Genomic DNA, 72,089 nt, shown 5'->3' on the forward strand with positions numbered 1-72,089 from the left:
GGGCAGATTGTCTACTTGTTAGCGATTTTGCCGAAGATGTTGTAGTTGATCCGTGCATGCTATGTTGTTGTTCTTGCCATGTCTAGCTCATGCAATGTGTATTCTTGATGGGTGTATTCTTAGATTGTCATGCCTTGCTCTGTAGTGAGTGCATCGAGCTCGTAAACATGCCTACTTGATATCTGATTTGCATGCTCCAGTTTTTCACCAAGTCTGAGATCTGATTATGTTTTTGCCATGTTCACATGCTTGCAATTGTATTTTCTGATCCCTTTTGGCTCAAGGTCATTAAGGGACTTTTGTTAAGCTCTTTGAGTAGCTCCATGCCATGCTTTACTTTGCCATGTTAAGTTCCTGTAGCATATAGTTTTCTTGCTCCAAAGTGTGCTACCTGATCTGAAATTCCAGGCTTGTGTTAAATTCACGAAGTCCGAAATCTGTTTACCAATTGCACTTTTGCCATGCTTGTTTGAACCTGTTAATGGATGATTTGGCCGTAGCTCAGTGTTCATCTTTTGTTAAGCTTCATGAATGGATCCCTGCCATGTATTTTGTTGCCATGTTTGGGTGTTGTAGCATGTTAAGCTTGTTGCATTTGGATGGCTACTTGTTGTATATCGCAGACCGGTGCCATATTTGTATTGCTTGCCATTTCCAAACCGTGTCTCCGATTCCGGCGTTCTTCATATCGATTTCAACCAAAATCACCTCACCTTTCCAGTGGCACACTTGGATTTCCAAGTTGAGGCCAGGTTCAATCATTCCTTGTCAAATTATGCATATGCATCGCATACCGCATATCATATCATGTTCATGTGTTGGTTGTTTACTATGTTGTGTGCTTCTTTTCCGGTGTTTGCTTCTTCGGGTTGGTTCCGGTAACGTCGTGATTGTGAGGACCCGTTCGTCTACGTCCGTTTGTCTTCTTCATGGACTCTTTCTTCTTCCTTGCGGGATTTCAGGCAAGATGATCATACCCTCGAAATCACTTCTATCTTTGCTTGCTAGTTGCTCGCTCTTTTGCTACGCCTTTGCTGCGATACCTACCACTTGCTTCATGCCTCCTATATTGTCGAACCAAGCCTCTAACCCACCTTGTCCTAGCAAACCGTTGTTTGGCTATGTTACCGCTTTGCTCAGCCCCTCTTATAGCGTTGTTAGTTGCAGGTGAAGATCGAAGTTTGTTCCTTGTTGGAACATGGAGATGTTGTTCCTTGTTGGGATATGTTTACTTGTTGGGATATCACAATACCTCGTATTTAATTAATGCATCTATATACTTGGTAAAGGGTGGAAGGCTCGGCCTTATGCCTGGTGTTTTGTTCCACTCTTGCCGCCCTAGTTTCCGTCATATCGGTGTTATGTTCCCGGATTTTGCGTTCCTTACGCGGTTGGGTAATAATGGGAACCCCTTGACAGTTCGCCTTGAATAAAACTCCTCCAGCAATGCCCAACATTGGTTTTACCATTCGCCACCTAGCCTTTTTTCCCTTGGGAGTCGCACTCCTGAGGGTCATCATTATTTTAACCCCCCCCCCCCCCGGGGCCAGTGCTCCTCTGAGTGTTGGTCCACCTCGTCAGCCGCCCGTGACCACCAGGGGCAACTCTGGGCTGGCCTACCGGAAGTTTAGACAATCTGAGTGTGCCCTGAGAATGAGATATGTGAAGCTCCTATCGGGATTTGTCGGCACATTCGGGCGGTGTTGCTGGATTTGTTTTATCATTGTCGAAATGTCTTGTAACCAGGATTCCAATTTTGATCGGGTCTTCCCGCTAGAAGGAATATCCTTCGTTGACCCTGAGAGCTTGTGATAGGCTAAGTTGGGACACCCCTGCAGGGATTTGAACTTTCGAAAGCCGTGCCCGCGGTTATGGGCAGATGGGAATTTGTTAATGTCCGGTTGTAGAAAACCTGAAGTTGACCTTAATTAAAATGCATCAACTGCGTGTGTAACCATGATGGTCTCTTTCCGGCGGAGTCCGGGAAGTGAACACGGTGTTGGAGTTATGCTTGACGTAGGTTATTCTAGGATCACTTCTTGATCATAGTTTATCGATCGTGCTTTGCCTTCTCTTCTCGCTCTCATTTGCGTATGTTTAGCCACCATATATGCTAGTCGCTTGCTGCAGCCCACCTCATACCTTTTAACCTTCCTATAAGCTTAAATAGTCTTGATCGCGAGAGTGCGAGATTGTTGAGTCCTCGTGGCTCACGGATTACTTCAAAAACCAGCTTGCAGGTGCCGATGAGTCCGCGCAGATGACGAAACCAAGCTCAGGAGGAGCTCGATGAAGATCTTGTCCTTTGTGTTGTTTCGTTCTAGCTGATCAGTAGTGGAGCCCAGTTGGGGTCGATCGGGGACCTTGTCGCATTTGGGGTCCTTCTTTTATTTTGGTTCCGTAGTCGGACCTTGATTGTATTTGGTTGATGTAATGCTTTATTCATGTATTTGTGTGAAGTGGCGATTGTAAGCCAACTATGTATCTTTTCCCCTATTGTATTACATGGGTTGTTTGCGAAGATTACCTCACTTGCGACATTGCTTTCAATGCGGTTATGCCTCTAAGTCGTGCTTCGACACGTGGAAGATATAGCCGCATCGAGGGCGTTATAGGCATCCCCAAGCTTAGGGTCTTTCCACTCCTTATTCTCCTCATATCGATATCTCACCCAAAGCTTGAAAACTTCAATTACACAAAACTTAACGGAACTTCCTGAGATAGGTTAGTATGATAAAGAGTAAACCATTCACCTTGGTACTGTCAAATACAAAGATAGTAATTTTTCTCACACAATGCCTACTGTACCATATCATTTCTATAATTTATACTGAGGAATATAAGTCATAGAAACTAGAAAACAAGCAAACTATGCAATGAAAACAGAATCTGTCAGAAACAGAACAGTCTGTAATGATCTGAACACTAACCATACTTATTCTACTCAAAAAATTATGAAATAAATTTGTGGACGTGAGGAATTTGTCTATTAATCTTCTGCAAAAAGAATCAGCACCAAATCACTCTTCTGTAAAAAATGGCAGCTAATCTCGTGAGCGCAAAGTTTCTGTTTTTTACAGCAAGATCACATTAACTTTCACCCAAGTCTTCCCAAAGGTCTTACTTGGCACTTTATTGAAACAAAAGCTATAAAACATGATTAATACAATAGCTTAATCATGTAAACACACAAAAACAGTAAGGTTAAATATTGGGTTGTCTCCCAACAAGCGCTTTTCTTTAATGCCTTTTAGCTAGGCATGATGATTTCAATGATGCTCACATGAAAGATAAGACTTGAACATAAAGAGAGCATCATGAAGAAGATTACTAGAACATTTAAACCTAACCCACTTCCTATGCCTAGGGATTTTGTGAGTACACAATTTATGGGAACAAGAATCAACTAGCATAGGAAGGAAAAACAAGTATAACTTCAAAACTTTAAGCACATAGAGAGAAAAACTTGATATTATTGCACTCCTACAAGCATGTATTCCTCCCTAATAATAATTTTCAGTAGCATCATGAATGATTTCAACAATATAACCATCACATAAAGCATTCTTTTCATGATCTACAAGCATAGAATTTTTTCTACTCTCCACATAAGCAAAATTCTTCTCATTCGGAATAACGGGATCACTAGTTCCTAGAGTTGACACTCTTCCAACCCCGCTTTAGATGATAGTATTATTCATACTCCAAAATATATAAGTGAAGTTCATGGAGATTTCTACAATTAATATAAACTAACCAATGTCCAAGCTCAAAATGTATAAGTGAAGCACACGAAGCATTCTATAAAACCATACTCAAAAGATTTAAGTGAAGCACAAAGAGCAATTCTATAAGATCATACTTAAAAGATATAAGTGAAGCACATGAAGCAAGAATTCTATAAATCAATTAAGGGCTATCTCATACTAGCATGGTTCATAAAGGAAGAACAAAAAAAACAAAGGACACAAATAATGTGAATGAAACAAAACCGAGGTATACCGATAATTGTTGAAGAAGAAAGATGGGATGCCAACCGGGGCATCCCCAAGCTTAGATGCTTGAGTATCCTTAGAATATTTACTTGGGGTGCCTTGGGCATCCCCAATCTTGAGATCTTGCCTCTCTTTATTCTTCTCACATCGGTAACTCCTCGTTCTTCGAACACTTCATCCACAAAAAATCTCAACAAAAACTTTGTGAGATCCGTTAGTATAATAAAGCAAATCACTACCTTTAGGTACTGTTGCAAACTCATTCCAATTTCATATTAGAACTATATCTACTGTATTCCAACTTCACCATGGTTCATACCCCCAATACTACCCATGGATTCATCAAAATAAGCAAACAACACAAGAAAAACAGAATCTGTCTAAAACAGGACAGTCTGTAGTAATATGAAGGTTTAGTAAACTTATGTAACTCCAAAAATTATGAAATAAATTTGAAAATTTGAATAATTTATACAGAAGTAATGTGCAAAAAGTTTCAGACCCATTTGACTTTCCAGTAAAAAATGTAAATTCACGTGCTAAAGCCAAAGTTTCTGTTTTTGTTCTGCACATAGTAAACAAGCAATCTAATCATCCTAAAACCAAAGCTTGGCACATTATTTTTATAATACAATGGATATATATAAGGGGATAATTATTTAAAGAGAAATTTCCATGAAAAATTCTACATTGTTTCCGTGAGCATGAACACAAGTGCTCAAGGTCGACCCTCACTTCTTCAATGCATAACTTTCCAATCACTTCTCTTTTTGAAAAACTTTTTAGGCATGAGAGGCAAGTAATAATATTTTTTTAGCATTTTCATTCTTTTAAAAAAATTGTATGTTTCACCCACAACTAAACAGAAACAAAAAGGAAAAACAAAATCTACTTAGTGAAGAAAACAAGCATACACGAGAATATCAACCCGACGCTATTGCTCCCCGGCAACGGCGCCAGAAAAGAGCTTGATAATCCCCAAGTGCAAGGAATCATCGTAGCAATTTCCAAAGGCAAGGACAAGCTTCAAGAGGAGATTGATGCATTTTAGGAAGCTCCCAAATCCTTGGTCAAGTGGGTTCCCAAGACTACATCAAGTTCTACTTCATCAAGTACGACTACAACTCCAAGGATTCCCATCAAGATGGTGTGGATCCCTAAGATGAAGGACTAGAGAGTTCTTGAGGGTGACTCCGCCAACATACCTCACTCATATCATTTTGGCGAGGACAAGTGCAAACAACTTCCATATCTTGCACTAGTTCAAGGAGTCACAAACCCTCTTGTTGGTAAGACAAGGGACAAGGTAACCTAATGCATTCATGGACATCATCCTATGTGAACATCACTCTATGTCTATGGATATCCTTGTTTGTTCCGTGTGGGACTAACCCGTGTAGGTATTGAAAGTTCAACTCACTCCAAAGGATTGCTCCAAAATATCTACATCAACATTGAGCATCTACATCTTCAACACCTACATGAAGTCATCAATGACAAAACCCAAGGTTAGTTCATCCCTCTTAGGGGGGATATCACATCTAGGGGGAGCTTTACTCTAATCAATTGAGCTAAAGCAACTCTAATGGTGTGAACACAACAATGCTTTATGTAAAAGTGGAAACCCCACTTGTGCTTAAACGATGAGTATGACCTACGATCAAATGTTCTCATTTGACTCCTAAGTCAATATACTCATATATAGATGACCTAGTCATCGCCAAATTGCTTGATATATGCTAGAGTGATTGTGCATGCTCTGTCACATAATTCATTTGCCATCTTATTGTGTGAGCATGTTGGTTGCATATTTTACTCCTTCGAGGACATCCATTTGTTGCCTTAATTGTTTGGCTTTTTCTCTTCTGCCAAATGGATGGGCAAGAATGCCTAGGAACTCCCTCTAGCTATCTATGCTTTTCTCGTCTCAAACTCTATTCATGCTACATCACAAAGTTTGATCAAGTCACAATCGAACCACTCTGTGTGAGGAGCACTTGGAGTCCCCGATTCGTCATAGACTTAAACTTCCAAAACCTCTTTGTGCATTTCGGTATGACCGAGTCATCCATTTCGGTCACACCGAGATCACTAAGTTGATCTAGGTTTTTAATCTCGGTGCAACCGATTAGAACTTTTCGGTCACACCGAGTTGTAGCAACCGCTTGCGATTCTGCATCCCAGTGCCACCAAGTTGTTCCACTTGGTCACACCGACAGGGTCAGGATATATATACCCATGGGTGAGATTTTGGAAATTCCTTCAAAACCTCTCAGCTCGCGCATGTCCTGCTCTGCCACCTCGGGTCTTCGGATCGTCCTCTCGCCGCCAGCGACCTCCTGCTGCTGGTTTCTGTTGCCGTCAACGGATTTCTGCCCCTCCATTGCCACCGTAGCAAACTCCGCCGAATTAGGGTATGAGTTCGATCTTTTTTGCTATTCCTTTAACTCCGATTCGTAGCACATTACTTTGCCATGATCATGATCATGTATGCAATCAATCTATCCACTGAAAACATCCCTTAGGTCAGGTTTGATTTGAAAATTTAAGGTTAGGTCTCCGCCGGACTCATCTCGGACCGACCGAATTGTAGAAATCGGTCTCACCAATTTGGCTTAGGCCATTGCAATTGCACTTTCGGTCTGACCAAAAACTGCAAATGGTGTGACCGAGTTCGATTCTTTGTGAAACCCTAGCAGTCTCGGTGCCACCGAACTGTGACTCGGTCTGACCGAGTTCACTAGTTTAGATTCCAAAAGCTGCTTCGGTGTCACCGAGTTTACAAATCGGTAGCTCCGAAATGCTTTCTATGAAGAACTGAAACTAAGTTTTTAAGTCATTCTTTTTGCAAAAACTCTGCACTTTGTGATGCTCATCCACTCTACCTCATCCATATCTATTCACATGGTCTGTTGTCCGAAAGTTTGCATAAATGTCTGACCAGAGCGACAGCCAGAACAAGTCAGAGGAACAGGTACAATTGAGTGAGGGCACTAGTCCCTCTAGCACTTCTGATGATGGTAGCAGGAGCACACCAAGCAACTTGCCCAAGGCAGCCACCAGAACAAGGAAGAAGAAAACCTCAGATTCTAAAGATGAGGATTATGTGGCTGTTGAGGAGGAAGTCAGCTCCAAGAAGAAGGTGCTAAAGAAAGAGTATGGCACAGTTGCATCAACTAAGCCTAGCTTGCACAAGAAGGCCCCTGCCAAGAGGGTGCCAACCTTAAAAGTTAGAGCCTCAACTGCTGAAACCTCCAAGCCAACTGAAGAGGCTGCTGGAGAAGGAAAGAAGAGAAAAGAAAGGGTCAAGAAGACCACTGCCAGAGTACTTGGTAGATCCTCCATTATGAGAGATTCAGAAGAAGAGGGGGAGGAAGAGGATGCTGCACCAGCACCCAAGTCTCAAAAGCTTATGGGAGATGCTATCAAATCAGGGGCTGCTCCATCTAAGCCCAAATCTTCTCCCAAGACTGCTGCTCAAAAATCCCCAAAGCCCAAGAGGAACACCAGGAGTATACCTGCTGAGGAGAAGAACAAGGTCCCAGTGCCTGAAGCTAAAGAAGAAGAAGATGATTCTCTTGTTTTGAGGAAGTTGAAGCCCAAAATTCCTGACCACAATTATGCTCATCCAGTCGTTGAGGATATGCACATCAGGAAAGATGCATGATTGAGGTTGTGGAGACAGTTTGATCCCTATGCTGTTAGGAGGAGGACTGCAGTTGACTACATGTTCCATACAAAGGAACAACAAGATTTCTATGAGACAATTTTTCTTGACAAGAAGCCCATAGTGTGTGACATGAAATGGGTGGACTGGAGTTGATACGTCTCCAATGTATCTATAATTTTTGATTGCTCCATGCTGTATTATCTACTATTTTGGACTATATTGGGCTTTATTTCCCAATTTTATATTATTTTTGGGACTAACCTATTAACCGGAGGCCTAGCCCAGAATTGCTGTTTTTTGCCTATTTTAGTGTTTCGAAGAAACGGAATATCAAACGGAGTCCAAACGGAATGAAACCTTCGGGAACGTGATTTTCTCACCGAATATGACCTAGGAGACTTGGACCCTACGCCAAGGAAGCTTCGAGGTGGGCACGCGGTAGGAGGGCGCGCCCTATACCCCCAGGCGCGCCCCCACCCTCATGGGCCCACCGAAGCTCCACCGACGTACTTCTTCCTCCTATATATACCTACGTACCCCCAAACGAACAGAGACGGAGCCAAAAACCTAATTCCACCACCGCAACTTTCTGTATCCATGAGATACCATCTTGGGGCCTGTTCCGGAGCTCCGCCGGAGAGGGCCGTCATCATGGAGGGCTTCTACATCATCATAGCCTCTCTGATGAAGTGTGAGTAGTTTGCCTCAGACCTTCGGGTCCATAGTTAGTAGCTAGATGGCTTCTTCTCTCTTTTTGGATCTCAATACAAAGTTCTCCCCCTCTCTCGTGGAGATCTATTCGATGTAATCTTCTTCTTTTTTGCGGTGTGTTTGTTGAGACCGATGAATTATGGGTTTATGATCAAGTCTATCTATGAATAATATTTGAATCTTCTCTGAATTCTTTTATGTATGATTGGTTATCTTTGCAAGTCTCTTCGAATTATCAGTTTGGTTTGGCCTACTAGATTGGTTTTTCTTGCCATGGGAGAAGTGCTTAGCTTTGGGTTCGATCTTGCGGTGTCCTTTCCCAGTGACAGAAGGGGCAGCAAGGCACATATTGTATCGTTGCCATCAAGGATAACAAGATGGGGTTTATTTCATATTGCATGAATATCTCTCTACATCATGTCATCTTGCTTAAAGCGTTACTCTGTTTTTAACTTAATACTCTAGATGCATGCTGGATAGCGGTCGATGAGTGGAGTAATAGTAGCAGATGCAGAATCGTTTCGGTCTACTTGTCACGGACGTGATGCCTATATACATGATCATGCCTAGATATTCTCATAACTATGCCCAATTCTGTCAATTGCTCAACAGTAATTTGTTCACCCATCGTAGAATACTTATGCTCTTGAGAGAAGCCACTAGTGAAACCTATGGCCCCCGGGTCTATTCTCATCATATCAATCTCCATCACTTTAATCTTGCTTTGCTTTTTTACTTTGCCTTTTACTTTTCACTTTGCATCTCTATACCAAAAATACCAAAAATACTATCTATCAGATCTCACTCTCGTAAGTGACCGTGAAGGGATTGACAACCCCTAATCGCGTTGGTTGCGAGTAGCTATCATTTTGTGCAGGTACGAGGGACTTGAGCGTGGCCTCCTACTGGATTGATACCTTGGTTCTCAAAAACTGAGGGAAATACTTATGCTACTCTGCTGCATCATCCTCTCCTCTTCGAGGAAAACCAACGCAAGATCAAGAGGTAGCAAGAAGAATTTCTGGCGCCGTTGCCGGGGAGTCTACGCAAAAAGTCAACATACCAAGTACCCATCACAATCCCTATCTCTCGCATTACATTAGTTGCCATTTGCCTCTTGTTTTCCTCTCCCCCACTTCACCCTTGTCGTTTTATTCGCCCTCTCTTTCTCCTTCTCCTTCCCCTCCTCCTTTCTCCGTTTGCCTTTTCCTCGCTTGCCTTTTGTTTGCTCGTGTGTTGGATTGCTTGTTTGTCGCGATGGCTCAAGATACTACCAAATTGTGTGACTTCACCAATACCAATAATAATGATTTCCTTAGCACTCCTCTTGCTCCTCTTGCCAATACTGAATCTTGTGAAATCAATACTGCCTTGTTGAATCTTGTTATGAAAGATCAATTTGCCGGCCTTCCTAGTGAAGATGCCGCTACTCATCTGAATAGCTTCGTTGATTTATGTGATATGCAAAAGAAAAAAGATGTCGATAATGATGTTGTTAAATTGAAGCTATTTCCTTTTTCGCTTAGAGATCGTGCTAAAGCTTGGTTTTCGTCTTTGCCTAAAAATAGTATTGATTCTTGGAACAAGTGCAAAGATGCTTTTATCTCTAAGTATTTTCCTCCCGCTAAGATCATCTCTCTTAGAAACAATATTATGAATTTTAAGCAACTTGATCATGAACATGTTGCACAAGCTTGGGAGAGAATGAAATTAATGATACGTAATTGCCCTACTCATGGTTTAAATTTGTGGGTGATTATACAAAAAAATTATGTCGGATTGAATTTTGCTTCTAGAAATCTTTTAGATTCAGCCGCGGGAGGCACTTTTATGGAAATTACTTTAGGAGATGCTACTAAACTCCTAGATAATATTATGGTTAATTATTCTCAATGGCATACTGAAAGATCTTCTAATAAAAAAAGTGCATGCGATAGAAGAAATCAATGTTTTGAGTGGAAAGATGGATGAACTTATGAAATTATTTGCTACTAAGAGTGTTTCTTCTGATCCTAATGATATGCCTTTGTCTACTTTGATTGAGAATAACAATGAATCTATAGGTGTGAATTTTGTTGGTAGGAATAATTTTGGTAATAACGCGTATAGAGGGAATTTTAATCCTAGGCCTTATCCTAGTAACCCTTCTAATAATTATGGAAATTCCTACAACAACTCTTATGGAAATCATAATAAGATGCCCTCTGAATTTGAGAATAGTGTTAAAGAGTTTATGAATTCACAAAAGAATTTTAATGCTTTGCTTGAAGAGAAATTACTTAAAGTTGATGATTTGGCTAGGAATGTTGATAGAATTTCTCTTGAGATTGATTTTTTAAAGCTTAGATCTATTCCTCCCAAGCATGATATCGATGAGTCTCTCAAAGCCATGAGAATTTCCATTGACGAGTGCAAGGAAAGAACCGCTAGGATGCGTGCTTCCAAAGATGCCTTTATTAAAGCGTGTTCTTCCAATTCCTATGAAAATCAAGATGAAGATCTAAAAGTTATTGATGTGTCCCCTATCAAATCTTTGTTATGCAATATGAATCTTGATGAAACTGAATATGATCTTCCTTTACCTAGAAGGCGTTCTAAAAATTCGGAGTATTTAGATCTTTATGATGAAATTGATTAAAGTGGGATTGAAAGAAATAAAAATCTAGATGTTGCTAAACCCACTATATTGGATTTCAAGGAATTTAATTATGAAAGTTTCTCTTTAATTGATTGTATTTCCTTGTTGCAATCCGTGCTAAATTCTCCACATGCTTATAGTCAAAAAAAGCCTTTACCGAACATATTGTTGATGCCTTGATGCAATCTTATGAAGAAAAGCTTGAGTTAAAAGTTTCTATCCCTAGAAAACTCTATGATGAGTGGGAGCCAACTATTAAAATTAAAATTAAAAATCATGAGTTTTATGCTTTGAGTGATTTGGGTGCTAGTGTTTCCACTATCCCCAAAACTTTGTGTGATTTGCTAGATTTCCGCGATTTTGATGATTGCTCTCTAAACTTGCATCTTGCGGATTCCACTATTAAGAAATCTATGGGAAGAATTAATTATGTTCTTATTGTTGCATATAGAAATTATGTGCCCGTAGATTTCATTGTTCTTGATATAGATTGCAATCCTTCTTGCCCTATTATTCTTGGTAGACCTTTCCTTAGAACGGTTGGTGCGATTATTGATATGAAGGAAGGGAATATTAGATTTCAATTTCCATTAAAAAAGGGCATGGAACACTTTCCTAGAAAGAAAATAAAATTTCCATATGAAACTATCATGAGAGACACTTATGGATTGCCTACCAAAGATGGCAATACCTAGATCTATCCTCGCTTTTATGCCTAGCTAGGGGTGTTAAACGATAACGCCTGTTGGGAGGCAACCCAATTTTATTTTTAGTTTTTTTTGTTTTTCTTATGTTAGGGAATAAATAACCCATCTACCTTCTATTTGGATGTGGTTTTATGTTTTAATTAGTGTTGTGCCAAGTTAGACCTATTGGATCTTCTTGGATGATAGTTATTTGATCTTGCTGTAATTTCTAGAAACTTTGCGTTCAGTTCCCGAATTATTAAAAATCATCAGAATGTGATAAAATACTGATTCCAATTGCTGCTGATCAATAAACAAATTGTCTAGGTCGTCCAATTTTGGTAGATTTTTTGGAGTTCCAGAAGTTTGCGTTAGTTACAGATTACTACAGACCGTTCTGTTTTTGACAGATTCTGTTTTTCGTGTGTTGTTTGCTTATTTTGATGAATCTATGGCTAGTAAAATAGTTTATAATCCATAGAGAAGTTGGAATACAGTATGTTTAACACCAATATAAATAAAGAATGAGTTCATTACAGTACCTTGAAGTGGTCTTTTGTTTTCTTTCTCTAACGGAGCTCACGAGATTTCTATTGAGTTTTGTGTTGTGAAGTTTTCAAGTTTTGGGTGAATTCTTTTGATGGATTATGGAACAAGGAGTGGCAAGAGCCTAAGCTTGGGGATGCCCATGGCACCCCCAAGATAATCCAAGGACACCAAAAAGTCAAATCTTGGGGATGCCCCGGAAGGCATCCCCTCTTTCGTCTACTTCCATCGGTAATTTACTTGGAGCTATATTTTTATTCACCAACATGATATGTGTTTTGCTTGGAGCGTCTTGTATTATTTGTGTATTTGTTTGCTAGTGTGCCACAATCATCCTTGCTGTACACACCTTTTGAGAGAGCCATACATGAATTAGAATTTGATAGAATACTCTATGTGCTTCACTTATATCTTTTGAGCTATGTAGTTTTGCTCTATGTGCTTCACTTATATCTTTTGAGCGTTATAATTTTGCTCTATGTGCTTCACTTATATCTTTTGAGCGTTATAATTTTGCTCTACGTGCTTCACTTAGATCTTTTAGAGCATGGTGGTGGATTTGTTTTAAAGAAACTATTGATCTCTCATGCTTCACTTAAATTATTTTGAGAGTCTTAATAGCATGGTAATTTTCTTAATAATAACATGCTTGGTATTCAAGAATACTATCTATCAGATCTCACTCTCGTAAGTGACCGTGAAGGGATTGACAACCCCTAATCGCGTTGGTTGTGAGTAGCTATCATTTTGTGCAGGTACGAGGGACTTGAGCGTGGCCTCCTACTGGATTGATACCTTGGTTCTCAAAAACCAAGGGAAATACTTACGCTACTCTGCTGCATCATCCTCTCCTCTTCGGGGAAAACCAACGCAAGCTCAAGAGGTAGCAGGAGTTCATCCGAGAAAATGAAGATCACTTCCCTGGAGTGTATGACAGCTTTAAGGCTTGTGGAGTTGATGAATTCGTTGGACAAAAGCTCACCAAGTGAAATGATGAGTTGATCATGCAGTTTTACTCCACTGCCCACTTCTATCCAGATGGAAGGATAGTTTGGATGTGTGAGGGTACTAGGTACCAGTCCACACTTGAAGAATGGGCCAAGCTAATCAATGCCCCCAAAGAACATGAAGATGACTTGGATGTGTATGCCACCAAGAAGAAAGACCACAACTCATTGGCAAACATGTACAAGGAGATCCCCGATAAGGCTTTGGAAACTCACAAGCTTGGATATGTGCATTTCTTGTTGTCTGGTCTGCCTACGATTAACTGGATCTTAAGGCACACATTGCTACCCAAGTCAGGAGATCACAAGATGATCCGAGAACACTCCATCAACATGCTGCAAAATTTTTATGTTCCCCAGAAGTTCAAAGTTATGAGTTTTGTTGTCGAAATGATCAAGAGGACTGCTGCTGATCAAACAAGGAGTTGTGGATATGCTCCACATATTCAGGAGCTCATCAACTCTAAGATGGGCATAGGGACTTACTTGCTGGGCAAGGATCATCTACCTCTATATCCTGAGTTTGAAGACAACACTATTGTGATGAATGAGGAGGAACCATCATTAGCTCAAGTCTAGGAGAAGAGAGCCAAGGAAAATGCTGAGAAAGCTACCCAGATGCCAAGTGTTGAAGAGGCATCTCGAGTCTTCCTGAAGAGCAAGCAAGATCAGTTAGGCTATCTGATTCAAGCTACACTAAGGATTGAGAAGGGCTTGGCCACCCTGACTCAGAATTAGGAGAGCCTGGAGAGGATTGTGGAGACAAAATTCTATGATCTTGATCTGAAGGTGACTGAGATTCAGACTGCAGTTGAGCAGCTTCAGGAGGAAGCAGAGGAGAGGAAAGGAAAAGCAACCACTGATGCTTTTCAGCGTGTGCCACGAGGTCCAAGGTCTGCTGTAGTGCCAGTCTCAGATGCCAGAGCTTCAGTGTCAGCACCAGCAGCTACAGCTCCAGTGCCACCTACAGCACCCACTCCATCAGCTCCAACTACATCGTCGGAAGCCTTCATCCTTGGAGTTCTATCTACACCACCTCCCAAAGACCAAGCCCGAGAGATGTATAGCACTATGCATTTTCAAACATTTTGGTAACTTGTTGCCAAAGGGGAGAAATATGTATAGATCATAGGCTTCGAGAGAGAGTGTCTTGCTTTTATCTCTCTTTCTTTTGGTTGAACTTTTTGTGTGCTTGTGTGAGATACTTTATGTCCTTATGTCCTTGTGAGATACTTATGTGATCATGTGGTTGATCATATGCTACATTAATGTTTGGTTGAATGATGCTATCCTTTATATTCCATATATGATCATTCACTTGCTTGGTGATGAGTGCATGCTTCTAATTTCTATCATTTTGAGTGCTTCACCAAGATGTATGTGACATGGAAGAGTAACCCATGATCCTAATTGATTGTGCATTTGCATTCAAAAGCAAATTTTAAATAATGCACAAATTTAGGGGGAGCTTTTGCTTATCACATACTTCTCAAAGCGACGATGTTTTTCAATCTTATAATCATTTGTCGAAGCTTTGATCTATATGTTGTCATCAATTACCAAAAAAGGGGAGATTAAAAGTGCAACTATCCCTGGGTGGGTTTGGTAATTCCTAACAACATATAGCTCATTGAGCTAATGCTACTTGAAGATAAATATTTCAGGAAAAACTCAATGATTGGCGTGGCATGGATTAGAAAGTGGACCCCTCAAAATACTAAGGACAAAAGATTGGCTCAAGCTCAAAGCACAAGACTCTACATTTTACTTTTAGTGATCCAAGATCACATTGAGTCCATAAGAAAAGCCAATATTATTAAAAGGGGGTGAGGTGTTGCTTAATGAGTTGCTTGCTCAAAATGCTTAGTGATATGCTCCAAAATCCCTCAACTACTTTCCCATATCCACATATGTCCCAAACCAAAAGTCAAACTCGGCCCCACCGAAATCTTCTATCTGGCGCCACCGAGTTCACTTGACATAGCTACTGCCAGAAACCCTAGTCACTTCGGTCTCACCGATAGGGATCTCGGTCTCACCGAGATGGAATTGCAAACTCTCTGTTTCCCTTCGTAACGTTTCAGTCCAACCGAGATGAGCGATCGGTCCCACTGATATTGCAATGCAAACTCTCTGTTTCCCCTTCGTAACGTTTTGGTCTAACCGAGATGAGCGAATCGGTCCCACCAAGTTTGCCTGACCAACTCTCTGTTTGCCTATTACCAAAATTGGTCCCACTGAGTTTGTGTAATCGGTCTCACCGAGATTACGTTATGCCCTAACCATAATGGAATCGGTCCCACCGAGTTGACATATCGGTCCCACTAAAAATCCTAACGTTCACATTTAGAACTAAATCGGTCTGACCAAGTTATATGATTCGGTCCCACCGAGTTTGGTGATTTGTGTGTAACGGTTAGATTTTGTGTGAAGGCTATATATACCCCTCCACCCACTCTTCATTCGTGGAGAGAGTCATCAGAATATGCCTACACTTCCAACATACATTTTCTGAGAGAGAACCACCTACACTTGTGTTGAGGTCAAGATATTCCATTCATACCACATAAATCTTGATCTCTAGCCTTCCTCAAGTTGCTTTCCACTCAAATCGTATTTCTACCAAATCAAATCCTATGAGAGAGAGAGTTGAGTGTTGAGGAGACTATCATTTGAAGCACAAGAGCAAGGAGTTCATCATCAACACACCATCTATTACCTTTTGGAGAGTGGTGTCTCCTAGATTGGTTAAGTGCCACTTGGGAGCCTCCGTGAAGATTGTGGAGTTGAACCAAGGAGTTTGTACGGGGAAGGAGATCACCTACTTCGTGAAGATCTACCCTAGTGAGGCAAGTCCTTCATGGGCGATAGCCATGGTGGGATAGACAAGGTTGCTTCTTCGTGGACCCTTCGTGGGTGGAGCCCTCCGTGGACTCGCGCAACCATTACCCATCGTGGGCTGAAGTCCCCATCAACGTGGATGTACGATAGCACCACCTATCGGAACCACGCCAAAAATCTCTGTGTCTGCATTGCGTTTGCTCCCTCCAAACTCCTTCCTTTACCTTCATATGCAATTGTTTTACATTCCGCTGCTATACTCTTAGAATTGCATGTGTAGGTTGATTACTTGTTTGTGCTAAGTTGCTAAAATCTGCCAAGACTTAAAATTGGGAAAATGCTAGATTTTTATTTGGTCAAGTAGTCTAATCACCCCCCTCTAGAAATACTTTCGATCCTACATATTTGCTATCTTGAAAGAAGCCTCTAGTGAAACCTATGGCCCCGAGTCTATTTTCCATCATATTAGTTTTCAATCTACTATTTTGTAATCTTTTACTTTCAGATCTATAAACCAAAAAACCCAAAAATATTTACTTTATCTTTTGTTTAGTTTTATCTATCTCTATCGGATCTCACTTTTTCAAGTGATCGTGAAGGGATTGACAACCCCTTTTATCGTTGGGTGCAAGTTGTTTGATTGTTTGTGCAGGTATTGGTGATTTGTGCGTTATTCTCCTACTGGATTGATACCTTGGTTCTTTAACTGAGGGAAATACTTATCTCTACTTTGCTGCATCACCATTTCCTCTTCAAGGGAAAAACCAACGCAAGCTCAAGAAGTAGCATTTGCTTGCAAGCTTATGATGTGTATTACCAAGAGGGCCCAGAGATACCTCTCCGATACTCGGAGTGACAAATCCTGATCTCGATCTATGCCAACTCAACAAACACCTTCGGAGATACCTGTAGTACATCTTTATGATCACCCAGTTACGTTGTGATGTTTGGTAGCACACAAGGTATTCCTCCAGTATTCGCGAGTTGCATAATCTCATAGTCGAAGGAATATGTATTTGACATGAAAAAGCTATAGCAATAAAACTGAACGATCAATATTCTAAGCTAACGGCTGGGTCTAGTCCATCACATCATTCTCCTAATGACGTGATCCCGTTATCAAATGACAACACATGTCTATGGTTAGGAAACCATAACCATCTTTGATCAACGAGCTAGTCTAGTAGAGACTTACCAGAGACACAGTATTTGTTTATGTATTTAAGTTTCCAATCAATACAATTCTAGCATGAATAATAAACCTTTATCATGAATAAGGAAATATAAAATAACAACTTTATTATTGCCTCTAGGGCATATCTCCTTCAAAGGTTGCACCAAGAAACTTTGTAAAACTTGGCTCCATGTGCCACCGGAGTGTATTGGCTCTATGGTAGCTTCAGAGTTTGCCGAGATTTGAATAAACTACAACAAATTCCAACTAAAAAATGACCAACATGGCAAAAATCTTGACTCCTAACATTCCTCATTTAGAGTTGAACTAGGGCATTACGAACGACCGGACTGATGTAACGCTTCGAGTGGGGCTTAGGGTTAGCCAGGCAATCTCAAGGCAAGCGGGTCCCTTTGTGCGCCGTCGACGCTGGTTCTCTCTCCCTCTGCTAGCCGCTCTGATGGCGGGAGAGAGGGGGAACCTTGGATCTGTGTGTCCAGTGTGTTCTTAGCCGTTGACTGACGTGGCAGACATCTTGACTCCTAACATTCCTCATTTAGAGCTGAACTAGGGTATTATGAACGACCAGACTGATGTAACACTTCGAAGGGAGCTTAGGGTTAGCTAGGCAATCTCAAGGCGAGCGGGTCCCTTTGTGCGCCACCGGCGCTGGTTTTCTCTCCCTCAGCCAGCCGCTCCAGCGACGAGAGGGAGGGGGAACCTCGGATCTCTGTGTCCAGTGTGTTCTTAGTTGTTGTCGAGGTCGTCGTGGTGGCGTCACGTCTAAATAAGTTCTCTCGGGCTTCGTTCACGGCCAGACGGAACTCTTGTCTTTGTCTAGGAGCCAACATGGTGGGGGATCCCCGGATGTTGTCAAGGTTGCGGGCTATGGTGTCTGGAGATCGATCGACACTGGCTGGTTCGGTACTCGGATGTGTGGTGGTTGTGTGGAGACGGAGATTCTTCTTCCTCGTCAGTATGATTTTCTGTTATTGTTCTTCCTCCGTCTTTGTGCTGCTGCTGGAGGGATGTCCTGCTTTGCCCAGGCGGTTGGCCTAGCCGCGAAGCTGGGACCGGATCCTAGTTCTCTTCCATCTGGAAGGAGCACATATAACGGTATTCAAAGCCACAAATGACGAAGACTGGTGCAAGCGTGTTGGATGCATATGTGCCCTTATTTTTTTGACGCCTCACGGAAGACATGGGGGAGCAGCTTGGCGGTGATTATGCCATGGTTGAAGATGATGACCTACTTGGGTATGGATGCAGCTTATTGTGTTGCAGGGTTCTCCTCACACCGTTCTGGTATGATGACACAAAGCTCTGAAGGTCATAGTATTTTACTAGTTGTTTTAGGGTGCTCTTTGTTATTCTGTTTTTTTATATGTTTGCTAGGATGTGTCTGTACAGGTTAAGGACTTTATACTATAACCATGAAGAAAAAGAAGAAAACTTTATACTATGTCATAATTTAAATGCAAGAATACCTTTTTCAGAAAACGAGAAAAAGAACGGCCACTGATCCATGTTGAAGATGCTGTTACTCAAACCAGATTTTAAGCCTCAACTGCGTAAACGGAATCAACCTGTGGTTGGATGGCTAGAGGGATTGTGATATCCCCAGCCCACAATGGTTTAAGTCCTGGTGCTCGCATTTATTTTTGGATTTATTTCAGAATTTTCGGCTATGCGCATTCAGTAAAAGGAGACGTTCAAAGGTGCTTACAGAGATAGAATGTGCATGCGTGCGTTCATAATGTGGGTATATGCGTATGTATATGAGCACGTGTGTATTGTGTTAAGAAAAAACTGCGTAAATGGAACCAAGTATCGCAGCATTCCTGACCGTCTCGTGGCAAACAACACGGTCCAAATTCACTTTGTGCATTTGAAAACCGAACCGAAAAACCATACTGAAAATAAACTGAACCGAACTAAATTTATGGTTTTTATGGTTTCTGGTTTCGGTATGGTATAAACTTTTCATACCGATTTGAACTTTGGTTTTTATGGTATATACCAAAAAACCGAACGGTTAACCGAATAAACCGAAATAAAAAATAATTTTATATTTCTTGTGATGAAAAACCATACAAGTTGTCATTTTTCTTATACATGAGTCAAATTCACTACTAAGCACGTAATTTTTTCTTGTAATATAGTCATTTTTCTCTTTTTAAAATGCTAAGCACGTCCATAACTATCAACAGATGAATCAATGCATGCATATATATATATATATATATATATATATTTGCATGGATGCATGCATATATTTATATATATATGGTTATATACTATTTGTGTTAAACAGTATGTGTTTTGAGTCATAAATTTGCAAATTATTATCACATCATTTTCAAATTCGCGTCAACTTTGGTTATTATGATATATATCAAAACTATACCGAAATAATTTGGTATATACTGAAACCGAATCGTATTTTAATTTCAAACCGTATTTACTGAAGTATTAATGCTGTATAAATCGAAAAACCGAATCATGCAAACCGAATAAACCGAACTGAGTCCAAATCAAACGCGTGCCAACCCGAGCCGCCTCCGGCCCCACTGGCAGTCCTCTACAATCGGGCAAGGGTAGGCACCACGAAACCAATACGCGAACTCCCACCCGATCCGACGGCCCGCAACCGCCACCTCTCAATCAGACGGCCTGTACCCGCTAACCCAAAGCCGAACAACGCCCATAGACTTCAACCGCGGACCCACACGTCTACTCCCAACCTGTCAGCGACCTACCCACATAGAGCCAAAGGTAGCCACACGGCACCGCGTGCATAATTAACCAATAATATCTCGCCCTTAAGAGAAAACGATTTTGGAAAACCTGAAAAAGATGCTCTCCGCATCAGCCAAGCCCACCACGCCTCTCCGCTCCCCCGCTCCTCTCAAAGGAAGCACACGCCCCTGGGATGGCGCCACGTCAGCGATCCGCGCCCCGCGATCCGAGCGCTCCCATTGGCCGCCCATATAAGCCCCGCCCGCCGTCCCTACGCCGAGTCCACAGCGCGACGCGTGAGCCGCCCCCTTCTTCCTCCAATGGCGAGGTAAACACCCCTCCCACGTATAAATCACTGTATTTCAAATAGCCTCCCCAACCAAAACACCCCCGATTTTTTTATTTATTTGATTTCGGGAAGGGGAGGGGAGAGAGATAGAGAGATGGACGAGGCGTGGGAGAGGGCGGTGGAGGCGGCGCTCCACACCGCCGGCGAGGGGAGCTCGTCGCCGGCGAGGAGCCTGACCCTCGACGGCGCCGTCAAGTGCATACACGGGCGCTTGCCGGCGCCGGAGATACTGGAGCGCCACCAGAGCCTGGAGCACCTCTCGATCGCGGGCGTCGGGGTCGCGTCGCTCGCGGGGTTCCCCCGCCTGCGGAACCTCACGCGCCTGACGCTCTCCGACAACCGCATCGCCGGCGGCCTCGAGCACCTCGTCGAGGCGGGGCTCGGTTCGCTGCGCGACCTCGACCTCAGCAACAATCGCATCCAAGATGTGGACGACCTCGCGCCGCTCGCCCGCCTCCGCCTCGTCTCGCTCGACCTCTACGAGTGCCCCGTCACGCGGGTCAAGGACTACAGATCCAGGGTGTTCGGGTTGATCCGGACTCTCAAGTACCTCGACAAGATGGACGCCGACGAGAACGAGCGCCCGGAGTCGGACGACGACGACGACGATGGGGACGGCGAAGGTGATGGCGAGGAAGAAGATGATGATGAGGACGACGATGACGAGGATCCTGGAAGCGGCGAGGTGGCAAACGGGGGCGCCTCGCACTCGCGAGGTAGCGTGGCACCGCGCCCGGTGGAGGTGAATGGGGTGATCGATGTGGATGAGGATGAGAGCGAGGCCGACGAGGTCGTGCCCAATGGGGAAGCCGAGCACCACCACAGGGCCAACGGGTTCAGGGTTGCAGCGGTTGGGGTAGCCCCTGATGAGGATGATGAAGACGTGGATGATGACGACGATGATGCAGACGAAGAGTATGAGGAGGAGGATGATTTGGGAGAGGAGATCGATGAGGAGGGTGATGAAGATGACACTGTTGTTGAGGTACTTGACGTGCCCAGTAGTGATGATGAGGAGGATGGCATCGATGAGGATGATGATGATGATGAGGAGGAGGTTGAGGATGATGGTGATGGTGAGGAGGCTGAGCCAGAGAGTAGTGGAAGGGTTGCTATGGTGGTGGGGAGTGTTGGAGAAGAGATTGATGGACATGAGCAAGGTGAAGGTGATGATGAGGATGAGAATGGTGAGATCGGAGAGGAAGATGAGGAAAGATTGGAGGATAGTAGGGTTTATGAGGAGGACAACGATGATGACGATGCTGATGATGAGGTATAAAACAATTTCCCGCTAGCCTTTGAAGTGCTTTACCTTATTGCAATTTCTGCATGTTCAGTTTGTGGGTGATTGTTCTAGTCATATTGTTTAGCAAGATAACTATTGACCACCCAACTATATTGCAGGTATATTTGAACTGTGGCTAGTTTTTCAGTTATGATATTTAGCTTTCATGCATTAGTTATGTGTCCTTGTTAAGTTTGCTGATTATGTGGGCAACACATAGTTTTGGGACTACCAAAGTAGAGTACTTCATTGTCAGATCCCCACTCGTAATCTTGTTTCTTTTTGTGGTAGGTTAGGTGAACACCTTGTGTATAAAGTATACTGTGGAAAAGTTGTTTTAACGAAATTTGCTCATATGGAGATTTAAGGCAATCATGCTCCCAAGATATTGCTTAAACATGTTTGTTAACATATTATGTGATTTGAAAGCTCTGTACCCTCAAAATGACCAGGAGTGTGTCAAAATGATTATGACAGATCTTGTAGTTTTAAAAGCTTGGGGATTCTGATTTCTTCATCTTTCTGGAAGTAGATTTAGTTCCTGATGTTGTTGACCTAAAACTTTACATATTTGAATGTTAAAATTAGTGACTGTCTAGCTTGTGCTTCTAATATATTTGTTACAATTTGGGAATAATCAAAGATTTGGATACATCAGTTAAGCATGTCGTTCCCTATGTTCCTAGGACCTAATATCATATCCATCTACATGTACATCATATCTGGCTTAGTTCTTGACATTTTAGTGCTTCTAGTACATCATGTATTTATTTGTGGGCTTAGACAGATGTGTCACCTGATGCATGTTTAGTAAGATGGAATTCTCCTCATATTTGTTTCTTCTACAATTTTTCCTTGAAAATTAGCTTTGGTAATGGCCATTATCTTGGTGGTATATTTTCTGTTATTTTATTAGTATTAATCATGTACTCCTTTGCAAGGTTATATGCTAATTTGTTTCTTTTACCACTCAATTCATGTTATGCTGTTATCTTCAGATTTATATCTCAACATATTGTTTATTTGTTTTGTTCTGGTTATGCTGTCGATTTAGTTACCAATTAACTGATTTTGTCTGCTAGAAGATTAGTTACCTTTAGCATGTCATGAACTTAAGCATTGTTTAAGCCTGTTGGTTTTTCATTTGCTCAGGATGAAGACACAGAATATCTTGTTCAACCAATTGTGACGCCCCAAGCCGTGGCTGTTGGAAGTCCAGAGGACTTTGATATTGCTGACCCTGATGATGTCGATGAAGACAGAGACGAGGTCGATGATGATGACGACGAGGGTGGCACAGACCAGCCGTCGTCCTCGCAGGGTATCAAGCGGAAGAGGGATGATGACCCATCAGGCAGTGGCAGCGACGATGAGGATGATGATACTGAAGACCGGCCGTTCAAGCACCAGTGACCATTGTACATGGATCATCCCCTTCCTCACCCCTTCTTCTCAGGTAGAAAGAAGTAATCAGGAGGAGCAGCAGCAGCAGCAGAACAGAAATGGTGGGTTTCCCCCTGTTTTCCTTAGCCGTTTTTCTTGTAAAGACTTTGGTTTGGGGAGGGCTTCACCCTCCTTTTTAAACAGCAGATTTTAGGAGGGAAAATGGAGTTGTAGTCAGTGAACCAGCTTCCCTCTTTGCCTGCACCCTTGCTGAGTTTTCCCTCCATAATTTGAAATGGTAGTTACAACACCCCAGGGGTTTTCCCTCCTTCCTTTGAAATTCCTGTTGCATTGTCAGTATTGTCAGGTTTCCCTCCAAGAGAAAGCCCGGGAACTGCCCCCCTTTGAAATGCCCCCTAGTAGCCGTTGCCTGCATTTGAAAATCTTATACTTTGCCCTGGTTGAACTGTCTGTCTGTGCTGTGTGCTTCTTACTGATGATGACTGGCCGCTGGCTCTGCCTGCCGGCTGCCGGCGGCTCTGCGCGGGCGCTACCTGCTTTGAGATAGGTGAAATGGCTGTGGTTGCAGCGATGGCTCCTCCCTCCTATAGCAAATGGGCTCTGGAGTTATTTAGCAATTTTTGGCTACTGAGGCTTTGCCTTGCGCTGCTGTGTCTCTGGTTCACGGCGGTGTGCTCCTTGCCGGTCTACCACGAGGCCCGAGCTGCGCCCCTCTGCCAGGTGGGTCCGCTTCCGTGACTAGCTTTGGCCTCGGGGGGCCGTGATTTTTCGTTGAGAGTAAAAGGAGGAGGCCGCGGTGGGTGGGTGGGTGAGGATGGGATGCGATGCGATGCGATGGCGGAGTACAGCTGCTGCCTTTCGCTTTTCTTTTTTGGCAAGTTGCGCCGCGCAGCGCGAGTGGTGGGTGGGGTAACGCGACCGGTGGTGGCGCGAGCCGTGATGGCCTGGCGCGCCGTGGCGTGAGGCGCGGGTGGAGCGCGCTGTCGGTGAGCGGCTCGAGGAGGAGAGAAGATCCCAGCGGATTTGGGCGGATGCCATCCTTGGATGCTTCCCGTTTCTAGGGCGACCCTGCTCCTTTTTTCTGGCCGATGGGGATTTTACGCCCCTGCCCTGAGTGCTCTCTGGCCCATCCGTATTGAATATCCGGCTCCCCGAGTTTGACGCGTCTCTGCGCTGCGCTGAAATTAAAATGGGAGGAGAAGAACGGCACGCCTCCCTCTGCGGTTGCTGGGTCCACGCTGCGTGCTGGTCCTGCATGTCAGTCGCTCACGGTGCGTCTGCCGTGTGCGTTTTGCTGGTTGGCGTTTCGCTCTGGAGATCTTATATGCGCCGCCGCCGAACGGTGCTGGGTTAGGTTAACTAGAGCGCATATTTTCTTCCTGCTGGAGTAATCAGCCGGCCCGTCTGGACTGAAAGCTGTACGCGAGTGGACGGATCAGGTTCAAGGTAGCTGGAAATTCTATATGTGGATAGTAATAATGGTTGATTAATGGTTATTACTATTGGGAGTAATTAACTTGGGCCAGCAGCATGCCTTGCCCCGCGCTCTGCGCCGCGGTGGACTCGGTCCATACCGCGTTGTGCCGCTGCGTCTTGTGGCCCACCGTGTTTCTAGGCCCTTCTGACTGTGTGGTCCGTGTCTACAGATCCCTGCGCGCAACGGCCACGATAAGGAAGGAGGGGACAGCCAGGACAGGCAGGCGAGCACGCGATGCCCGTGAGCCGTGTGGTCGTTCGTGGTGGGGAGCTGCAGGATCGGACGGCACGGAATGGAAAGCGGTAGCGTGCCGTTGCCTGTCTTGAGCTGCGGCGTGGAGCGGGCCTTCGGCCCACCGAGTTGCGGGCGGATGTCATTTTGCGTATGTGGACCGGGCCTAGAGGCTGCAGCACGTTGGGGTATTGGGAAGTCAAGAGTAGTTTGGCCGGTGTTTCTAAAAAAAAGAAGAGTAGTTTGGCCGGTTTCACTCCAAAAAAACAAGCACCCTAGTTTGGCCGGGTCCGGGGTGCGGGGTCATGGGCAGCTACGTCCTCCGGGCATCTCGTCCGCAACTGCATCAATTTTTTTGTTGCCGTTCACTGAGAGCACATTATTTTTTTCAGAAGTCAATTAAACATTTTCGTCTTAAGTCGGTCTAATGTCTATGAAAAGGTGGCACCGGCATTTTATTGAAGTTGCACACATCTTCGTGATGCGGCGAATGAGGATTTTTAAGAATTTAGGACACCATTTTCCTTTATAAAAAACAAATGTTCGAGAAGACTTTAAACTTTGACATGATCAGCTCATATCACATAAAATGTGGGTCCACGTGCCAATTATTGAGTATTGAGTTTGTGCTCATGTCGGCTCAACAGCGTACACGAGTATTGAGTTTGTGCACTGGCACACTGGATATTCTACTACAGATAAATGATCCACTAGAACGTTAATAAAATGAAATGATCCATTCTCAAAAAAACGATCCGTGGTCTTTTTTTCTTCTCCAAATGAGCCAATTCTTGTCAGGCACTCGATGCCCCATTTTTGTCGCATGGGTTGATCTGAAGCATCGTTTTTAATCAGGTGGCTCACGTATGTCGCAGGTTGCAAACCACACCAGCAGACGAGGAAACGGCTGGCTCAGGCGGGCAACCATGCTGCACCGGTCTCTTCTCCATCGGGGTGCAGATAGAGCGGCGGTGCAGCGCCACCCAACCAAACCAGTGGACAGCAACGACCCATCCACCGTAAGGCGTCGATCGGCCGCGCGACAGACTCGTTCCCATGGCGACCCGGGCTCTGCAGTCGCCGAGGCTCACGAGCCCGGCGCTCACGGGTCGGCATGCGGCGGCGAGGTGCAAGTGCTCCACCCCGCCGCTCTTCGTGAAGCGACTGCCGCTCATCGTCGCCTTCCCTCGCCTCGTCGTTGCCTTCCCTGGCGCCACCACCGCAACCAGTGGTACTTGTTAACGTAAGTATCTTCAGAATTAGGAATATGATCATTAGCATATCACTGGCGATGAGCTGCCAATGATGGGGCAAAATTGACAATAGAACTGGGTCTGACTCTGTTTATGCTAGAGGGGGAGAGATTGTGATCACACCGGCTTGGTAGGGAAATCATCGATAAGATGAGTAAGAAACAATATGCCCAAATTTCAGATTTCTGGTCTAATGAGGCAACTTATATTGATGAAATGGAAATCGAGGTTGGTTTGGGCAATTTAGGGAATAAACATTCTGATATGAGGGAAGAGATCGATGAGGAGGAAAAGCGGGGGCAAAAATGGAAAGGAAGAGAAATGCCTTTGGTGAATACGCTTTCTAAAATGGAAAGGAAGAGAAATGCCTTTGGTGAATACGCTTTCTAAAAGCTTCACCAGTATAAATGACGAGCCTATCCTCCTGTTGGGAGGAGAGTGCGATCCCCTCGAGGATTTAGGTTTTCCCCTCCCCCCCGCCGCCACCAGAAACAGAAGAAGAAGATAAGGTGAACATGGGTTTTGGAGGAAATCGGGGTGGAGGAAGATTCAACCGTGGGGGGGAGAGAGGGTTTCCAGTACAGAAAGAAAGAGGAAGTAGACAAATTCAAAGGGAATTTCCAACAACATAAGAGGAGCCTGGAGGGCTTTGGATCTAGATTCACTCATGGTACCTCCAATTACCAGGGAGATGGAGGAGAGAGGTCGAGATTAGAGACAAAAGAAGTTGTTGAAGACAAAGAGAGAGAGGGGAGCAAACAAGAGGTTGGTCGAGCTGGACCTGAGGGCAAAGGTAAAGATCCTATTCATGCTGTCAACCCCTCTCTTGAGCTGCTCCAGCAGCAACAATGGTTTGGTGCACTCCTTGCTCAGATGGCACAATAGGGGGCAGGTGTTGCTGCTGGAAATGGAAATCGAACAGAAGGAAAGAAAGACTCTGAGGGTGATATTGAGAAAGGAAACCCTATACACAACAGAGACAACAACAATGGGGGAGAGATTGAAGCTGGAGCAGGATTTAGACAGAATCAGAACAACTGGGGAGGTGCTGCCAAGTATGCACAGAGAGAGGGGCCTGATCAGAATAAGAATGGAGCTAATTTTAGGATGATGTGCAACAAATGCAAAGATTTCAGACGCCTGACTAGGGAATGCAAACTCCCAAACTGCATTATCTGTGAAAAAAATTCTCACATTACAGAGGATTGTAACTGGTTCAAGCAGATAAAACCACTTCCCAAGTTTGTAGGATATGCAGCTAGAGGGTTGGGAGTGTTGCTGATACAGAACTCTAAGGAAGTTATGAGCAGTGAGCAAATCAATCCAATGGCAATCATCACTATTGCTTCTGGAGAAATTAATGAAACTCAGTTTTTGGAAGGATTTAACTATATGTTCAAGTGGGATTGGCAATGGAGATGCAAAAAACATGGAGATAGAGCTTATCTTATGAGATTTCCAAACAAAAGCAGACTGATTGAACTTGACAAATTTGGGAATTTTAACCTCCTGGGGACAAAAGCTGTCATCAATGTAGACAGTTGGACTTATGACACTCAAGCCATAGGGAAGCTACACACTGTGTGGGTGAAGATATGGGAAGTGCCTGAATGCTTCAAACACTTCTTTGGTACTTGTGAGGTGGCTGCTACAATTGGTCCAGTGTTGGAGATTGACATGACAATAATTCTGCAGGAAAAAAGAAGAGCCAAGGTGGGGGTGATAGACTTTGAAAAAAATCCCCAAGCACACTAAAGTGACTGATAAGGATCTCATGATATACAGAGTGACTTTGGAACTAGAAAGGGTGATAGAGCAGGGCTGGTATGAAGATAAAAGAAAACATGAAGACATTGAGACAGACAAGGATGCAGACTCAGATGATATGAGAAAGAAAATCAAAATTGGTGGAGTAGATGCTGAGGGAAGCAAGGAAAACATTTCCCTGAGTAGTGTAGGGCTCAAGCAATTTGAGGAAATGAAGAAAAAGAATGATGAAATTTTAAATATTCAGAAGGAATATCTGGCTGAGGTTGGAATGAGAAAAAAGTAGAAACTGATTTGGTAAAGTCCTACAAAATTTGCAAGAAATGAAAGAAAATAAATGCAGATAGAAAGCCTGGAGGGCAGTAGAGGAGAAAAAAAACATAATTCCTAGGAGGAAGAGAAAAACAAAATGGTGGACATGATCAAGAAACAACAAGAGCTGATAGACATATGTATGGAGAAGATTGAGTTGTGGGATAAAAAGAATTGACTGGGGAGGACCTGTGAAAGAAAAATGATTATAATAAAGATATCCCACAGGATCCACTGATAGAAGACAACTACACTGAAACTGTGGATTACAATGCCAGCTAGGATTCAGTGGAGTCTCTGGGGTCCAAATTGGGCATTACTGCTAAAGAGGACAACGACAAGGACAAAGATGTGCCTACCAGAAGAAGTGACATGAACTTGGACAAAAAAGATGCTAGGATTGAAGATTTGGCCAAGGAAAGAGCTACTGACAAGGACAATTATGGTAAGTCTTCAACCGTTTCTGATGAAAGAGTTTATTTATTTAAGATGGTAAAAAATGTGTGTGTTGAATTAGGATGTACCATTGACTTAGTTAATCAAAACCTAGGGCTGATTTCCAATATGGAACAGGCTAGAAGAAATTTATATCTCCAAAACATTAAAAACCAAGAAGAGGAGGAAAGAACAAAAAGCTCTCCAAGTCCTATTGACATTGGAGATGCTATGTTAGAGGATTTATGTTCGGGGGATGACCACTCTGATGCAAAGTTGGAATTGGATTACTATGATAATTTGGAAAAAATCTTTTCTAGAAATAGGAAAGTTAAGATTGGCACCTCAGCCAATAGTGTTGGGAAGCATGCCATATCAATTTGGGGGAGGGGGGAGAGAAAAAAAGAAACAATGAAAGAGATGTTTGTTGGGGAACGTAGTATTTCAAAATTTTCCTACGATCACGCAAGATCTATCTAGGAGAAGCATAACAAGGAGCGGGGGAGAGTGTGTCTATGTACCCTCATAAACCGAAAGTAGAAGCGTTTATTAACACGGTTGATGTAGTTGAACGTCTTCATGATCCAACCGATCAAGTACTGAACGCACGGCACCTCCGCTATCTGCACACGTTCAGCTTGGTGAAGTCCCTCAAACTCTTGATCTAGTTGAGGCCGAGGGAGTGTTTCGTCAGCACGACGGCGTGGTGACGGTGATGATGGAGTTACCGACGCAGGGCTTCGCCTAAGCACTATGATATGACCGAGGTGGAAAACTGTGGAGGGGGCACCGCACACGGCTAAAGATCAACTTGTGTGTCTATGGGGTGCCCCCCTCCTCGTATATAAAGGAGGGGAGGAGGAGGAGGTCCAACCACAAGGGGCGCGCCCAAGGGGGGAATCCTACTCCTAGTAGGAGTAGGTTCCCCCCTTTCCTAGTCCTAGTAGGAGAAGAAGGAAGGAGAGAAGAAGAGAAGGAAAGGGGGCCCGCCCCCTAGCCCTAGTCCAATTCGGTTTGGCTAGGGGGGGGGCGCCACACCATGGCATGCCTCCTCTCTTCCACCATTAGGCCCATGATACGTCTCCAACGTATCTATAATTTATGAAGTATTCATGCCAACTTTACAATAGTTTTATATGATTTTGGTATGATTTGATTAGAACTAACCCGGACTGACGCTGTTTTCAGCAGAACTACCGTGGTGTTGTTTTTGTGTAGAAATAAAAGTTCTCGGAATGCGATGAAAATCAACGGAGAATTTTTCTCGAAAATATAAAAAATACTGGAACAAAAATCTACCGGAGGGGAGTCCCGTGGGCCCCACGAGGGTAGGGGGCGCGCCCCTGTGCCTCGTGGACTTCCCGTGGGACTCCCTGACTTGTTCTTGATGCCAACCTCTCCTATAAATGCCCAAACCTCTCGAAAATAACCTAGACTGGAAGTTCCACCGCTGCAAGCCTCTGTAGCCACGAGAAATCAATATAGGCCCTCTCTGGCACCCTGCCAGAGGGGGCCATCATCACCGGAGGCTATGGAGGAGGATCCTGGAGGGGCCCTCATCACCATGAAGGCCAAGGACCAGAGGGAGAACTTCTCCCCATCCAGGGGGAGGCCATGGAGGAGGAAGCACAAGGGGGAGAACCTCTCCTCCTCTCTCTCGGTGGCGCCAGAGTGCCATCGGGAGGGGGATCATCACCGCGGTGATCGTCTTCATCAACATCATCATCATCACCATCCTCATCTCTTTTACGCGGTCCACTCTCCCGCACCCCGCTGTAATCCCTACTTGAACATGGTGCTTTATGCCACATATTATGATCCAAAGATGTGTTGCCATCCTATGATGTTTTGAGTAGATATCCTTTGTCTTTGGGTTGATTGATGATCTCGATTGGTATGAGTTGTATGTTTTATTTTGGTGCTGTCCTATTGTGCCCTCCGTGTCGCGCAAGCGTGAGGGATTCCCGTTCTAGGGTGTTGCAATACGTTCATGATTCATTTATAGTGGGTTGCTTGACTGACAGAAGCATAAACCCGAGTAAGGGGGCTGTTGCGTATGGGATAAAGGGGACTTGATGCTTTAATGCTATGGTTGGGTTTTACCTTAATGATCTTTAGTAGTTGCGCATGCTTGCTAGAGTTCCAATCATAAGTGCATATGATCCAAGAAGAGAAAGTATGTTAGCTTATGCCTCTCCCTCATATGAAATTGCAATGACGACCACCGGTCTTGTTAACGATTGCCTAAGACAATTCTGCACACCACACCATTATTCCACACTCGCTATTTATAATATTTAGTAATATATTCTAACTTTATGATAAAAGCACCTACTTTTATATTTGATCTCTCTGATACCATGCAAAGTTATCATCTTCATACCCACAAAGTAGTTTTATTTCTCGTTTCTAGTTGGAAGCAAACGTTCGGTGTACGTAGAGTCGTATCAGTGGCAGATAGGACTTGAGAGAATATTGATCTTACCTTTAGCTCCTTATGGGTTCGACACTCCATACTTATCACTTCCACCATTGGAAATGAAGGAAATATGCCCTAGAGGCAATAATAAAGTTATTATTTATTTCCTTATATCATGATAAATGTTTATTATTCATGCTAGAATTGTATTAACCGGAAACATGATACATGTGTGAATACATAGACAAACAGAGTGCCACTAGTATGCCTCTACTTGACTAGCTCGTTGATCAAAGATGGTTATGTTTCCTAACCATAGACAAAGAGTTGTCATTTGATTAACGAGATCACATCATTAGGAGAATGATGTGATTGACTTGACCCATTCTGTTAGCTTAGCACTTGATCGTTTAGTTTGTTGCTATTGCTTTCTTCATGAATTATACATGTTCCTATGACTATGAGATTATGCAACTCCCGTTTACCGGAGGAACACTTTGTGTTCTACCAAACGTCACAACGTAACTGGGTGATTATAAAGGTGCTCTACAGGTGTCTCTGAAGGTACTTGTTGGGTTGGCGTATTTCGAGATTAGGATTTGTTACTCCGATTGAGAGGTATCTCTAGGCCCACTCGGTAATGCACATCACTTAAGCCTTGCAAGCATTGCAACTAATGAGTTAGTTGCGGGATGATGTATTATGGAACGAGTAAAGAGACTTGCCGGTAACGAGATTGAACTAGGTATTGAGATACCGACGATCGAATCTCGGGCAAGTAACATACCGATGACAAAGGGAACAAAGTATGTTGTTATGCGGTCTGACCGATAAAGATCTTCATAGAATATGTGGGAGCCAATATGAGCATCCAGGTTCCGCTATTGGTTATTAACCGGAGACGTGTCTCGGTCATGTCTACATAGTTCTCGAACCCGTAGGGTCCGCACGCTTAAAGTTTCGATGACGGTTATATTATGAGTTTATGAGTTTTGATGTAACGAAAGTTGTTCGGAGTCCCGGATGTGATCACGGACATGCCGAGGAGTCTCGAAATGGTCGAGACGTAAAGATCGATATATTGGACGACTATATTCGAACATCGGAAAGGTTCCGAGTGATTCGGGTATTTTTTGGAGTACCGGGGAGTTACGGGAATACGGGGGAAGAAGTATATGGGCCTTATTGGGCTTTAGGGGAGAGAGAGAGGCAGGCTGCGCCCCCCCAATGACTAGTCCGAATTGGACTAGGGGGAGGGGCGGCGCCCCCTCCTTCCTTCTCTTCCCTCTTCCCCTTCCTTGTCCCCTACTCCTACTACTTGGAAAGGGGAGGAATCCTACTCCTGGTGGGAGTAGGACTCCTCCAGGGCGCGCCATAGGGGCCGGCCCTCTCCTCCTCCCCCACTCCTTTATATACGGGGAGGGAGGCACCCCTTGGAGACACAACAATTGATTTGATCTTTTAGCCGTGTGCGGTGCCCCCCTCCATCATAGTCCACCTCGATAATACTGTAGCGGTGCTTAGGCAAAGCCCTGCGTCGGTAGAACATCATCATCGTCACCATGCCGTCGTGCTGAAAAAACTCTTCCTCAACACTCGACTGGATCGGAGTTCGAGGGACGTCATCGGGCTGAACGTGTGCTGAACTCGGAGGTACCGTGCGTTCGGTACTTGATCAGTTGGATCGTGAAGACGTACGACTACATCAACCGCGTTGTGCTAACGCTTCCGCTTTCGGTCTACGAGGGTACGTGGACAACACTCTCCCCTCTCATTGCTATGCATCACCATGATCTTGCGTGTGCGTAGGAATTTTTTTGAAATTACTACGTTCCCCAACAGTGGTATCAGAGCCAGGTTTTATGCGTTGATGTTATATGCACGAGCAGAACACAAGTGAGGTGTGGGCGATATAAGTCATACTGCTTACCAGCATGTTATACTTTGGTTCGGCGGTATTGTTGGATGAAGCGGCCCAGACCGACATTACGCATACGCTTACGCGAGACTGGTTCTACCAACGTGCTTTGCACACAGGTGGCTGGCAGGTGTCAGTTTCTCCAACTTTAGTTGAACCGAGTGTGGCTACGCCCGGTCCTTGAGAAGGTTAAAACAACACTAACTTAACGAACTATCGTTGTGGTTTTGATGCGTAGGTAAGAACGGTTCTTGCTCAGCCCGTAGCAGCCACGTAAAACTTCCAACAACAAAGTAGAGGACGTCTAACTTGTTTTTGCAGGGCTTGTTGTGATGTGATATGGTCAAGACGTGATGAGATATAAGTTGTTATATGAAATGATCATGTTTTGTTGAAGTTATCGGCAACTGGCAGAAGCCTTATGGTTGTCTCTTTATTACATAAGATGCAAGTGCCAAATACTTGCTTTACTTTATCGTTATGCGATAGCAATAGTTGCAAGAGCAATAGTTGGCGAGACGACCATGTGATGACACGTTGATAAAAGATCAAGATGATGGAGATCATGGTGTCATGCTGGCAACAATGGAGATCATGACAGTACTTTGGAGATGAAGATCAAAAGCACAAGATGATGATGGCCATATCATGTCACATATTTTGATTGCATGTGATGTTTATCTTTTATACATCTTACTTTGCTTAGTTATGACAGTAGCATTATAAGATGATCTCTCACTAAATTTCAAGATAAAAGTGTTCTCCCTGAGTATGCACCATTGCCAAAGTTCATCGTGCCCAGACACCATGTGATGATCGGGTGTGATAAGCTCTACGTCCATCTACAACGGGTGCAAGTCAGTTTTGCACACGCAGAAATACTCGGGTTAAACTTGACGAGCCTAGCATATGCAGATATGGCCTCGGAACACTGGAGACCGAAAGGTCGAGCGTGAATCATATAGTAATATGATCAACATAATGATGTTCACCATTGAAAACTACTCCATTTCACGTGATGATCGGTTATGGTTTAGTTGATATGGATCACGTGATCACTTAGATGATTAGAGAGATGTCTATCTAAGTGGGAGTTCTTAAGTAATATGATTAATTGAACTTCAATTTATCATGAACTTAGTCCTGATAGTATTTGCATATCTATGTTGTAGATCAATAGCTCGCGTTATTGCTTCCCTATGTTTTATATGTGTTCCTAGAGAAAACTAAGTTGAAAGATGATAGTAGCAATGATGCGGACTAGGTCTGTGATATGAGGTTTATCCTCATTGCTGCACAGAAGAATTATGTCCTTGATGCACCGCTAGGTGACTGACCTATTACAGGAGCAGATGCAGACGTTATGAACGTTTGGCTAGCTCAATATGATGACTACTTGATAGTTTAGTGCACCATGCTTAACAGCTTAGAATCGGGATTTCAAAGACGTTTTGAACGTCATGGACCATATGAGATGTTCCAGGAGTTGAAATTAATATTTCAAGCAAATACCCGAGTTGATAGATATGAAGTCTGCAACAAGTTCTATAGCTAAAAGATGGAAGAGAATAGCTCAAGCAGTGAGCATGTGCTCAGATTGTCTAGTTACTACAATCGCTTGAATCAAGTGGGAGTTAATCTTCCAGATAAAATAGTGATTACAGAATTCTCTAGTCACCATCACCAAGTTAGTAGAACTTCGTGATGAACTACAGTATGCAAGGGATGGCGTAAATGATTCCCGAGCTTTTCATGATGATGAAATCGATGAAGGTAGAAATCAAGAAAAAGCATCAAGTGTTGATGATTAACAAGAACACTAGTTTCAAGAAAAGGGCAAAGGGAAAGAAAGGGAACTTCAAGAAGAACGGCAAGCAAGTTGCTGCTCAAGTGAAGAAGCCCAAGTTTGGACCTAAGCCTGAGACTAAGTGCTTCTACTACAAAGGGACTGGTCATTGGAAGCGGAAATGCCCTGAATATTTAGTGGATAAGAAGGATGGCAAAGTGAACAAGGGTATATTTGATATACAGGTTATTGATGTGTACCTTACTAGTATTTATAGTAGCCCTGGGTATTTGATACTTGTTCGGTTGCTAAAAATTAGTAACTCGAAATAGGAGTTACAAAATAAATAGAGACTAGTTAAGGGTGAAGTAACGATGTGTGTTGGAGGTGGTTCCAAGATTGATATGATCATCATCGTACACTCCCTATACTTTCGAGATTAGTGTTAAACCTAAATAAAGGTTATTTGGCGTTTGCGTTGAGCATGAATATGATTTGATCATGTTTATTGCAATACAATTATTCATTTAAAATCAGAGAATAATTGTTGTTCTGTTTACATGAATAAAACCTTCTTTGGTTATACACCCAATGAAATTGGTTTGTTGGATCTCAATCGTAGTGATACACATATTCATAATATTGAAGCCAAAATATGCAAAGTTAATAATGATAGTGCAACTTATTTGTGGCACTGCCGTTTAGGTCATATTGGTGTAAAGCGCATGAAGAAAATCCATGCTGATGGGCTTTTGGAATCACTTGATTATGAATCAGTTGATGCTTGCGAACCATGCCTCATGGGCAAATATGACTAAGACTCCGTTCTCTAGAACAATGGAGCAAGCAACTAACTTATTGGATATAATACATACTGATGTATGAGGTCCGATGAGTGTTGAGGCTCGCAGCGGTATCGTTATTTTTCTGACCTTCACAGATTATTTGAGCAAATATGGGTATATCTACTTGAAGAAACGTAAGTCTGAAATATTTGAAAAGTTCAAAGAATTTCAGAGTGAAGTGGAAAATCATCGTAACAAGAAAATAAAGTTTCTACGATCTGATCGCAGAGGCGAATATTTGAGTTACGAGTTTGGCCTTCAATTAAAACAATGTGGAATAGTTTCAGAAAACTCATGCCACCTGGAACACCACAGCATAATGGTGTGTCCAAACATCGTAACCGCACTTTATTAGATATTGTGCGATCTATGATGTCTCTCACCGATTTACCACTATCATTTTGGGGTTATGCATTAGAGACAGCTGCATTCACGTTAAAAAAGGGCACCATCTAAATCCGTTGAGACGACACCGTATGAACTGTGGTTTGGCAAGAAACCAAAATTGTCGTTTCTTAAAAGTTTGGGGTTGCGATACTTATGTGAAAAAGTTTCATCCTGATAAGCTCAAACCCAAATCGGAGAAATGTGTCTTCATAGGATACCCAAAGGAGACAGTTGGGTACACCTTCTATCACAGATCCGAAGGCAAGACATTCGCTGCTGAGAATGGATCCTTTCTAGAGAAGGAGTTTCTCTCGAAAGAAGTGAGTGGGAGGAAAGTAGAACTTGATGAGGTAACTATACCTGCTCCCTTATTGGAAAGTAGTTCATCACAGAAATCTGTTTCTGTGACTCCTACACCAATTAGTGAGAAAGCTAATGATGATGATCATGTAACTTCAGATCAAGTTACTACCGAACCTCGTAGGTCAACCAGAGTGAGATCCGCACCAGAGTGGTACGGTAATCCTGTTCTAGAGGTCATGTTAATTGACCATGGCGAACCTACGAACTATGAGGAAGCGATGATGAGCCCAGATTCCGCGAAATGGCTTGAGGCCATGAAATCTGAGATGGGATCCATGCATGAGAACAAAGTGTGGACTTTGGTTGACTTGCCCGTTGATCGGCAAGCCATAGAAAATAAATGGATCTTCAAGAGGAAGACGGACACTGATAGTAGTGTTACTATCTACAAAGCTAGACTTGTCGAAAAAGGTTTTTGACAAAGTTCAAGGTGTTGACTATGATGAGATTTTCTCACTCGTAGCGATGCTTAAGTCTGTCCGAATCATGTTAGCAAATTGCCGCATTTTATGAAATCTAGCAAATGGATAAAAAAATTGCATTCCTTAAAGGATTTATTAAAGAAAGAGTTGTATATGATGCAACCAGAAGGTTTTGTCAATCCTAAAGGTGCTAACAAAATATGCAAGCTCCAGCGATCCATCTATGGACTGGTGCAAGCATCTCGGAGTTGGAATATACGCTTTGATAAGTTGATCAAAGCATATAGTTTTATACAGACTTGCAGTGAAGCCTGTATTTACAAGAAAGTGAGTGGGAGCACTACAACATTTCTGATAAGTATATGTAAATGACATATTGTTGATCGGAAATAATGTAGAATTATTCTGCAAAGCATAAAGGAGTGTTTGAAAGGAGTTTTTCAAAGAAAGACCTCGGTGAAGTTGCTTACATATTAAGCATCAACATCAAAAGAGATAGATCAAGACGCTTGATAAGTTTTTTCAATGAGTACATACCTTGACAAGATTTTGAAGTAGTTCAAAATGGAATAGTCAAAGAAAGAGTTCTTGCCTATGTTACAAGGTGTGAAATTGAGTAAGACTCAAAGCCCGACCACGACAGAAGATAGAAAGAGAATGAAAGTCATTCTCTATGCCTCAGCCATAGGTTCTATAAATTATGCCATGCTATGTACAAGATCTATTGTATACCCTACACTATTTTTTGGCAAGGGAGTACAATAGTGATATAGGAGTAGATCACTGGACAATGGTCAAAATTATCCTTAGTGGAATAAGGATATGTTTCTCGATTATGGAGGTGACAAAAGGTTCGTCGTAAAGGGTTATGTCGATGCAAATATTTAACACTGATCCATATGACTCTAAGTCTCAATCTGGATACATTTTGAAATGGGAGCAATTAGCTAGAGTAGCTCTGTGCAGAGCATTGTTGACATAGAAATTTGCAAAATACATACGGATCTGAATGTGGCAGCCCCGTAGACTAAACTTCTCTCACAAGCAAAACATGATCACACCTTAGTACTCTTTGGGTGTTAATCACATAGCGATGTGAACTAGATTGTTGACTCTAGTAAACCCTTTGGGTGTTGGTCACATGACGATGTGAACTATGGGTGTTAATCACATGGTGATGTGAACTATTGGTGTTAAATCACGTGAAGATGTGAATTAGATTATTGACTCTAGTGCAAGTGGGAGACTGAAGGAAATATGCCCTAGAGGCAATAATAAAGTTATTATTTATTTCCTTATATCATGATAAATGTTTATTATTCATGCTAGAATTGTATTAACCGGAAACATGATACGTGTGTGAATACATAGACAAACAGAGTGTCACTAGTATGCCTCTACTTGACTAGCTCGTTGATCAAATATGGTTATGTTTCCTAGCCATAGACAAAGAGTTGTCATTTGATTAACGGGATCACATCATTAGGAGAATGATGTGATTGAGTTGACCCATTCCATTAGCTTAGAACTTGATCGTTTAGTTTGTTGCTATTGCTTTCTTCATGACTTATACATGTTCCTATGACTATGAGATTATGCAACTCCCGTTTACCGGAGGAACACTTTGTGTGATACCAAACGTCACAACATAACTGGGTGATTATAAAGGTGCTCTACAGGTGTCTCCGAAGGTACTTGTTGGGTTGGCGTATTTCAAGATTAGGATTTGTCACTCCGATTGTCGGAGAGGTATCTCTGGGCCCACTCGATAATGCACATCACTTAAGCCTTGAAAGCATTGCAACTAATGAGTTAGTTATGGGATGATGTATTACGGAACGAGTAAAGAGACTTGCCGGTAACAAGATTGAACTAGGTATTGAGATACCGGCGATCGAATCTCGGGCAAGTAACATACCAATGACAAAGGGAACAACGTATGTTGTTATGCGGTCTGACCGATAAAGATCTTCGTAGAATATGTGGGAGCCAATATGAGCATCCAGGTTCTGCTATTGGTTATTGACCGGAGACGTGTCTCGGTCATGTCTACATAGTTCTCGAACCCGTAGGGTCCGCACGCTTAAAGTTTCGATGAGGGTTATATTATGAGTTTATGAGTTTTGATGTACCAAAGGTTGTTCGGAGTTCCGAATGTGATCACGGACATGCCGAGGAGTCTCGAAATGGTCGAGACGTAAAGATCGATATATTGGACGACTATATTCGGACATCGAAAAGGTTCCGAGTGATTCGGGTATTTTTCGGAGTACCGGGGAGTTACGGGAATACGGGGGAAGAAGTATATGGGCCTTATTGGGCTTTAGGGGAGAGAGAGAGGCAGGCTGCGCGCCCCCCAATGACTAGTCCGAATTGGACTAGGGGAAGGGGCGGCGCCCCCTCCTTCCTTCTCTTCCCTCTTCCCCTTCCTTGTCCCCTACTCCTACTACTTGGAAAGGGGAGGAATCCTACTCCTGGTGGGAGTAGAACTCCTCCAGGGCGTGCCATAGGGGCCGGCCCTCTCCTCCTCCTCCTCCTCCACTCCTTTATATACGGGGAGGGAGGCACCCCTTGGAGACACAACAATTGATTTGATCTTTTAGCCGTGTGCGGTGCCCCCCTCCACCATAGTCCACCTCGATAATACTATAGCGGTGCTTAGGCGAAGCCCTGCGTCGGTAGAACATCATCATCGTCACCACACCGTCGTGCTGACGAAACTCTCCCTCAACACTCGGCTGGATCGGAGTTCGAGGGACGTCATCGGGCTGAACATGTGCTAAACTCGGAGGTGCCGTGCGTTCGGTACTTGATCGGTCGGATCGTGAAGACGTACGACTACATCAACCGTGTTGTGCTAACGCTTCCGCTTTCGGTCTACGAGGGTACGTGGACAACACTCTCCCCTCTCATTGCTATGCATCACCATGATCTTGCGTGTGCGTAGGATTTTTTTTTGAAATTACTATGTTCCCCAACAGGAAATTGCTACGATGATTCCCTGCACTTGGTTATTATCAGCCCATGAGGCCCAATAACTTCCGGGGGGGGGGGTTCCGGTAACCCCCGGTACTCCGAAACTTTTCCGAAATGACCCAAACCATTCTGATGTACGAATGTAGCCTTCTAATATATGAATCTTTATGTCTTGACCATTTCGAGACTCATCGTCATGTCCGTGATCTCATCCAGGACTCCGAACAACCTTCGGTACCTCAAATCACATAAACTCATAATACGAATCGTCATCGAGCGTTAAGCATGCGGACCCTACGGGTTTGAGAACTATGTAGACATGACCGAGACACATCTCCGGTCAATAACCAATAGCGGAACCTAGAAGCTCATATTGGTTCCTACATATTCTACGAATATCTTTATCGGTCAAACCACACAACAACATACGTTGTTCCCTTTGTCATCGGTATGTTACTTGCCCGAGATTCGACCGTCGGTATCATCATACCTAGTTCAATCTCGTTACCGGCAAGTCTCTTTACTCGTTTCGTAATGCATCATCCCGCAACTAACTCATTAGTCACATTGCTTGCAAGGCTTATAGTGATGTGTATTACCGAGAGGGCCCAGAGATACCTCTCTGACAATCAGAGTGACAAATCCTAATCTCGATCTATGCCAACTCAGTAAATACCATCGGAGGCACGTGTAGAGCATCTTTATAATCACCCAGTTACATTATGCCATTTGATAGCACACTAAGTGTTCCTCCGGTATTCGGGAGTTGCATAATCTCATAGTCATAGGAACATGTATATGTCATGAAGAAAGCAATAGCAATAAACTAAACGATCAAGTGCTAAGCTAACGGAATGGGTCAAGTCAATCACATCATTCTCCTAATGATGAGATCCCGTTTATCGAATGACAACTCATGTCTATGGTTATGAAACATAACCATCTTTGATTAACAAGCTAGTCAAGTAGAGGCATACTAGTGACACTCTGTTTGTCTATGTATTCACACATGTATTATGTTTCCGGTTAATACAATTCTAGCATGAATAATAAACATTTATCATGAAATAAGAAATATAAATAACAACTTTATTATTGCCTCTAGGGCATATTTCCTTCAGTCTCCCACTTGCGCTAGAGTCTAGATTACATAGTAATGATTCTAACACCCATGGAGTCTTGGTGCTGATCATGTTTTTCTCGTGAGAGAGGCTTAGTCAACGGGTCTGCAACATTCAGATCCGTATGTATCTTGCAAATCTCTATGTCTCCCTTCTTGACTTGATTGCGGATGGAATTGAAGCGTCTCTTGATGTGCTTGGTTCTTGGTACGTCACCAACGTATCTATAATTTTTGATTGTTCCATGCTATTATATTATCTGTTTTGGATGTTTAATGGGCTTTAATATGCACTTTTGTATTATTTTTGGGACTAACCTATTAACCGGAGGCCCAGTGCCAGTTGCTGTTTTTGTGCCTATTTCAGTGTTTCGCAGAAAAGGTATATCAAACGGAATCCAAACGGAATGAAACCTTCGCGAGGATCTTTTTTGGAACAAATGCAATCCAGGAGACTTGGAGTGGAGGTCAAGGAAGCAACGAGGCGGCCACGAGGTAGGGTAGCGGGCCCAGGGGGGCAGGCACTTTGTGTTGGAGCGATGCGGATATATATATATCCACTTGGAGCGATCCAAATATATATTCTAATTTTTGATCACCTTTCCTTTTTACACTTTTTCCTTTGGCAAGCACTTTGTGTTGGAGCGATCCGGATATATATATATATATCCACTTGGATGTAGGTTTTCATAAATTATTATTGTTGACATTACCCTTGAGGTAAAAGGTTGGGAGGCGAAACTATAAGCCCCTATCTTTCTCTGTGTTCGATTAAAACTTTGAACCCATAAATATCACGTGAGTGTTAGCAATTGTGAAATATTAAATGATACTTGAGTATGTGGAGTTTGCTGAACCAAAGCTCTTACATAGACCCTTCCCGAAAATAAGATGAATTGCAATTGTTTGATGACTAAGAGCATGGTTTGTTAGTTTTCAAGAAAGTTTATGATCTATACTTTAACATGTGAATAACTTGTTACTTAATCATGAGAAGTTTTATGAGTTGAGCTATTGTTATGATATATAATGATGGTATAAAAAGTGATTGAAAGTATCATTGATCAAACTTAAGCACTTGTTAGCATTCACACTTCATAAATTATTTCTTTTATCATTTACCTACTCGAGGACGAGCAGGAATTAAGCTTAGGGATGCTGATACGTCTCCAACGTATCTATAATTTATGAAGTATTCATGCCAAGTTTACAATAGTTTTATATGATTTTGGTATGATTTGATTAGAACTAACCCGGACTGACATTGTTTTCAGTAGAACTACCGTGGAGTTGTTTCTGTGCAGAAATAAAAGTTCTCGGAATGCGATGAAAATCAACGGAGAATTTTTCTGGAAAATATAAAAAATACCGGAACAAAAATCTACCGGAGGGGAGTCCCATGGGCCCCATGAGGGTGGGGCGCGCGCCCACCCCCCTGGGCGCGCCCTTGTGCCTCGTGGACTTCTCGTGGGGCCCCCTGACTTGTTCTCGACGCCAACCTCTCCTATAAATGCCCAAACCTCCGAAAAATAACCTAGATCGGAAGTTCTGCCGCCGCAAGTCTCTGTAGCCACGAGAAATCAATCTAGGCCCTCTCACTTGGGCAGGCAATTTGAGGAAGCCCATCATTGGAATATACAAGCCAAGTTCTATAATGTAAAATTCCCATTAGTTTATGAAAGTGACAACATAAGAGACTCTCTATCATGAAGATCATGTGGAAAAAGGATAGTAACATTGTCCCTTCTCTCTCTTTCTCTCATTTCATTTTTTATTTGGGCCTTTTTTTCTTTTTGGCCTTTTTTTCTTTTTTTTTCGTCCGGAGTCTCATCCCGACTTGTGGGGGAATCAGTCTCCATCATCCTTTCCTCACTGGGACAATGCTCTAATAATGATGATCATCACACTTCTTTTTTACTTACAACTCAAGAATTACAACTCAATACTTAGAACAAAATATGACTCTATGTGAATGCCTCCGGCGGTGTACCGGGATATGCAATGAATCAAGAGTGACATGTATGAAAAAATTATGAACGGTGGCTTTGCCACAAATACGATGTCAACTACATGATCATGCAAAGCAATATGACAATTCATAGCAAACGGAACGGTGGAAAGTTGCATGGCAATATATCTCGGAATGGCTATGGAAATGCCATAATAGGTACGTATGGTGGCTGTTTTGAGGAAGGTATATGGTGGGTTTATGGTACCGGCGAAAGTTGCGCGATACTAGAGAGGCTAGCAATCGTGGAAGGGTGAGGGTGCATATAATCCATGGACTCAACATTAGTCATAAAGAACTCACATACTTATTGCAAAAATCTATTATTTATCGAAACAAAGTACTACGCGCATGCTCCTAGGGGGATAGATTGGTAGGAAAAGACCATCGCTCGTCCCCGACTACCACTCATAAGGAAGGCAATCAATAAATAAATCATGCTCCGACTTTATCACATAACGGTTCACCATACATGCATGCTACGGGAATCACAAACTTCAACACAAGTATTTCTTAAATTCACAACTACTCAACTAGCATGACTCTAATATCACCATCTCCATATCTCAAAACAATCATCAAGTATCAAACTTCTCTTAGTATTCAATGCACTTGTATGAAAGTTTTTATTACGCCTAAAAGCAAATTGCCATGTTGTTCTAAAGGACTCTCAAAATAATATAAGTGAAGCATGAGAGATCAATTGTTTCTATAAAATAGAACCACCGCTGTGCTCTAAAAGATATAAGTGAAGCACTAGAGAAAAATCTATATAGCTCAAAAGATATAAGTGAAGAACATAGAGCATTCTAATAAATTCCAATTCATGTGTGTCTCTCTCAAAAGGTGTGTACAGCAAGGATGATTGTGGTAAACTAAAAAGCAAATACTCAAATCATACAAGACGCTCCAAGCAAAACACATATCATGTGGCGAATAAAAATATAACTCCAAGTAAAGTTACCGATGAACGAAGACAAAAGAGGGGATGCCTTCCGGGGCATCCCCAAGCTTAGGCTTTTTGGTATCCTTGTATTTTACCTTGGGGTGCCATGGGCATCCCCAATCTTAGGCTCTTGCCACTTCTTGTTCCATAATCCATCAAATCTTTACCCAAAACTTGAAAACTTCACAACACAAAACTTAACAAGAGAATCTCGTGAGCTCCGTTAGCGAAAGAAAACAAAACACCACTTCAAGGTAATGTAATGAACTCATTATTTATTTATATTGGTGTTAAACCTACTTTATTCCAACTTCTCTATGGTTTATAAACTCTTTTACTAGCCATAGATTCATTAAAATAAGCAAACAACACACGAAAAACAGAATCTGTCAAAAACAGAACAGTCTGTAGTAATCTGTAACTAACGCAAACTTCTGGAACCCCAAAAATTCTAAAATAAATTTCTGGACGTGAGGAATTTATCTATTAATCATCTGCAAAAAGAATTAACTAAATAGCACTCTCCAATAAAAAATGGCAGCAATTCTCGTGAGCGCTAAAGTTTCTGTTTTTTACAGCAGGATCAAAAAGACTTTCCCCAAGTCTTCCCAACGGTTCTACTTGGCACAAACACTAATTAAACACAAAAAAACAACCAAAACAGAGGCTATATAAATTATTTATTACTAAACAGTAGCAAAAATCAAGGAATAAAAATAAAATTGGGTTGCCTCCCAACAAGCGCTATCGTTTAACGCCCCTAGCTAGGCATAAAAGCAAGGATAGATCTAGGTATTGCCATCTTTGGTATTAGGAAAGAAAGGAGATAATTTCTTTTCTATAGAATTTATCTTTCTATTTTGAGATAGCACGTGGCCATTGATAGTGGAAGAGAGATTAAGCACATTACGGAAAATGGCATCTAAGCTAGCCCTCATTTCTTTGATAGTTTCATTTTGGTAAAAGCACAAAAGAGAGGTAGATTCAACCTTCTCACTCATGGGGTGCTCAAATATAGTTTTCATCCTTTCATAAGTATAAATGGGACCCCCCTCAAGAAAACCTTCTTCAAAGATAGAATCTAGAACTTGCTTGAATGAAGAGGGTAAACCAATATAAAAGCTTTTCAGGTAAACCTCAATTTGATATTGGGCCACATAGCTAGCTTGAATTCTTAATAGCCTATCCCAAGCGTCTTTCAAAGATTCATCAAGTAAATAACGAAAAATTCCAGGATCATCTTCATCAAAATTATTCAAACTCTCATTAATAACCCCGGTAGGTATCTCCATAGCATCATTATTTATGAGCTTAGAGATGACAGAGGGACTATCCAAGGTAAAAACCGGGAGAGAACCCTTAGCCCTTTTTGAATCGGCCATGGTACAAGAAAACAAACGGGAAAGAGATGAATAAAACGACAAGGGTGAAGTGGGGGAGAGGAAAACGAGAGGCAAAAGGCAAATAATGTAATGCGAAGGATAAGAATTGTGATGGGTACTTGGTATGTCTTGACTTGGCGTAGATCTCCCTGGCAACGGCGCCAGAAATCGCACGTTGGCGGGAGATCAAATCTTGACTTGACTTGGCGTGAGCCTCCTAGGCAACGGCGCCAGAAATCCTTCTTGCTACCTCTTGAGCACCGCGTTGGTTTTCCCTTGAAGAGGAAAGGGTGATGCAGTAGAGCAGCGTAAGTATTTCCCTCAGTTTTTGAGAACCAAGGTATCAATCCAGTAGGAGACCACGCGCAAGTCACCTTGTACCTACACACACAAATAAGAACCTCACAACCAACGCAATAAAGGGGTTGTCAATCCCTTCACGACCACTTGCAAGAGTGAGATCTGATAGAGATGATAATAATAAGATAAATATTTTTGGTATTTTTATGATATAGAATGAAAGTAAAAGATAGCAAAATAAAGTAGTTTGGAAACTTGTATGATGGAAAATAGACCCAGGGGCCATAGGTTTCACTAGTGGCTTCTCTCAAGATAGCATAAGTATTACGGTGGGTGAACAAATTACTGTCGAGCAATTGATAGAAAAGCGAATAATTATGAGAATATCTAGGCATGATCATGTATATAGGCATCACATCCGTGACAAGTAGACCGAAACGATTCTGCATCTACTACTATTACTCCACACATCGACCGCTATCCAGCATGCATCCGGAGTATTAAGTTCATAAGAACAGAGTAACGCCTTAAGCAAGATGACATGATGTAGAGGGATAAACTCATGCAATATGATGTAAACCCCATCTTTTTATCCTCGATGGCAAAAATACAATACGTGTCTTTTCCCTTTCTGTCACTGGGATCGAGCACCGCAAGATTGAGCCCAAAGCTAAGCACTTCTCCCATTGCAAGAAAGATCAATCTAGTAGGCCAAACCAAACTGATAATTCGAAGAGACTTGCAAAGATAAACCAATCATACATAAAAGAATTCAAAGAAGATTCAAATATTGTTCATAGATAATCTGGATCATAAACCCACAATTCATCGGATCTCGACAAACACACCGAAAAGAAGATTACATCGAATAGATCTCTAAGAGAATCGAGGAGAACTTTGTATTGAGATCCAAAGAGAGATAAGAAGCCATCTAGCTACTAGCTATGGACCCGAAGGTTTGAAGTAAACTACTCACACATCATCGGAGAGGCCATGGAGTTGTTGTAGAGGCCCTCTGTGATCGATGCCCCCTCCGGCGGAGCTCTGGAAAAGGCCCCAAGATGGGATCTCTTGGGTACAGAAGGTTGCGGCAGTGGAATTAGGTTTTAGTAGTTCTCCTGGATGTTTGCGGGGTATATGGATATATATAGGAGGAAGAAGTAGGTCGGTGGAGCAACGAGGGCCCCATGAGGGTGGAGGGCGCGCCCAGGGGGGTGGGCGCGCCCCTTGCCTCGTGGCCTCCTTGATTATTTCTTGACGTCCACTCCAAGTCTCCTGGATCACGTTTGTTCCAAAAATAACGCTCGCGAAGGTTTCATTCTGTTTGGACTCCGTTTGATATTCCTTTTCGGTGAAACTCTAAAATAGGCAAAAACAACAATTTGGGCCGGGCCTCCGGTTAATAGGTTAGTCGCAAAAATAATATAAAAGTGTAAAAATAAGCCCATTAACATCCAAAATAGATAAAATAATAGCATGGATCAATCAAAAATTATAGATACGTTGGAGACGTATCACATCACCCTTTCCTCTTCAAGGGAAAACCAACGCATGCTCAAGAGGTAGCAGTTCTCTTGTGAAATCTGGATTCCTTTGCCAAGGCAATTGCACCAGTATTGTCACAAAAGATTTCCATTGGACCCGATGCACTAGGTATGACACCTAGATCAGATATGAACTCCTTCATCCAGACTCCTTCATTTGCTGCTTCCGAAGCAGCTATGTACTCCTCTTCACACATAGATCCCGCCACGACAATCTGCTTGGAACTGCACCAACTTACAGCTCCTCCATTCAATATAAATACGTATCCGGTTTGTGACTTAGAGTCATCCGGATTAGTGTCAAAGCTTGCATCGACGTAACCATTTACGACGAGCTCTTTGTCACCTCCATAAACGAGAAACATATCCCTAGTCCTTTTCAGGTATTTTAGGATGTTCTTGACCGCTGTCCAGTGATCCACTCCTGGATTACTTTGGTACCTCCCTGCTAAACTAATAGCAAGGCACACATCAGTTCTGGTACACAACATTGCATACATGATAGAACCTATGGTTGAAGCATAGGGAATGACTTTCATTTTCTCTCTATCTTCTACAGTGGTTGGGCATTGAGTTTGACTCAACTTCACACCTTGTAACAGAGGCAAGAACCCTTTCTTTGCCTGATCCATTTTGAACTTCTTCAAAACTTTATCAAGATATGTGCTTTGTGAAAGTCCAATTAAGCGCCTTGATCTATCTCTATAGATCTTGATGCCTAATATATAAGCAACTTCACCGAGGTCTTTCATTGAAGAACTGTTATTCAAGTATCCTTTTATGCTATCCAGAAATCCTATATCATTTCCAATCAACAATATGTCATCCACATATAATATCAGAAATGTTACAGAGCTCCCACTCACTTTCTTCTAAATACAGGCTTCCCTAGAAGTATGTATAAAAACCATATGCTTTGATCACCTCATGAAAGCGTATATTCCAACTCCGAGATGCTTGCACCAGTCCATAAATGGATCGCTGGAGCTTGCACGCTTTGTTAGCACCTTTTGGATCGACAAAACCTTCTAGTTGCATCATATACAACTCTTCTTTATGATATCCATTAAGGAATGCAATTTTGACATCCATTTGCTAGATTTCATAATCATAAAATACGGCAATTGCTAACATGATTCGGACGAACTTAAGCATCGTTATGGGTGAGAAGGTCTCATCGTAGTCAACTCCTTGAACTTGTCGAAAACCTTTTGCAACAAGTCGAGCTTTGTAGATAGTTACAGAACCGTCAGCGTCAGTCTTCTTCTTGAAGATCCATTTATTCTCTATGGCTTGCCGATCATCGGGCAAGTCAACCAAAGTCCACGCTTTGTTCTCATACATGGATCCCATCTCAGATTTCATGGCCCCAAGCCATTTCGCGGAATCCAGGCTCATCATCGCTTCCTCATAGTTCGTCGGTTCATCATGGTCAAGTAACATGACCTCCAGAACAGGATTACCGTACCACTCTGGTGCGGATCTTACTCTGGTTAACCTACGAGGTTCGGTAGTAACTTGATCAGAAGTTTCATGATCATCATCATTAGCTTCCTCACTAATTGCCGTAGGAATCACTGGAACTGATTTCTGTGATGAACTACTTTCCAATAAGGGAGCAGGTACAATTACCTCATCAAGTTCTACTTTCCTCCCACTCATTTCTTTCGAGAGAAACTCTTTTTCTAGAAAGGATCCATTCTTAGAAATGAATATCTTGCCTTTGGATCTGTGATAGAAGGTGTACCCAACAGTCTCCTTTGGGTATCCTATGAAGACACATTTCTCTAATTTGGGTTCGAGCTTATCAGGTTGAAGCTTTTTCACATAAGCATCGCATGATAATTGATCCGGATGGAATAGCTAGTTTAAGCATGCATCATTGTATGTGTATGAACATCTTTGTATAGTTGGGAAAATCTGAGTGGCCTATGTTTTGCCAGTGTGTTGATTCATTTCCGTTCTGGCAAATTTCAGGCGCTCAATATGTCCTATTTTAGCAAAGGTCATGCCAGATTTTTCGTGAATTCAAGCATGACTTGTGCTAGAATATGTAGGAAATATCGAGTGCCACGGATTTGTGTGTTGAGTTTCCTGGTAGTTGCCTTCGATCGGTTTTCAATTAATGTTTCAACTATGAACACAAGAAATGTCTGACGACGAAAAGGAATTCAGTATTTGCGAATACTGCGAAGACGAGCACGGCCTGTGCGCCAGAATCTTCCTAGTTGATGATAGGCGCTTCAACATCAAGCCGGACGAGAACTTCGAAGTGGATACAGTAAGTCGCAACGACAAGTCTTTTTTTCGTAATTAAGCATGATTGCTGCTTCATTTGCTTCAACTTATACTTTATTTTTTTACTATTCTACTAGCGTATACCCTGCCATGCAAGAGTTTTTGTCTTGGATAAGATAGGTTTCAGTCCTATGAAAACTATGGAGGTAAAGAGTGTTTACTTGAAGACCGAGCATGGTTATACTTTCGACTCAAAGTTATACAATGTAGACACCTACATCTATTTTGAATGCAAAACTTGGCAAGCACTATGCAAGGCTTATGCATTTGAGCCTGATATGGTTATCACCTTTGATATTCGTCCAGAAGATAATATTGAAGGTAATAGAGACATCTGGGTTGATGTGCAGACGCCTCCAGTTCTATCATTTATGTGAGTTTCTCAACCATATTTATGTATTTGATATTGTTTATTCAAAAATAGTTGACGACTAATTTCTATTGATAGCTTATTTCCATTCAAGCAAACATGTCCGACGTTTGGTAGACATGACCGTCCACTGTCCTGGGGCTGAACTAAACTGCGAGGACATAAGTCATTATGTTTCATGTCTTCAGGATCTTGATGCTGTCAAGACAAATTATTTTCCTAGACTTAAAAATCTTAGTACTCAAAACATGAGACCAATAGTGTTCGTATTGAACTACGGTCACATCTATTTAGGAAAGATGGTAAGATTTTTACTATTTGTCCTCAGTGCATCTTTTGCATACATTATTTTTTAAGCTAAACTTCATTGCTAAGTATGTTACTATACAATGTTCAACAAGGAATCCCGATGATAGTTGTGCCTCATTGGATCGAGGCTAAAGGTCGCATTCATGATTAGCTAGCTATAATAAGTTTGAAGATGATGAAGCAGGAGTGCTACACATGTTCTATGCTATTTTACCTGAGAGAGAGCAGTAGGAGTGATTAGCTAGCTATAATAAGTTTGAAGATGATGATGTGCCACACTATGACTATGATGATTAAATAGCTAGTGTTGGTGGTAATGACTATATTATTATTAGCTAGTGTTGGTGGTGATGAGATAGCTACACTATGACTATGATGATTAAATAGTGGTAATGACTATAATGATTATTAGCTAGTGTTGTTGGTGATGATATGATGTAGGAGTTTTTATATTAATATGATGATGATGAGTTATTATATCATTGGGTGAAAGAACCGCGGATTAGTTTCAAGTGGATGGATCCTAAGTGATCAAGTCATGGATTATCGTGATAATCCATGCCTTGATCACTTAGGATCCATCCACTTGAAATTAATCCATGGTTCTTTCACCTAGTGATTTAATAACTCATTATGATGTAAAAACAATCTCTAAATTGCTACTGTATGAAACTTGTATAAAGGTGTATGAATAACGACATAAAAAATAGAATACCAAATAGTAGTAGCGCGGGCTCTGAGACGCGCTACTACTAATTACCAGTAGCGCCCGTTCCACCATGCGCTACTACTAAGTAGATATAGCAGTAGCGCGTGTCAACACACACTACTGCTAACCTTTACTTGTAGCGCCGTAGCAGTAGCGCAGTTACCCGCGCTACTGATAGGCTAAAAACCCGCGCGACTGCTAGGATTTTCCCTAGTAGTGAACGCTCGCTAGCAACGAGGCTAGGAGGGGATTGAGATGCAAAGTTAATGGACGATGCGTAAAAATTGTGGGAATATCTGATTTTCGTAATATGACTTAACACCTAGACGGAGGGAGTACTAATCCTTAGTCTAGGTTTGATGGAATAATCGCCACCTCTTCTCTTCTTGTACGTACTCCATTTGTATCTCACTTCCTGTGGCTTCGCACTCGCACGATATTCTTATTCTATGAACCTGTGCATGTGTGTGTGTGTGTGTTCTCTCAAAAAACTGCGTGTGTGTGTTAGAGAGAGTGACACATCAACCTACTCCTATAGAGAGATCCTGTGCAGTGTACGATTTAGCCGCGAGATTTGGTGCATCCTCTCGTTCCTGGGCCTCCGGTCAGGACAGTTGCCACGCCTGCTCTTGACCAGCCTGGCCCATCCAAAGCCCCTCCATCGCCTGCGCGCGCTTCCCGCCCAAAATGGTCAGCGCCGCTCCAAAGAATCGGTGCCACATTCATGCCCGGGCAGAGTGGACACGACCTCTCACTAGCGCCTGCGTTGAAGGGAGAAGCGGATTCAAGAGTGATGGTTTTCTCGTCTGTCCAACTTACTGCTGGGTCTATGTGATTTGACCTCTCATTGGTCATTATTACTGAGGTGGTACGACTGCTGGATGTCCCACACTTTGGCGAAAGGAGGTACTAGATTACAAGTTTCTCCATTCTTACAGCGGAGGAGTGCGAAAGCAGTGAAAACACGCTGGCTCAGTGGTTACATGGCCCTATCACCATATTTTCTGGACACTGTTGACACATAACTCTTTACATAGTAGTAGTACATAGTATGTACTGTAATTTCTCAGCGAGATAAATTTGTACAATGCTATGAAACTTCCACCTTCTGTTTCATGTATCTTACGTCCAAGGTTGCCCTGTTGCAATATTTCATCAAATACGAAGGAGACTAACATGCATGCTATTGCATCTCAATGATTGAGATATCATAGCCAAATATGTACTCCCTCCGTTCCAAAATAAGTGTCTCAACTTTATGCAAACTTTAGTACATAGTTGTACTCCCTTAAGGTTCGAACACTGGGGTGCGCGCGAAGTCTTTCCCTTCAACCGATCTATGCTCTAGCTTGCTAGGATCTCGCGGAGGAACTCGATGAACTCACAACACAGATGGACACAGGGTTTTTACTGGTTCGGGCCACCGTTGTGGTGTAATACCCTACTCCAGTGTGGTGGTGGTGGATTGCCTCTTGGGCTGATGATGAACAATACAAGGGCAGAACGACCTCATGAGGTTAAGGCGTTCTTGTGCTCGGTGAGCTTGTGTGTGAGGTGGTCTCTCTCGAGCTAAGATGATATCGTCCTCCCCCTCCACTGTGGTGGCTAGTCCTATTTATAGAGGCCCTGGTCCTCTTCCCAAATATCGAGCGGGAAGGGAGCCAACAATGGCGGGCTAATTTGAAGGGGGACAACTAGTACAAGCTATCCTGACAAAAGTAGTCTTCGCCTGCACAAAGTTCTGGTGGTGACGCTGTTCTGGGCTCCACGGTGACCTCCGTCTTGCAGTCCATGGTCTTGGTCTTGTTGCACCGAAATGGCAACCTTTGCCTGAGGCCTCGGTACTCTGCGGCTGCGCTTGCCCCCTTTGCACCAAAGAGGAAACAAGGACGCTGTGCGCGCTGGCGCCCGCCTAGTGTCGATCGTCACGGCTCACGTCATGAGAACCTTGTGAGGTTCGCCTCGCCTCGATATCTCCGCTCCTCATAAGCCTGCCTATCTAGGCCACTCCAGAAGAGGTCTTGCGTCGTCCGCCTCGCGAGGCTTGGCCCCTCACGAGGGTCTTGGGTGCTTTGTTGGTGAAGATGGGCCGTACGGCCTGCTGGCTCAGCCACGCCGCAGGCCGCAGGCAGGCAAGTCTGGGGACCCCCGTTCCCAGGACGCCGACAGTAGCCCCCAGGCCCGAGGTGCGCGCGGGCTTGGCTTCACGATGAAGCTAAGGGCCAAGCTCGAAGCGCCACGGGCCCTAAAAGCCCGCGGCCTCGGTTGACGCGTGGCGGTTGATTGGACGTGGGCGTCTCCGCTTCCCCATGCTGTCTTGACGACTGCACGACTTGACAAGTCCTTGCGACATGCAAGGGAAACCATCATTACCTGCGATCATGGGGGACGCCGGTTGGCCTTCTCTTGCTATAAATGAGGAGGGGGGGAGCCCCCGTTGCCCATCTCTTCCTTGCTTGCTTCCTCCTTCTTGCTCCATTGCTTGCAATGCCTCCGATGGCGCCTCAAAGGAAGTTCTCTGCCGCCGAGAAGGGCAAAGCCCCTCGCGAGGGCCCTGGTTCCTCGGTGCCCAAGCGTGGTCGCGGCCGCCCGTGCAAGCACGCTGCGACCCCCGCCGTGGCCCACCGTTGAGGCGGCGCCACGGCACGCGGAGGGGGCCGTCCCGACCGTGGCGGTCCAGTCGACGGGGGGAGGTGCGCGATGGTGGCGAGGCCTCCCTGCCCGTGCTTCCATTCAGCGGAGGCGTCGCCGGAGTTCGTCGTTTAGTCAGAAAACCCGGGCGGCAACTGGCTCCAGCTTTCGCGCTTCTTTGTCACTGAGCTGCCGGCCCCTGGTCCAGGGGGGATCTGGTTGCAGGCGGATGGTTGCTGCAGCAAGGCCTCCTGGGTCGCGGTCGAGACTTCTGCCGCGGGCAACATAGCCCTGGCCCGCGGCTGGCAGATGTTCACCTGCGCGCGCGGCCTGGGGAGGCGGTGCACGCTCCACTTCAAGTATGATGACAGGCCGACCCTATTCGTGAGGGTGTTCGGGGAAGATGGCCGCTGCGCTGGATGCTGCCCCGAGACGAATGATGGCGAGGAGGTGCTCGGCCTTGGCGACAGTCGTGACGAGGGTGAGGGCGAGCCTACCCTCAGCGGCGACCGCATCTCCTCCAGCTTCGGCGGCTCTCCCTCCTGCGACAGCTCCAGCAGCAGTGGCTACAATTAACCGCCGCGCCGCCGCGCTCGCTTCAAAGGAGGCAACGGGTCATCTCATCGCCGCACCTCCGTGAAGCGCGAGGAGGGGTCTGGCTAGGCTTGGGCGTCGCTAAGGGCCTGCCCCCACAGATTGTTGAAACACTGCTTTGTTTGGTTTTTTCCTTTCTTTCCCTGCACCAGAAAATGAAACCAGTATGGGCCCAGAGGGGCGTGTATCGAACTATGGTTCTTGGTTAATGCAACGTGCGAGTTATTCCCATGCCATGCTGTTATTTTGCGCAGAGATAACCTAACCTGGCGTGTTTGGGATGCCTCTTCCTTCACGAGATATCTGCGTTTGCTCAGGAACTGCAAGAATTTGTTAGGGGGTGTGCTAGAGGATTTTGCCGTTCACCCGAACCTTGACTTGGCGCTTTGCATCGCGGTACCCAAGGGGCACAACTTTAGGAGAGTTGCGCCAGCTTCCAGACTCGAACGAGGGTGACTCGCGAGAAGGTAGAGAGAAGGAAAAGCTCGCGAGGGCACCTGCCTAGCCCCCTCGCGAGGTATGCGAGAGAGAGATCACAGGTAAACCAGAGCCGAAAAATACGGTAAAAGGCGAAGGAACCAAATCAGCAAGGAACGCCAAAAGGCAAACTCGATTAAGGAAAAGCAAGCCAACTACGGAAAGCAAATGAAAAGCCGCGTCCAGCACCTAATCTAGTCTTCGAGTCTTCTCACCAGCGCGGAGCTAAGTGCTGTCCACTAGGGGTGGGAGGGAGCCCCAGGGCATGAGGCCGTTGCTCCTGAGACTCCGGGGCGTGTATAGCCCCAACTCATTATTACGTGAGAGTGTCACGGGCGGCGATTCTTCACAGGCACCGGGCCTTGCTTCATAGGCTCTAGGCCTTGCTTCTCAGGCTCTGGGCCTTGCTTCTCAGGCTCCGGGCCTTGCTTCTCAGGCTCTGGGCCTTGCTTCATGGGTAGAACTTCCGGAGGTGCTGAATGTTCCAGGCGTTTTGGATGGGTGTCCCCTCTTGCGTCTCCAAGCGCACGGTGCTAGGCCTGGCGATGTGAACGACCCTGAACGGGCCCTCCCACATGGGTGAGAGCTTGTGCAAGCCTTCCCTGGAGAGGACCCGCCTCAGGACCAGGTCACCCGTCTCGAGCGTCCTGGAGCGAATGTTGCGGCAGTGGTAGCGCCGCAGCGCTTGCTGGTACCTTGCCGCCCTTAATGCAGCTTCGTGACGTCATTCCTCCCCTAGCACAAGATCCATCCCCCGCATGGCGTCCTGCCGCGTTTTGTCGAACACCATGACCCGTGCGGAGCAATGCCTGACCTCGCGAGGGAGGACTGCTTCAGCTCCGTAGACGAGGAAGAACGGAGTCTCGCCCGTTGGCTTGGTAGTAGTGGTGCGGATGGACCACATCACGGACTGGAGCTCGTCGTGCCAGCCCCTGTTGTAGGCCTCCAGCTTCTTCTTGAAGGTCCTGGTCTTGAGGCCCCTCAGGATCTCAGCGTTGGCACGCTCGGCCTGACCATTGCTCCTGGGGTGGGCTACCGAAGCGTAGCAGATCTGTGTTCCAAGGTTAGCACAGTAGGTTTTAAAGAGGTTACTAGTGAACTGCGAGCCGTTATCTGTGATGATGCGGCTGGGGACCCCGAGGCGGCTCACGAGGCCCTTGATGAACTTGACGGCAGAGCCAGCTGGAATGGTTTGGACGGCTTCCACCTCTTCCCACTTAGTGAACTTATCGATGGCGACGTAGAGATAGCGGTAGCCCCCTGGCGCTCGCGGGAACGGGCCTAGGATGTCCAGCCCCCAGACTGCGAACGGCCACGTGAGCGGGATGGTTTGGAGGCCCTGAGTAGGCTGATGGATTTGCTTGGTGTGGAATTGGCAAGCTTCACAGGACTTCACCAGCTCAGCTGCGTCATTAAGTGCTGTAGGCCAATAGAATCCGCTGCGGAAGGCCTTGCCGACGAGGGTCCGTGATGACGAGTGATGTCCACAGTCCCCGCCGTGTATGTCAGTCAGCAGCTCCCTCCCTTGATCACTGGAGATGCAGCGCAACGTGACGTCGTTCGGTCGTTTCCTGTACAACTCGCTGTCTTGAATGCAGTATGCCGTGGCCTGTCGGGACACGCACTCTGTGTCCTCTTCTTTCTCCGGCAGTGTCCCGTGCATCAGGTACTCCCTGAACTCCTTGGTCCAGCACTCCTCCTAGGGCTCAAGTGCCAAGAGCAGCCGAACTCCTGAGGTTGGGCCGCAATCTGGGGCTCCCGAGGCTGGGGGCTGAGGGAGCTCCTCACGAGGCCGAGTCATGCTTGAAAGATCCGGCGTAGTTGACGGCTTGAAGAGCCGCTCTTCGAAGACGCCGGGCTCCCGCGGTTGCCGCTTGGATGCTCTCTTGGCGATGTCGTCGGCTTCCTTGTTGGTGCCCTGGGGCACGTGCTGCAGCTCCAAGCCTGCGAACTGCTTTTCCATTTTACGCACCTCAGCAAGGTAGGCCTCCATGTGCTCGTCCTTTGGCTCATACACTTTGTTGGAGAAGTTGACGAGGAGTTGCGAGTCACCCTTCACGGTAAGGCGTCTCACCCCCATAGCCGACGCAGCCTTTAGGCTGGCTATGAGGCCCTCGTATTCTGCGATATTGTTAGAGACCTTCTCGCCGTGCTGAAAGCAGAGTTGCACGGCGTAGCAAAGCTTGTCCTGAGTGGGCGAGATGAGCACTGCTCCAGCCCCCACGCCCTGGTGCGCAAAGCGCCATCAAAATACATGACCCAGCCATCTGGCGCCTCGCTTCCTGGGGAAGTGGACCGGTCTTCTCCTTCCTCAAGAGCCGGGGCATATGTCCATTCTGCCACAAAATCGGCAAGCGTGGCTCCCTTAATGACCCTGGTGGTGCTAAACTCCAGCTGAAATGCTTGCAGCTCGATGTTCCATTCAGCGACCCTTTCGTCTGAGTTTGGGCTCCTGAGTATCCTCTCCAACGGGTAAGACGAGACGACCTTGATGGGGTGCCCCTAGAAGTAGTGCCGCAGCTTGCGCGAGGCCACCAAAAGTGAGAGCAGGAGCTTTTGTGGCATGGGGTAGCGGACCCTCGCATCCTACAGTACAGTGCTGATGAAGTACACGGGGTGCTCGACAAGGGCCGGTACACCGTTGAGTCTCGGGTCCCGCGTAGATTGTGGCGTATCCTGAGGTGATGGGTCTCCTGAGACCTGACCGCCCTCGGGAGACTTCACGATGTTGCTCTGCTAAGCTAGGTCTTCTGCTGCTGATGGCTTCGCTGCACCTCTCCGGCCCGGTGCTGTATCAGCTCTACCCTTATCTTGATGCTCTTCCCGAACCACCACCAACGCTGCGCTGGCAGAGTACGGGGTGGCGGCAAGGTAGAGCAAGAGAGGCTCAAGAGGCCGCGGTGCCACCATTACCGGGGGGCTGGTGAGGTATTTCTTAAGGTCTCGGAAGGCCTGGTCGGCCTCCGGGGTCCACTTGAAGGGGCCTTTCTTCTTCATGAGCTTAAAGAAGGGCAAGGCGCGCTCGCCTAGCTTAGAGATGAAATGCCCTAATGTGGTCACCCATCCTGCCAGTTTTTGCATCTCCTTGAGGGTCTGTGGTGGGCTCATGTCTTCGATGGCCTTGATCTTTTCCGGGTTCGCCTCGATCCCTCTGTGGGATACGAGAAACCCTAGCAACTTGCTGGATGGGACGCCAAACACACACTTTTCCGGGTTAAGCCTCAAGTTCACTTGGCGCAAGCTCTCGAAGGTCTCCTCCAAGTCTTGAATCAACGCCCTCGCCTCACGAGATTTAACCACTATGTCATCAACGTAGGCCTCTGTGTTCCTGCATTGCTGCCGCCCCAAGGCGATGTGCATCAGCCGCTGAAAGGTTGCGCCCGCGTTGTGAAGGCCGAAAGGCATGCAGGTGTAACAGTACACCCCACATGGTGTTAAGAAGGCCGACTTCTCCACATCCTCCACCGCCATCTTGATCTGATGGTATCCAGAGAACGCATCCAAGAAACACAATAGGTCACACTCGGTGGTGGAGTCGATGATTTGATCGATGCGCGGAAGGGGGAATGGGTCTTGGGGGCAGGCTTTGTTTAGGTTGGTGAAGTCGACGCACATCCGTTCCTTCCCGCCTTTCTTCGGCACTACAACGGGGTTCGCCAGCCATTCGGGGTATTGAACTTCCCAGATTGTACCTGCCGCCTCCAGCTTGCGTGTCTCTTGGACGATGAAGGCCTGCTTCTCAGTGGTGTTCCGTCTTGCTCGCTGCTTTACGGGACGTATGTTGGCGCACACCTTTAGATGATGCTGGATTACCTCTCTCGGGACCCCTACCAGTTGATCGGGCTCCCACGCGAATATATCCTTGTTCACGCGCAAGAACCTCACCAAAGCTTCTTCTTGCCCCGGGTTAAGGCCGGTTCCTATGGTGAAGGTGGCTCCCGAAGACCCATCCTCGTTGACGAACACCTGCTTGGTCTCTGCCTTGTCTTGGGTGAACAACTTCTTTTTCTTGGTGGCCGCGTCCTCCTTGGCCTCCGGCGCACCGGCGCCGGCCGGTTGCGCTGCTGCCGCGGTCTTGAAGGCGAGCCTGAGCGCCATCACGGCCTCCTTAGCGTCCCCTTGGATGGTGAGGACGCCCTTGCTCCCTGGCATTTTCATGAGGTTGTAGGCCGGGTGAGTTGCCGCCATGAACTGAGCGAGGGCCGGGTACCCGAGGATGGCATTGTACGGGAGACCGATGCGGGCGATGTCGAAGTCCACCAGCTCGGTGCGATAGTTATCCCGCGTGCCAAAGGTGACAGGGAGGCGGATCTGCCCCAAGGGGTGAGCAGCTCCACTGCCCACCCCTGTGAAGGGCTTGCTGAGGCCGAGCCGTTCGAGCGGCACATGAAGAAGGCTGAAAGCTTCCACGGAGAGCAGGTTGAGACCAGCGCCACCGTTGATGAGGGTCTTGGTGACGGCCACGTTGCAAATGGTGGGCGTGCAGAGCATCGGAAGCATCCCTGAGCCGGCAGTGGAGCCGGGGTGGTCTTCCGAGTCGAAGGTGATGTCGGTTTCCGGCGCGGCCCAACCCGGTGGAGCCCCCGGGCGCGTGCAGGCGGCCCCAATCTGGTGGAAGAAAGGCTTGACGTGGTGATCTGAAGGAGGTGCTTGGGAGCCTCCCAGCAGTGTCGCGACTGCGTGGTGTGCCGGTGCCGCATAGCGCGCAGTGAAGAGGTCGCGGAGTTCCTCCCAGGACATCACCGTGGATCCCGGGAGGCCGAGCAGCCAGGCGTGCGGCTCGCCGGCGAGGGCCAAGGGGAACAAGTTTGCCATGATCTTGTCGTCACCTCCGGCTTCGAGGACGGCCTCCTCGTACGCTAGCAGGAAGAGCGCCGAGTCTGCCGCACCGTTGTAACGCGGTGGCATCTCGGGCCTGAACTTGACCGGCCACTGCACCCGCCGGAGAGCGGGGGCCAGGGCTCGGTACCCACACTCCCTGCTGCTGGCGCCGCCCGAGGAGGTCGGTGGCGAGGTACCTGTCATGGGAGCGCGGTGCGGCGGTACGGGCGCTGGTCGATGGAGAAAAGCTCCGGCGCACCCCTACCTGGCGCGCCAAATGTCGGGGTATGGGGTCCCGGCAAACCCTTAAGTGTCGGATTTCGGGTTCCGGCAGACCCTTGAGGTTCGAACACTGGGGTGCGTGCGGAGATCTCTCCCCTACCGATCTACGCCCAATCTCCTCGCGTGATCTAAGCTGGAAACAACGAACAACACAAGGGACACAAGGTTTATACTGGTTCGGGCCACCGTCGTGGTGTAATACCCTACTCCAGTGTGTGGTGTGGTGGATTGCCTCGGAGGCTGATGGGGAACAGTACAAGGGAAGAACAGCCTCGCGAGAGGTGTTCTTGAGCTGGTGCGATGAACTGCTTGGGTGAGTTCAATTGCCTCTCTCCCTCTCTCTGCTAGGGCTCTACCAGATTTCTAGATGCCCCTCTACTCTGTGTGGCTAGTTCTATTTATAGAGGCCCTGGGCCTCTCCCTAAATAATGAGCGGGAAGGGCGCCAACAGTTGGCCATTTTGAAGGGGAACATCTAGTACAAGTTATCCTGACCAAAGGCGGTCTTCGGCTGCCAAAAGCACTAGTGATGACGCCGTCTTGGGCTCCACGGTGACCTCTGTCCTGCCACTCTGCTGGTCTTGGTCTCGTTGCACTGGAAGGGTAACCTTTGCCTGATGCCTTGGCCTGTGCTTGCCCCCTTTGCACCAAAGGGGAAACAAGGACACTGCGCAGGCTGGCGCCCGCCTGGTCTCGATCATCATGGCTTGCGTCACAGGCTCCTCGTGAGGTACCCCTGTCTTGATCTCTCCGCCTCCTCGCGAGCCTGCCTGATGAGGCTGCGTCTGAGGAAGCTTCCGGTCGTCCACCCCGCGAGGCTTGGCCCCTCGCGAGGGTCTTGAGCTTGAGCTGATGAAGATGGGCCGCGCTGGGCCCCTATTTGAGCCACGCCGCAGGCTGCAGGTAGGCAAGTCTGGGGACCCCCGTTCCCAGAACGCCGACAGTAGCCCCCGGGCCCAAGGCGCGCCCGGGCTTGGCCTAGCAGGGAAGCGAAGGGGCAAGCGCGAAGCGCCGCAGGCCCCAACAGCCTGCGGCCTTGGGCGCCGCATGGCGATTGATTGGACGTGGGTGTCTACGCTTCCCCACGACGCCTCGACAACTGTCCATCTGAGAAAAGAGGTGCCCGGGCCAGACTTACTTGCTTTGTTCTCGTTCGCCTCGCTCTAGATCCCCTTTCTCGTTCTCCTCCTTCCTGCTTCCGAAATCCTCCAGATCTGTCTCAATCCTTCTCGCCCGGCACGCCATGGCGCCTCGCAAGTCCCTGACCGAGGCCTGGTACTCGCCAGCCCTGGATTCCCCGAACCTGCCAGAGAAGAACCTCGCCCTCACGCATCTGATGACGGTGGCGCAGGGCAGCAAGGGGGCGACTGTGCTCAAGGCCGGCTCTGACCAGCCTAAAGGCAGGGGGAGCACCTTCTATCCTCTCTTTGTGAGCGCCATCATTGCCGGTCTGGTGCCTCCTTTCTCTGAGTTCTTCTTTGCTGTTCTCCGCCAGTACAACTTGCAGGCTCTACATCTCCACCCCAACTCTGTTCTTCTCCTAGCGATTTTTGCTTACTACTGTGAGGCTCATGTCGGGGTAAAGCCCTCGGTGGCCTTGTTGCACCACTAATTTTCCCTCCGGGTTTCTGGTGGCCATGTCTCCGCATGTGCGAGCTTCATCGCATACTCCAATTCCAATGCTATCTCGAAGCCTGGGAAGAGAATCAAAGGCTTCCGGAGCAAGTGGGTCATGGTGGACGTCGGGCGCCTCCACCCCCGTCTGGTGTTGCCTACGGGGAAGCCCAAGGCTGTCGATGCGTGGTCCCACACGGAGCTCGTCGGCCCCCGTGCGAGGGTAGTGCTGAAGAGGATGAATGCGGACCTGAGGCCGAGCAACTTGGGGATGGCGAAGCTGACTGGAGCCACGCTCCTGAGGGAGTTCTTGGAGCACCAGGTGGCTCCACTCCAGGAGCACTCGCTCCCGTTGTGGAGGCTTGGGGAAGTAGATGCCGCCTTGCGCCTAAGCTCTGAGGCCCTGAACGATGAGAATCTGGTCGTGGCCCTCCATTCCTTGGTTGGGGGAGACGTGGCGAAGCCGGTAGGCGCCCCGTCCCCCTGTTCCTTCATGACGACTGGGAGCAGGTGGTGAACGCCATGCCCACCTTTAATGGCGATGGGCTGGTGCCCGCGGAAGCTCCCGAGGGTCTTGCGGCGCTGGCGATGGTGAACGTGTCCTCCGGTAGCTCCAGCGGGAGTGGCGAGGAAGAAGAGGCGGAGGAAGAAGAGTCTGACTCTGAGGCGACTGGTGAGGAGTCGAGGGAGTCTTTCCTCGGCGCAGGTCCCAGGTCCTCCGCTCCATGCCAGACGACGACGAGGCTGGCGCCAAGCGAGGAGGGGAGGACTCTCCCTTGGTCGCGAGGAAGAGCAGGTCGGGCCTGGTTCCTCCAGGGTCTGCTCTGGTCCCTGAGCGATCCGAGGCCAGCTCCAGCCCTCCCGACGTGCCTTCTGCTTCCGGGCCTCTCGAGGCTGACCCCAGCTGTAGGCTCTCGGGCTTCAAGTTCGGCTGGAGGTTGCTTGGGTCCGCGAGCGATGACCAGTAAGTGCTCGATTCGTGCTTTGCTTGGTTTCTGCCGCCGAGGCTTGATGTCCATATTCTTTTGTCAGGCTGGCGCCTGCGGCGAAGAGGTTGAAAGGGGCTTCTGCGGCCCCGCTTGGGGCGAATCCACCTGCCGGGATGGCGCCTTCGTCCACTGAGGGGAAAGACGGCGCGGCTCGTGCCTCCCCTGCCCGATCATCCTCGCAAGGCCGACTGGGACGCCTCGGCGAGGAGTCAGCCCCCGTGGCCCCGCTGACCCTGGAGTCGACTGCGCTTGATGCTACAGCCGGGGCAGCCAAGGCCCAGGGGGTTCCTTCCAGCCAAGCCGTGATCACGCTGCCGTCTTCTTCGCCCGCTCCGCCAGTTCCCGCTCCTTCTGTGAGCCAGCGCGGGACTCACGAGGCCCTACCTCAAGGCGGGTTGTGCTTGGCTCTGGGCCTTTATCAGTGTCGTGTTCCTGCAGGGTGGTTAGAATGCAAATGCTCTACGTCCTCAGGTCCCAGCCCTCGAGCTAGCTCAGCCGCCGCTGGTATGACAGGTCGTGATGCCGTGGGTCAAGGCCAGGGGGTGAGGGCTGGAGAGCCAGTAGGAGCCCATGAGTCACGATGCTCAGGTGCCCCCCTTTTAACGTGCAAATGCTTTGCATGAAGGCGGAGAAGTCCGTGATAAGTAGCAGGTGACAATTAAGCGAGAAAGAGCAAATTCATTTTAAGTAGATGCGGGAAAAGCAAACGCCGCTGGGCCAGGCCCGAGCAGCTCGGGGATGATGCAGCCCGAGGGGCGCCCCCAACAAGGTAAGTAAAGAGCATAAGCAAAACAGATACATGCCGCAGGGATGGACCCATGCGGCCTGGGAATGATGCGGCCCTATGGGCGCTCCTAGCTAAGAATGGAACTTAGAAAGGTGTCACCTGGTGCCGCTGAAGATGGAGTGATGTTGAAGAAGCGGGCGATGCACGATGAAGACGTCGATCCTCACGAGCCCCCAGGCCTAGGAGCCTCGGGAGGCTCCGGGGGCACAGGTGGGTTCCCGAGGGCCATCTCCATCTCCGCCAGGACCACAAGATGCCTGACCTCCTGAGCCTCCAGAATGCTCCTCAACAGGCGCTGATGAGCGGCGACCGCGTTCGGCAGACCGAAAGGCATGCGAACGTAGCTGTGAGGTGGACCCTCGCAATGCCCCATGCATGAAGGCCAGCGGTGCTCCTGAGACGTGGCTCGGTTGAGTCCTGGCACGTCGATGCAGACGCGCAACCCACCATCCTCGCCTGGATGTGGGGCTACGGTGGGCAAGCGGCGGCTGCCGCACATGACTCTCAACTCCTGTAGCTCCTGGGTGTTTCTTGCGATGAACTCCTGAGGGTTTGGTCTTCCTTGCCTTGTATCTTCCTAAGGGAAACGTACCTGGAAGCACCCCTCCAAGTGGTGCCCAAGTGCCTCCCTCGTGACCTTGGCAAAGTCAGCGGCTCTCCAAGAAAGAGCCCCCGAGCCCTGCCTGAGGAGGGCGCCGGATGCGCCTTCCTATGTGAGAGAGGGCGGCGCTCCCTGATTGGGTGTAGATCCTGACCCAACACCTCCGAAGGCGCCTGCCTCCTTATGGCTTAGGCCAGGCGAAACCTTCTTCTTCTTAAGGGTCGCCTCGGGAAGCCTTCCGTTCCTGTGGTCCGAGTCTTCGATTGCTGCGGCTTGGAACACGCGCTCAAGTGAACACACTACGTCCCTTTCTTCACAGGGTATGGTGATGACTCCACTGCTTCCTGGCATCTTGAGGACATTGTATCCATGGTGAGTCACCGCCATGAACTTGGCCAGGGCTGGGTACCCGAGAATGGCATTGTATGGCAGACGGATGTGGGCGACGTCGAAGTCGATGAGCTCCGTGCGGTAGTTGTTGCGCTGTCCGAAGGTGACTGGAAGGCGAACCTGCCCTATGGGAATAGTGGAACCATCAGTGACTCCTGAGAAGGGCTTGGTCAGCTGGAGCTGATCATACGGCACTTGGAGATTGTCGAACGTCTCGACGGATAGGACATTGAGTCCTGCTCCGCCATCAATGAGGGTCCTGGTGACCTGCACGTTGCTGATGACTGGGGAGCAAAGCATTGGGAGGACTCTGGCCATTGCCGCGCACTTGAGCTGATCCACTGAGCTGAACGTGATAGCGCATGCAGACCACCTGAGAGGGCGCGTGGCCTCAAGCTTGGGGAGGACTGCATTCACCTCGCGAGAAAACTGCTTGAAAATGCGCTGTGAGGCTGGGGCCTGCACGCCACCCAAGATGCAAGCGATTGCGCGCGGCTCCTGGAAGCCCCCAGCCCCCTCGTCTTGATGTTGGTCTTCGTTCCTCCTTGGCGGTGCGGTAGAGGAGGAAGGCCTGCGTTGCCGTACCGGCGATCCTCATGAGGCTGATCTCTCCAGCCTCCCCCGCGAGGCTTGTCCTGCCAGCGATCCTCATGAGGTCGGTCACGCTACCCTTGCCGAGGGCCACGGTCTTCCCATCGTCCGCCACCTCTTCCTCCTCCTCGGCCATAGCCCCCGTCGTTGCGCTCGGGGCGTCGGCCGACACGTCCATCTCTCACGGCCCTGAGCTCTTGACATTCATTGGTGTTGTGGGTGTGGAGGTCATGGTACACACAGTACCGACTGCCCTTGGATGACTCAGGCTGATCCCTGCCTCGCTTGGTGCCTGGTTCCGCTGCAAGCACGGCAGCCCCCTTGCGCTTCACATCCTTGGCCTTGGGCTTCTTCTCTTCTGGGTCGGCAGCCGGGAGTTCGAGGAGGGAAAGGCGCCCTTCCTCAGCCCTGGTGCACCTGGTCGCCAAGTTGAACAGCTCCAGGGATGTGCACATGTCTTCATGGATTGCTAGCTCCTCCTTCATCTTGATGTCGCGTACGCCATTGGAGAAGGCCGAGATGATGGCTTCTTCAGTCACCTTGGGGATCTTGAGGCGAGCGTTGTTGACGCGCTGGATGTATTTCTGCAGGGTTTCCCCTTGCTGCTGCTTGATGCGGCGCAGATCGCTCACGGCCGGGGGCCGGTCGCGAGTGCCCTGGAAGTTGGCGATGAAGCGAGTGTGCATCTCGTCCCAGGAGGAGATTGTGCCAGGAGCCAGGTTCAGGAGCCAGGTGCGGGCCCCGTCCTTGAGCACCATGGGAAACCAGTTTGCCATGACCCTTTCGTCTCTGTTGGTGGCTTTGATGCATAGCTCGTAGAGCTATAGGAACTCCGCGGGGTCCGTCGTGCCATCGTAGTGAGGGGGCAGGTCAGGCTTGAATTTGCCTGGCCATGCGACGCGGCGTAGATCGGGGGTGAGGGCGCGGCAGCCTGCCGTGGCCACCGGTGCCTTTTGCTGGTGCTGGGCTTGTTCCTGGGGATTACCGCGTGCCGCCGCTTGGAGCAGCGCGGGGTCTTGGCATGGAGGTGCAGGGACGCGATCTTGGCGTGCCGGCGCTGGGAGCGCGCGAGCACCTTCTTAGGGACGAGGGATCTCTTGGCAGCTCCTCTCTTGCTGCGCAGGCGCCAGACGCGGAGGGTCTCACCCTGGGGCTGCGCGCCTTGGAGCCAGGGCACCTTCTTGGGGAGGAGGTGGTGGAGGCGCCTCCTGATCCCCGCCTCCTGCGTGGAATGGAGGGCGAGGCAGCGAGAGGGACGGCAAGGGGGAGCCCCCTGCGGCGCTGACGAGCTCAGTGATGCGGGCGAGCCAGTCCTCGTAGAGGTCGTCGACGGGGCGGTAGTGCAAGAGCTCTCTTGCTAGGAGCAGCGCGGCGTGCGCGTCCGTGGGGGCGCGACGGGCGTGGGACGACAAAGCGGCTGGAGTCAGCGACGATGTGGCGGTGCGGCCCTCCCGCCGCACCGAAGGATGCTGGGAGGAGGCCTGCTGCTCGTTCCCCGCCGGGCCGGTGGCGGCGTTTGCGGCAGGCGATGGGGAACGACGAGGACGTCCGCCGATGGGCGCCATCTGGGCGACGCGGGTGGCGAGAGCAGCCCGGCGCTCGGCGCAAGCCCGACGAGCGTCAGCCATGGACACGATGGAAGATCGTACGTGAAGAGCGGAAGAAAGATTCCGGCGCACCCCTACCTGGCGCGCCAAATGTCGGATTTCGGGTTTCGGCAGACCCTTGAGGTTCGAACACTGGGGTGCGCGCGGAGATCTCTCCCCTACCGATCTACGCCCAATCTCCTCGTGTGATCTAAGATGGAAACAATGAACAACACAAGGGACACGAGGTTTATACTAGTTCGGGCCACCGTTGTGGTGTAATACCCTACTCCAGTGTGTGGTGTGGTGGATTTCCTTGGAGGCTGATGGGGAACAGTACAAGGGAAGAACAGCCTCGCGAGAGGTGTTCTTGAGCTGGTGTGATGAACTGCTTGGGTGAGTTCAATCGCCTCTCTCTCTCTCTCTGCTAGGGCTCTACCAGATTTCTAGATGTCCCTCTACTCTGTGTGGCTAGTTCTATTTATAGAGGCCCTGGGCCTCTCCCCAAATAATGAGCGGGAAGGGCGCCAACAGTTGGCCATTTTGAAGGGGAACATCTAGTACAAGTTATCCCGACCAAAGGCGGTCTTCGGCTGCCAAAAGCACTGGTGATGACGCTGTCTTCGGCTCCACGGTGACCTCCGTCCTACCGCTCTGCTGGTCTTGGTCTCGTTGCACCAGAAGGGTAACCTTTGCCCGATGCCTTGGCCTATGCTTGCCCCCTTTGCACCAAAGGGGAAACAAGGGCACTGCGCAGGCCGGCGCCCGCCTGGCGCCTGCCTGGTCTTGATCATCATGGCTTGCGTCACGGGCTCCTCGTGAGGTACCCCTGCCTTGATCTCTCCGCCTCCTCACGAGCTTGCCTGACGAGGCTGCCTCTGAGGAAGCTTCCGGTCGTCCGCCTCGCGAGGCTTGGCCCCTCGCGAGGGTCTTGAGCTTGAGCTGATGAAGATGGGCCGTGCTGGGCCCCCACTTGAGCCACGCCGCAGGCCGCAGGCAGGCAAGTCTAGGGACCCCCATTCCCAGAACGCCGACATTAAGGTTCGAACACTGGGTGCGCGCGAAGTCTTTCCCTTCAACCGATCTACGCTCTAGCTTGCTAGGATCTCACGGACGAACTCGACGAACTCACAACACAGATGGACACAGGGTTTATACTAGTTTGGGCCACCGTTGTGGTGTAATACCCTACTCCAGTGTGGTGGTGGTGGATTGCCTCTTGGGCTGATGATGAACAATACAAGGGCAGAATGACCTCCTGAGGTTAAGGCGTTCTTGTGCTCGGTGAGCTTGTGTGTGAGGTGGTCTCTCTCGAGCTAAGATGATATCGTCCTCCCTCTCCCTCAGCTCCGATCCCCTCTCCACTGTGGTGGCTAGTCCTATTTATTGAGGCCCTGGTCCTCTTCCCAAATATCGAGTGGGAAGGGAGCCAACAATGGCGGGCTAATTTGAAGGGGGACAGATAGTACAAGCTATCCTGACAAAAGTAGTCTTCGCCTGCACAAAGTTCTGGTGGTGACACTGTTCTGGGCTCCACGGTGACCTCCGTCTTGCAGTCCATGGTCTTGGTCTTGTTGCACCGAAATGGCAACCTTTGCCTGAGGCCTCGGTATTCCGCGGCTGCGCTTGCCCCCTTTGCACCAAAGAGGAAACAACGACGCTATGCGCGCTGGCGCCCGCCTGGCACCCGCCTGGTGTCGATTGTCACAGCTCACGTCACGATAACCTCGTGAGGTTCGCCTCGCCTTGATATCTCCGCTCCTCATGAGCCTGCCTAGCTAGGCCAGTCCAGAGGAGGTCTTGCGTCGTCCGCCTCGCGAGGCTTGGCCCCTCGCGAGGGTCTTGGGTGCTTTGTTGGTGAAGATGGGTCGTACGGCCTGCTGGCTCAGCCACGCCGCGGGCCGCAGGCAGGCAAGTCTGGGGACCCCCGATCCCAGGACGCCAACAGACACTTATTTTTGAATAGAGACAACTAAAGAAAAAAGCGATCCATGCAGTCTCTAGCACTTGAACCCTAAACCCTAACAAGGCTTTAATTTGGTGGCAACGTTGAAGCTTCCCAATAAATGAAGTTTGCAACACTTTGACCATTGGATCATTTTGTGCAGTTCCACTAAAATCAAGATGAGCATCCCTATGGCAAAGAAATTGAAGAAGCGTGATTAGAATAAGATTACTGGGACTAGTTGATGAGACATAAACTCATCACAAATACAATACGTAGATGCCAGTATAGGTATGTGCGGGGCAAAGAAGTAGAGAAATATCCACAAGGAGCGATGTGGGCAACTGGGGTAGTGGTGCAAACCGACAAGGAAGTTGTACTTGAGGGATGGCGGGACGATGCTCAACCTAGAGGAGAGCGGCGGGAGGTAGCAACTGCCCACGTCGCGGCAATGAGCAAGGGACAAAGGCAACCTCACTGGCTTTGTGAGAGAGAATGGCGGGGACCCCTGATCGGGACGTGCCGACAGTGGGTTTTCGCCATTAGCGACGACGATCGCATCTACACAAAGCATCCACCCCTTCTCCCGGCGGACGTGATCCTCCCGGATGTTAGAGATGTGGCCACCGTCATTTTGTGCGAGAGAGTGTGAAGAGAGCAACCCCAGCAAGCAACCGTGTAGGCTCGTCCTGGCTATGTATATAGTGGAGCGGTTTCCTTTTCTCTCCATATGAACCTATTTATATTGCGTACGTGCCACTGAATAATAAAAGTTTATTTATAAATGACGCAGCACCGTTCATGCGTGGTTCCCGACCCTCCATTATTTATAAGTGAGTAGCTACTACTAGACGCGTCAAATTATCATGCGGGCTGCATCATCTTACATAAATGAGCTCCACCGTGTCATGTGTGTGGTTAGGGAAGACGCAGAAGACGCAAAGAGTGCTACTATTACTACGTGCGTGGGTGCGTGCACCTCTTCTCTTCGAGCATGATTATTAAATGTATAGCCCACTACTGTACCACACGGTTATTATATGTGGGCAAAGAGTATAGGCAGTAATAATGACTAATAGGCCGTCAAATCACGAGGCCCACCTTTCTCTATGTTTGACCAAGGAAGCAGCCATCATTTCACTCCTCGTTGAATATCCATCCGCTGCTACCTCCGCGAATAAGTAAAAATCCGCTTCTACCTCTGTAGCATGGTTAATAATATAGCCATGTCAATCATGACGTAGAAATATCGTTCACTGATACAATAGGGCTGGATCTAAGGCTGGTGATTTTTTTACTTTGTCTCTTTCTCTTTTTGTCTCATTTACTCATTTTACATAGGAGCACATGTAGATGATGGCTATTCCTTTCGATGGGACTTCTTCATGGGGTTTAAGACTAAGCAGCTCTGAATTATGCCCGCTGCCCACCACTCTGAATCGTGCCATCTATGATAGGGAGTCCTCCCATTGCAACAATGAGGTCCACTAGGTCTAGCACATCCTGTAAGAAGAGACTGTCACGCAAAACATACATCTTGTTGCCTTCTTCCTCATACAGTACGTACTACTATTACTACTACTGCTCGTTCTCCTATAAACCTTGTGGTTGGCATCTCCAAAATATTAACCTTGCGCTTTGCTCTTCGCTTCTTCGGGAAGTCGAGCAATAATGGTACTGCAGTATATATCATTCTGGCTATCTGAGACCAAATGATTTGCTGCACGTCCCCATGTGGGCGAGGGTCGAGGGGCGAGGAGCGAGGGAGAGTGCGTACTATTACGTCCGTTTCAATATGGACTACATATGGAGCAAAATGAGTGAATCTAAACTCTAACGTCTATATACATCAGTGTTTGGAGTATGTACTAGTAGTTCATATTGAAATATACTAAAGGACATATATTTCAAACAATATGATAATCTCTCTAACCAAGGTAGGGACGAGGAGTAAACGAAGGGAGCAGTAAAATTTTCTCCTCGTCCTGTGAGCCACCGCATGCGCGGGCGAGGGAGCGCGCGTAAGGCGTAGTAAGCAAGCTTCAACTCGTCCTGCAAGCCACCGCGCCTGTGGGCGGGGGAGACAGCGTACTAAGCAAGCTTCTCCTCGTTCTGCAAGTTGATGGGACACATCAAAAGTAATACGTATAGAGCACCTCCAGTGTATAGAGCCTTGCCTCTAAGGTAGGCCCCACATGGTTTGCCTCTTTTTTAACATAACGGGTCAATTCGCAATTTGTTTGTTCACCCATGGTACACGATCCTCCATCAAGTGGACAACCAGTACACATGTCAAATTACCATGTGGGCTGCCCTTTCATACAGAAATGAGCTCCACCGTGTACCCGCACGGGTGTGGTTGGGAAAGAGACGGGAGTACGTGCGCCGTTCGTGCAGCTCTTCTCTTGGTGCACGTCCCCCACCTACGTGGGTGTGTGTGAGAGAGATACAAACCTAGACATATGGCGTGTGCGTTCGTGTGTGTTTTTTTGGGAGGGGTGTGATTTCATGAATGTATTTGTGGGAATATGTGTCGATGATATCTCAAACAAAAATTTGACACATGCAATGTGTGTGAAATAGAGGCCTATATATATCATATATATAGAGGGGGCGATCCACGATAAGAGAGGGAGGGGTCATAGATATTGATAGAGTCGAAGAGAGGATCAAGTGGGTGGGTGCGAGATCAATGAAGAGAGCCATCAAAATTGTGTGTGTGCAAGTTAAAGATATAGGGCGACTGACCTACCAGAACATCAGAGGGTACATGGCAATTTTGTGTGTGGCAGGGAGACATGACTAGAGCGCTTGATGTATCGGTGTGTGTGTGTGTGTGGGGGGGGGGAGGTAGAGACCTAACTAGAGAGGTAGATCGACTCGTATATGTGTTGAGAAGGAGAGACCTAACTATGTCTTGAGGGAGATCGGTCGACATCCATACATAAGTGAAGGACGGGAAATAGGTTGGTACGGAGAGAGAGAGAGAGAGGGAGGGAGGGAGGGAGGGAGGGAGAGGGGTAGAGTGTTGGATGGGTGATGGAGTTGCTTCTCGAAGATGGTGGGAGAGGCCTACTACACAAACTGAGGGTATAACTGCAATATTATCAATAAGAGTGGGGATGAGTTTCTGTGTGTGCGCGTGCGTGATAGATGTGTCGGGACGCATGCATGGATGATGAAGGGGGACCATGTGTTTGGTAAGCAAACCTAACTAGATCGATAGATCAATTGTTGTTTGTCGGAGGAAGGGAGAGACATAACTAATGAGCTAGATCGATCGACGCGTGGGGAAAACGAGTTGTAACGACCTAGCTAGCTATATGTATAGCGGGAGATTGGTTTGTGTACATCCATTTGTTAGAGGCAAATAAGGCCCAGCGAGATGGATAGACAGAGATAATGGGGCTAGGAGGTGGTGCGAGAGGCCTAGCTACTAGCTAGATAGGGGGAGGAGTGTGCGATTGTGAGATTGATGAAAATAGGGACGAGAGTTTACACGTGTGTGGGACTGTATGAGAGACACGAGGCATGGACACAGAAAGGAGGAGATGGAAGGTGCGTGTGTATGTTGTAGGAAGACATCGCTGGAGAGATTTATCGATCGGTGTGTGTCGGAAAGGAGTTGTGGAGACCGTGGGAGAATGACCTAAAGAACAAAAAATGAATGTGTGTGATGGATATAATGCTGAGGGAGGGGGAGGGCAAGGAGGGCATGTGCATGCACGAGAGAAAGTTAGTGCTAGCTACAAAGGTTAGAGGATTGTGTGGGTGTAAGAGACTAACAAAGACCATAATTCGATATGAAAGTGGATTCATATATTTGAATAGGAGATCATAGTGTTATAAACATATGCATGCATGAATATAGCGGTGATACCGTGCTGTGGTTTTGGACATGTTATAGCATACTCTGATAATGCGTGGTGTTTGCAACTCACAGCTAAATATCGAACAATCTAAACCATACAATACATCTAACAATCTCACATTTTATTTGAATTTGTGATAATGTGTGGTATTTGTAGCTCACAACTAAATATCGAATAATCTAAACCATACTATATATCGAACAGTATCACATTTTATTTGAATTTGTGGTAATGTGTGGCGTTTGCAAGTCACATCTAAATACTTGTAGGCGTGGGGGGGGGCACCAT

At 46.7% G+C, this 72,089-nt stretch overlaps 1 protein-coding gene and 1 pseudogene across 3 annotated transcripts; both read left to right on the forward strand.

Moving 5' to 3' along the window:
* Positions 1–20,329: 20,329 nt before the first annotated feature.
* Positions 20,330–25,880, forward strand: LOC125536347 (Leucine-rich repeat (LRR) family protein). 3 transcript variants are annotated; one of them, XR_007295009.2, is made up of 3 exons: positions 20,330–21,629; positions 22,794–23,146; positions 25,629–25,880. XR_007295009.2 is itself a non-coding variant. In XM_048699545.2 (2 exons), exons 1-2 carry the CDS (start codon positions 20,451–20,453, stop codon positions 23,052–23,054), a joined length of 1,440 nt encoding a protein of 479 aa, XP_048555502.2. In that variant the 5' UTR covers positions 20,330–20,450; the 3' UTR covers positions 23,055–23,334. The 3 variants fall into 3 exon arrangements, 1 of the variants encoding a protein (XP_048555502.2); XR_015615889.1 differs by lacking the exon at positions 25,629–25,880 and adding an exon at positions 24,692–25,155; XM_048699545.2 differs by lacking the exon at positions 25,629–25,880 and having other exon boundaries at positions 22,794–23,334.
* Positions 25,881–25,950: 70 nt separating this feature from the next.
* On the forward strand, positions 25,951–37,899 carry LOC147984285 (uncharacterized; annotated as a pseudogene).
* The last annotated feature ends 34,190 nt before the right edge of the window (positions 37,900–72,089 follow it).

The sequence above is a fragment of the Triticum urartu genome, chromosome 2A, assembly GCF_056163025.1.
Source record: "Triticum urartu cultivar PI428250 chromosome 2A, HENAU_Tu73, whole genome shotgun sequence".
Classification (NCBI taxonomy): Eukaryota; Viridiplantae; Streptophyta; class Magnoliopsida; order Poales; family Poaceae; genus Triticum; species Triticum urartu.

Excerpts from the sequence above, each read along its gene's own strand:
- LOC125536347 (XM_048699545.2), top strand. The coding sequence starts at position 20,451 with ATGGACGAGGCGTGGGAGAGGGCGGTGGAGGCGGCGCTCCACACCGCC. Across the intron at positions 21,630-22,793 it reads ATGACGATGCTGATGATGAG|GATGAAGACACAGAATATCT; the intron begins GTATAAAACAAT and ends TCATTTGCTCAG.